Consider the following 72,089-nt stretch of genomic DNA (forward strand, 5'->3'; position numbering starts at 1 on the left):
GATGGTCCATCAACCCGGCCATCGTACATGGGCAGTTCCGACTATTTTTAGTAAAATGGCCACAACTTCCTCATCCGATATCGGATTTTGACAAAATTGGTATCAATGGAAAGCTTATTCAATGATCTACATGAAAAAAAGAGTGACAAAAGATCAAAAAGTCCTTTTAAAATAAACTTAAAAATATAGAATGATGTTTACGACGGTCGAAGTAACGGTCGTCGCTCCACCTGACATCTCTTTGGATCGTCCGTTGCATATCAGTTAGCAAAGTAATACACTACCTCGATGCGATGGTCTCAATGATGGTCCATCGCAAATCAAATATTTTCCTGGATGGAGACACACTGCCTCAGTGCAACGGTCCATCGCAGCTTCAAGAGTCTGTCGTCCTGGCCGTCGCACTTGAGACAAAAAATGGAGTTACTGCCTTGGTTGCGATGGTCTGGGAAATAGTCCATCAACTCGGGCAACGTACCTGGGCAGTTTCGACTACTTTCAGTAAAATAGCAATAACTTCTTTGTCCAATGTCGAATTTTAACGAAATTGGTATGGATGGAAATCTTATTCAATGATTTACATGCCAAAGTGTGGTAAAAATACCAAAAATTCCTTTTAAAATTGACTTAAAAATACTGAATGAGGTCTGCAACGGTCGAAGTAATGGTCTATCCCTTAGCCTGATAGTTCTTTGGATCGTCCATCATAAATCAGTCAGCAAATTAATACACTACCTCAATGCGATGGTATCAATGATGGTCCATCGTAAATATAATGGTTCGTCGGATCATCCATCACACATTGGCCAGGATGAGGCCACACTAACAGTCTTAGCGACGGTCTGACACAGCCTCGACGGTCTCAGCAATGGTCCATCGCAGCGTCGATGGTTCGTCATCCTGGCTATCGCACTTGGGCAATAAAAAGAGATTTACTACATTGGTTGTGATGGTCCATTGCAAGCTCAACGGTCTGTCAACCCCGCCGTCGCACCTGGGCGGTTTGATACACCCAAATTACAACTCTCGGTGAAAGTGTATGTGGTCGCTATCAAATATAGAAACCAACTAGGCTAGGCGTTGAATTCCATAGGGAATACTGTGCTCACTAAGTGTTGTAATTTTTATTAGACTGTTGATCAGAAGTTCCTAACCAAAAAGGGGGGTTTTGGGTTTTAATTTGTAAATTAATTAATTGTAACAAGAGTATTCCAACAAATGATTCTCTTTGTATTTCATAACTTTATGAGATTAAACAAACCAGGGTTATGGTCGCCAAAATTCTAGTACCATTTGGATTATGAATCGTATATGAGTTTCGCATAGCAAATTCAATTGCAAGAAAGGTTGAGTCCTATTCTTTATCCATTAGTTTCTCAACCTAAGTAAATAGATTATCCTCTAATTCTCTCAAACTAGAAGGATGCATTATTCTTTCAACCCATTTCTCATGTAAGCTAATCATGTTAGGGTATTTGCTATTACTCTAAAGGTTAAAGCCCTTAGAATTCATGTAAACACTTTCTTTTCCCAACAAACACTTTTCTTTCAGACAAGTGTTGTTCTAGGGCTCACTCTTCAAGTTTCCAACCAAGAAAATTCATCACATTGAAGAAAGGTTTAGGTAATGTCATTGAATTATGGAACTCAGATTGATTCCCAACACATAGATGTGTTTCGTATTAAGGATCCCATAACCCTACTTATGGGATCTTAGCCACAATACTCCATAGAAGAAGAAGAAGAAGTCATTCTTGTATTATTCATAAATAGCTTTAGAATTTACTTACAAATAATTCCAAGAATCAGTTCTTCAATCTTCAATAATCAATTGTTCAATGCTAAAGTACTCCCAAATCTAAAGAATCCCCAAAGAACTGGGTTACAAAGAGTTTCAATAGATGATAAAACTTGTAAAAGAAAGAAAAAAAGATCACTTCTTAACCCTAAAATTCTGTATTTATATGTTCCCAGCTAAAAAAAAAGAATTTAAAATTTAAAAATAGAAAAGCCGCATCCTAGTTGATGGTCCATATGGTGGACCGTCAAACGGTTGATGATCCACCAACTTGTCTGTCACTCGTTTCTTCCAAATAGCAGTTTTTGGATAAGACCTGATGGTTTACCTGGTGGTCCATCGCATGACTGACGGGCCACCATATTAACCGTCACTGAGTTCCTCCGGAGGGTGGTTTCTGGACAAGCATTGACGGTCCATCTGGTGGTCCGTCATATGACTGATGGTCCACCATGTTAATCGTCACTGAGTTCCTCTGAAAGGTGATTTCTGGATAAGGGTTGACGGTTAATTTGGTGGTCCATCACATGTCTGACAGTCCGCTATGTTTTTCGTCACTCAAGGTATTTGTATGGTAGGTTCTGTATCACCTTGATGATCGACCTGGTGGTCCGTCGTGAGACTGACGGTCCACCATTTTGACTGCCAAACTCATTTTTTTGCTACTTTTTCCAGCTTTCTTTTGTGGTTATCTCCTTTCATTGAAAACACTAAAAACTTTATTAAATAACACTTTGGTTGCCTGAAAACATACAATTTACCTAAGAAAATGGTGCTAATTGTTCCGTAATATACCGGAACATCAACACCCTCAACTTAAGGTAATTGTTTGTCCTCAAGCAACTCAGCACCTAATTGCGTACATGAACAATAAAATGGCAAGCAACCAACCCTTGAAATATTTTGATGCAGCTATTCACTCATCAGCTCAATCACATGCATTTAACACATCAGGCTCCACACCCAGTATTTATCATAGTTCAGTTCACAAGCATGAATGTTACATTTTACAAAGAACAAGAAAGTTCAGTGAAACTTTGGTTGCCATCACAACAATAAAATCCGTCACTTATTATTTGATATGGACAAAGTATAACTCTTACACTCACAAAGAAGTTACAACCATAGTCCAAGTACCCATAGGCTTGCCCTAGCCATACGACACTACCTCAAGATTGACTCACTAGGATCAAACAGGTCTTTTTGAGGCTTGCAATGAGGTTTTGGGTCAGGAGGGGTATGTTTTTGGGTAAAGTGACTCATTGAAACTTAACTCTCCTTGACCTAGCATCTTTTCAACATCAAGTTGCTATATATATTATTTTATTTTAATATTATTTTTATTTTTTTTATAACAACTACCTTTAGACTCAGGCTAATGCAGTCAGTAGCCAATTTTTTGACATTAGCCACCCTCAACTTAGATGCTTTATCTAAGTTGAAATGTACAATGCTAAGTAATTTGATAAGGCTGTAGCTGAATGTTAAAACCCTACGGACAGTAATTAACAGTGATAGGATTTCAGAACAGGTTTTAAAGACAAAAGATGGGTTCCAAAGAGATAATCTTTCTGGTGGATGTTGTTTATTTAGGTTAGAAGGGCTCAAAGTACAAGGAGGCCAGTTATCCTATCCTAATGACTCCCCTAGAAGACTGTATCTATGACTCGGGAAAGTTCTAGGTCTTAATCTATGAAAGAACTGAAGGTAAAACCTCACACCCATAGGCAAAGAAATTAAACTTCCTTTGCATTTCTTGGAATGTTCATTGCATGTTGTATGCACCTCTTCTAGACTAATGCTAAATGCAGAATTACTGAGAGTTATATGCACATGTTTACATGAATAAGGTAAATAATTACATACATATGCTCATAGTATTATGTCGCATCATTCATAGCCCATATTTACAACAAAGTACTAAAATAGAAACAGTTTAGAGATACTCATTAAACATATATATTTACATCACAGGCTGCAGAATTTGAAATGTGATAATAAAAACACCCTAAACATAAGAACACCCTAAATATACCACTTCTACTAAATAGTACATAATTGGATTCAGAATATCGGCAACACATCCAATCATGGTGTAAATATACCCCACCCCCACACAAAAAGATATGTATTATCCTTAAAGCAATAAATTACCGTAGCTGAGGATTGGGTTATCCAATTCGCCTCCAATTCCTCTGAGGCATCTCTCAGGTGGGGTGAGGTCCCTGTGTCCTCAACCTGTGCAATGTTAGCCCCTATGGTGGTAGGAGCGCTCACAACTTTACCCTTCACATTTTGAGGGATAGTCTCATGAATTGAACCTGCACTTCGCCCCCTTGCTGGGTCAGCGCTAGTAGAGACTCCTGCAGCTTCATTTTCTTCTTCTCTTTGCTTTCTTTCATCTTCTTTCTTTGTTTTCTTTACATCTCTCTTCAGGTTCTTTGAACCAAAATGTGGGTCACCAATCTTACTTCTGACGGCTATTTTGATGGCCCACCAGGTATATGGCGGTCTGTCACTTAATCCGTCAGATCCTATCCAGTGTATGCATTTTCTTGCCAATTCTTGACGGTTGAAAGTTTTGGTCTGTCAAAGGACTGGTGGTCCATTAAGTCGTCCGTAACAACGGTCCAGTCGCTCAGATGTATGCTTATTTCCCTTTTTACTGCATTTATGGCCTTGCACACTTCATTAACGCATCAAAATTGTACAAACAAATAAAATAGACTCTAACTATGGTTACAACAACATATTGTGGGTTGCCTCCCACTAGCGCCAAATTTAATGTCGCAACACGACTCAGGTATCTCGAGTAATCAGACTTTATCGAGATAAAAGACATCAACACTCTTTATTAAGTCTTTTGGACCAATATAAAGTTTGATTCTTTACCCGTTGACTTTGAAGAAACTACCATCTTTTTTTTCAAGCTCAACTACTCCAGATGAGTAGACTTGGCTAATTTTGAATGGACCTGACCATTTAGACTTCAACTTACCTAGAAATAGCTTCAGTCTGGAGTTGAAAAGAAGTATCAAATCACCTTTCCTGAATTCTCTCTGTGCAATCCTTTGATCATGGTATTTCTTCATCTTCTCTTTATATAAGTCGGCTCTTTCATAAGCCCTGAGACAAAATTTATCCACCTCATTTATCTACTCTAATCTTAGATCAATTGCTTCCTTCCAGTGCATATTCAGCCTTTAGAGAGCCCATAAGGCCTTATGCTCAAGCTCGATTGGCAAATGACATGCCTTACCATAGACCAGCTGATACGAAGACATGCCAATTGGTGTCTTGAAAGCAGTTTGGTATGCCCACAAGGCATCATCTAGATAATGAGACCAATCTTTCCTGTTATCGTTCACAGTTTTGGTGAGAATTACCTTAATCTCATAATTCGACACCTCCACTTGTCCACTAGTTTGTGGGTGAAATGGAGTTTCTACTCGGTGTTGTTTTACTCCATACTTTACCAAAACAACCCTGAAAACTTTATTCCAGAAATAGGATCCCCCATCACTTATCATTGTTCTTGGTACTCCAAAACGGGAGAATATGTTCTTCTTCATAAATTCCTCAACTCTTTTTCCTTCATTATCAGCCAACGCCACAGCTTCTACCCATTTTGATACATAGTCTACAGCTACTAAGATGTATTTTAACCCATATGAGCTTACAAATAGGCCCATGAAGTCAATGCCCCATACATCAAACAACTCTACTTCCATCATTTTGGACATTGGCATCTACTGGCTTTTAGAGATTGATCCTTGTCTCTGACATTGATCACATCCACGAACAAACTCATATGCATCTCAGAATAGTGTGGGCTAATATTAGCCACTCTATAATACTTTTTGAGTAGTACGGTCACATGCATGGTGACCATCAACAGGTGAAGCATGGCATGCTTCCAAAATACTCAGCATCTCCATATCTGGGACACAGCACCTAATAACACCATCTACACATCATCGAAAAAAATACGGCTCATCCCAGAATTACTGGGTCACATCATGAAGAAACTTTTTCTTTGGTGAAAGAAAAGATTATCTAGCATTACCTCACTTACCACATAGTTTGCAAAATCAGCATACCACAGAATGTACTCGAGCTTTGCAGCTAGTATCTTCTCATCCGGAAAAGAATCATTAATATCTAACTTGTCCTTGATTTCTTGTTCACATTCAAGTCTAGATAAGTGATCAGCCACCTGACTTTCACATCCCTTACGATCCTTTACCTCAAAGTCAAATTCTTAAAGCAACAATACCCACTGGATCAATATTGTCTTTGCATCTTTCTTAGCCATTAAGTACCTCAGAGCTGCATGATCCATGTGGACCACCACTTTGATCCCTAGAAAATACGCTCTAGATTTCTCAAAGGCGTAAACTACAGCCAAGAGATCTTGTTCAGTGACAGTGTAGTTCTTTTTAGACCCATTCAGGGCTTTGCTGGCATAGTAGATTGGATGAATAGCTTATCCTTTTTCTGGACCAACACAGCTCCAAGCACCACCCCGCTAGCATCACACATTAGCTCAAACAGCTTTGTCCAGTTCGGAGTAATAATAACTAGAGCCTCCACTAATTTAATCTTAATGCATTCGAACGCCTACCTGCAGTCATCATCAAAAGAGAACTTGGCCTCCTTTTCAAGAATTTTGCATAATGGGTTTGCAACCTTCGAGAAATCATTTATAAATCTATAATAAAATCCTGCATGAACAAGAAAGCTACGCACCTCTTTTACAGAGATGGGGCGAGGCAGTTTCTCGATAACCTCAAGCTTCGCCCTATCTACCTCAATACCTTTCGCAGAAATTTTATGACCAAGAATAATGCCTTCCTTCACCATGAAGTGGCATTTTTCCCAGTTAAGTACCAAGTTAAACTCTTCACACCGCTGTAATACTTGACTTATGTTCAGCAAACACAAGTCAAAGGAATCTCCAATAACTTGAAAATCATCCATAAACACCTCCAAGGTGTCTTCAACCATATCAGAGAAGATCGACATCATGCATCTCTGAAATGTGGTTGGTGTATTACATAAACCAAAGGGCATCCTTTTAAAAGCAAATGTACCATATGGGCACATGAACGCCGTCTTCTCCTGATCATCAGGAGTAATGAAGATCTTGTTATACCCAGAATAACCATCCAAAAAATAGTACCAACCTCTACCTGCCAATCGATCAAGCATCTGATCCATGAATGGCATTGGAAAGTGATCTTTTAGTTTCCACGAGTTGAGCTTTCGGTAGTCCATACACACCCTCTACCCTATTACAACCCTGAGTGGAACTAAGTCATTCTTCTCGTTGGCCACTACCGTCATGCCCTCTTTCTTGGGAACACACTGTAAAAGACTCACCTATTTACTGTCTGAGATTAGGTACACCACCCCTGTATCTAGCCACTTGATGATTTCTTTTTTTACCACCTCTTGCATAGGTGGATTCAGGTGATGTTGATGCTCAATAGTGGGTACACAATCTTTCTCTAGCTGAATCTTATGCGTACATATGCCAGGAGGGATAGTAAAGATATCTGCAATAGTCCAACTAATAGCTCTCTTGTATCTCTTAAGAACATAGATGAGAGTTTCCACCTATTCTTCACCTAGATCATCAGCAATAATAATCGGCAGTGTATTTCCACTACCCAAGAATACATACCTCAGATAACTGGGTAGCTCTTTCAAGTCTAACACCGGTGGCTCTTCAATGGATGGCTTCGCCGGTGGTGAAGGTCAATTCTTAAGGTCAATATCAAGCCTCTTGGGGGCATAAGAATACGACCCCATTCCTATCAAAGCACAGACAGTTTCTTCATACTCCTCAATATCCTCACGATCAAAGTTTATAAGCACAGCAGCCAATGGCCTAATAGTAAGTTGCTCCTCCAAAGATAATTCCTGCTCGTCCATATAATAAACATCAACTATAGAGAACACATTCATTTCTTTGTGTTGCTTTATTGATTTGCATACATCAAAATGTACCGCTTCATCATCCATTCGAAATAAAAGCTCATTTGCTCGCAGATCAATCAGCACACTTTCGATTATGAAGAAAAGTCGACCCAAGATTATGGGTACCTCAAAGTCCACCTCACAATCCAAAATAACAAAATCCACAGGAAAAATAAAGGTATCCACCTTTACTAATACATCATACAGAATATCGATAGGTTGTTTTACTGACCTATCTGCCATTACGAGCTGTATATTGGTTGGAGTAAGATCTCTCAACCCCAACTTTTTTATAAATGGCTAGCAGCATCAAATTAATGCTATCCCCTCAATAACAAAAGCCTTAGCAAAATCCAAAGATTCGACCGTGCAAGGAATAGTGAAAGCTCTCAGATCTGCCTTCTTCTGTACTAAGGACCTTAGGGCAATCGCACTGCAATGATGGAAATTATCTACCGGTTTATAGCTTGCTTCATTTTTCTAAGTCAAAAGGTCCTTCATGAATTTGGTATACCCTAGCATCTACTCCAGTGCCTCCACCAAAGGCACATTTATTGTCAGCTACTTCAGCATGGTCATGAATTTATTAAACTTATTGTCATCGGCCTTCTTCTTCAGTCTCTGAGGAAAAAGGGGTGGTGGTTTTGGGAGAGTTTTCTCCACCACTTTCTTTTCTTTGTTCTTCTCATCTTCAATCTTTTCAGACTGTTGACAGCTAGGTGTAGTATTATGAATGATCTCATCCTAGGTTTCAGCTTCTATAGAATGATCACAATCTTCTTCAACAACACTCTCCTCCATACTATCAAGCACATGCTTGCCTACGAATGGGTTTTCAAACACCTTACCACTCCTGGTAGTAATTGCCAAACACCTTTTCTTAGATTTTGTACGGTGTCACTTAGTAGAGTGCCACCCTTTCTTTGATTAAATATCGCTGACAGTTGACTCATTTCCTACTCCACTATTTTATTGAAGTGGAATGCTAGTCAACCAATTAATTCATTAATGATGAATCATTTTTTACCTCAGCTACTCCCGTGTTGGTTGTCTCAACTCCTTTCAATAGCTAAGCCATCATGCCCTCCATGGACATCTTTCCAAAGTTAGATGCAGCAGCTTCACAATTTCCAGGAGGGACATACATACCACTTATGTCATTCTTATTCTTCTAATTCCCTTGGTCTCGGTCCTTGTACCCAGATTTTTCATAGTAGTTTCGACCTTGGTTTGCTTGGCCACTACCTCGAAAACCCCCCTAATTATTCAAGTAATTTACTTCCTCCTCAGAATTGGAGTCAGCTTTTCCCTGTGATGCAATAGCTTTAACCTTCTCTGTCTTTCCTGATAATAAATGCTTAGTAAAAAGGTCCATTTGCATTTTCATGTGAGCCATATCTTGGTCGTATTCCTCTTTCCTTCACCTCTATTCTGTGGTTATGCCAATAGATATAATAGAGCTCGCTACCTCAGAATCCCTAGTATGCTAAGGTCTACTCTTCTTTGTCATACGATCAAGCATTTCAGATGCCTCAAGAAAAGTGAGGTCCATGAATGACCAACCTGCAGTATTATCTACCACTGGCTTAGTCACCCAATTCTAGGCCCTATATAATATCTCTATCAAGTGGACATTGCTCATCTGATGATTTGAGCACTGCATAAGCTTCTTCTTGAACCACTCTCAAGTCTCATAGAGAGCTTCAGTTGGAAGCTATTTGATATTACTTATCTCATCTCTCAATTGTGCTCTCTTGGATGGCGAAAAGAATATTTCTAGGAAAGCGTCTTTCAATTGCCTCCAATTGGTAATAGAGTTAGGATTTATCCCATTTAACCATAGAGTTGCCTCTCTAGATAGAGACAGTAGGAATAAGCGTAGTCGGATCATATTTTGTCCAATCCTTAGATTGTCAAACGACTTGCATATTGAGATAAAATTAATCAGATACATATTCAGATTATCTCCTGCAAGTCCACCAAATAAACCTTTGAGTTACAATAGCTGGATCAAAGTGCTAGTAATATTGAACTTGGCTCTGAGTGCTAAAGACAGAGGAATAATAGACCCTGTGACACCAGCCCCATCCAATTCATCATCATCATTATTAAAAGAAACTTGTACAGCTCTGTGTTCAGGTCTTATTTTAGCCTGATGATCTCTGTTGGCATTCTTGTTCACTGGTGCAGCCATATCATCTAGACGCCTTGGATTTAATAGCTCATCATCACCCAGGTCCTCATCATCAAGATTTGGTACCCGACTTGGGTTATCAGCATTCTGCTGATTCACTTGCGCAGCTACCAATGCAGCTAATCTAGCCTACTCCTGTTGAGAAGCTATCCTTTCATGGTCTCGTTGCACATCTAATCTACCAATGAGATGTAGTTCAAGATTTATAGGTAATAATGGCTGACCCGATCTCCATGTACTGGGCATGCACAATAGTCAACCTATTCAAAACAAAAATAACAAACCAAAAGTAAGGTTTGAGAATCTTTGACCAAAGGGTCTATTAACTATCACAAACTTAGTTGACAACCGTATTCCCCGTCAACGGCACCAAAATTTGATACGCCCAAATGACAACTAGGATGGGTGTCGAATCCCACAGGGACTACTGTACTCACTAAGTGTTGTAATCGTTATTAGACTGTTGATCAAAGGTTCCTAACCAAACAAGGGGGGTTTGGGTTTTAATTTATAAATTAATTAATTGTAACAAGATTATTCCAACTAATGATTCTCTTTGTATTTCATGACTTTATGAGATTAAACAAACCAGGGTTATGGTCACCAAAATGTTAACACCATTTGGGTTGTGAATCGTTTATGATTTCCTCTTAGCAAATTCAATTGCAAGAAAGGTTGAGTCCTATTCTTTATCCATTAGTTTCTCAAACTAAGTGGATAGATTATCCTCTAATTCTCTCAAACTCAAAGGGTGCATTATTCTTTCAACCCATTTCTCATGTAAGCTAATCCTGTTAGGGTATTTGCTATTACTCTAAAGGTTAAAGCCCTTAGAATTCATGTAAACACTTTTTTTCGAACAAACACTTTCCTTTCAGACAAGTGTTGTTCTAGGGATCACTCTTCAAGTTTGCAACCAAGAAAAGTCATAAAATTGAAGAAAGGTTTATGCAATGTCATTGAATTTTGGAACTCAAATTGATTCCCAACCTATAGATATATTTCACATTAAGGACCCCATGACCCTAGTTATGGGATATTAGCCACAATACTCCATAGAAGAAGAAGAAATCATTCTTGTATTATTCATAAATAGCTTCAGAATTTACTTAAAAGAATCCCAAGAATCAGTTCTTCAATCTTCAATAATCAATTGTTCAATGCTACAGTACTCCCAGATCTAAAGAATCCCCAAAGTACTGGGTTACAAAGAGTTTCAATAGATGATAAAACTTGTAAAAGGAAGAAAAAAGATCGCTTCTTAACCCTAAAATTTTGTATTTATATGTTCCCAGCTAAAAAAAAAAGAAGTTAAAATTTAAAAATAGAAAAGCTGCATCCCAGTTAACGGTCCATATGGCGGACCGTGAAAGAGTTGATAGTCCATCATCTTGTCCGTCACTCGTTTCTTCCAAATAGAAGTTTCAGGATAAGACCTGACGATCCACCAAGTGGTCCGCCGCATGACTAACGATCCACCATATTAACCGTCACTGAGTTCCTCTGGAGGGTAGTTTTTGGATAAGGATTGACGGTCCATCTGGTGGTCCGTCGCATGCTGACGGTCCAAAATGTTGATCGTCACTGAGTTCCTCTGAAAGGTGATTTTTGGATAAGGGTTAACGATCAATCTGGTGGTCCGTCATATGTCTGGCGGTCGCCATGTTTTCCGTAACTCAAAGCATTTGTATTGTAGGTTCTGATCGCCTTGACGGTCGACCTGGTGGTCCGTCGAAAGACTGACGGTCCACCATTTGAATCATCAAACTCACTTTTCTGCTACTTTTTCCAGCTTTCTTCTGTGGTTATCTCCTTTCACTGAAAACACTAAAAACTTTATTAAATAACACTTTGGTTGCCTGAAAACATACAATTTCCCAAAGAAAATTATGCTAACTGTTCCGTAATATACCGGAATATCACAGTTCCAACTGCTTTCAGTAAAGTGGCCTTAACTACCTCATCTGATATTGGATTATGACAAAATTAGTATCGATGGAAATCTTATTCATTGCTCTACATGAAAAAAGAGTGGGGAAAAAATCAAAAAGTCCTTTTAAAATTGACTTAAAAATACTGAACAGGGTCTGCGATGGCTGAAGTGATGGTCCATCGCTCAGCCTAACAGCTCATTGGATCGTTTGTCGCACATCAGTCAGCAAAACAATACATTTCCTCAATGCGACGGTCTCAACGATGGTCCATCATAAATCCAATGGTCCATCAGATCATCTGTCGCATGTTGTCCAGTATAAGGCCACACTTCCTCAATACGATGGTCTTTCGCAGCTTCGACGGTCCATCTTCCTGGTCGTTTTACTTGGGCCAAAAAATAGAGTTACTGTCTTGGTTGCGATGGTCCGAGCAATGGTCCATCAACCCAGCCATCGCACCAGGGTAGTTCTGACTGCTTTCAATAAAACGACCATAACATACACATACAATGTTGGATTTTGACGAAATTGGTATCGATGGAACACTTATTCAATTCTCTACATGACAAAAAGAGTGGTAAAAAAACCAAAAAGCCCTTTTAAATTTGACTTAAAAATACCAAACGGGGTCTGTGATAATCTGTCGCTTAGCCTGATAATTCGTTGGATCGTCCATCGTATATCAGTCAAAAAAATAATACACTGCCTCGATGTGACAGTCTCAATGATGTTCCTTCGCAAATTCGATGGTCCATCGGATCGTCCGTCATATGTTGGCCAGGATGAGGCCACACTACCTCAGTGTGACGTTCCATTACAACCTCAATAGTTAGTCATCCTGGCCGTCTCACTTGGGCTAAAAAAAAAAGGAGTTACTGCCTTGGTTGCGACGTTCTGGGCAATGTTCCATCGGAAGCTCGACGGTTCATCAACCCGACCGTTGCACCTGGTGATATGGGATAAATGGTCATCTTATGTTTTCATGACATCTTTAGAGGCCAATTCATAGAGGCTCAAGACTTGGTCACCTCGAGGATATGAGAATATGCATGGAGGACCCATTTTGAGCATGCCATTAAACAATCTCGTGTGTGGAAGATTGTGTGGGGGCTTACATTTGATGCTAATTCGAGACTACCAGTTTTAAAGTATGACCCCATAGTTTTGGAGCATTGAAGAAGCACCCTTCATTATGGGTATTTTGGGGTTTGTACATGTTAAAGAAATAACCCATGAACTCCCCTTTCATTAAGGGTATTTTGGTCCATTATACTATTTAATAAGCTAGGCTATATATAGTCTCTTATTAGGTCTTTTCTCTTTAGTTGTTTAATGATGAAAATATGAGACATTGAAAATCCTCTCTCTTGAAAGTAGACCACCTTAGTGTAGTTCTTAGTTAGGGCTTAGACTAGCCATTGTAGCTTAGGGCTTAGTAAAGCCAATATTGTCTTTGCTTGGAAACGGTGGATATTGAGGTGAGTTGATTCCCTTGGCAGTCACCATAAGAACTTGGTTCTTGTTAACTTATTTTGCAGAGGTTTTATAGTTTGATAAACTCTTTAGTTTCTACCTAATGAGTTCTCTTTGTGTCAAGTTACCTATCATTTTATTGTTTTAAGTTTGAGTTTGCTTCTTGTATGGTATTGTTGTCTTGTTATTGTGGATTTAGACATGTTGTTGTGACTGTTTGCAGACTATTTTGGAGTTGTAGATACCGTTTGGTATCATTTGGTATCAGAGTTATCATTGATTTCGTTCCCATGAGATTAATCTTGGTATCAGTAAAATCGCCACAACTTCCTCATCCGATGTCAGATTTTGACGAAATTGGTATCAATGGAAATCTTATTCAATGCTCTACATGAAAAAAAGTGTGGGAAAAAGATCAAATATTCCTTTTAAAATTGACTTAAAATACATAACGGTGTCTGTGATGGTTGAAATAATGGTCCGTTGCTCTGTCTGACGGCTCGTTGGATCGTCTGTCATACATCAATCAGCAAAATAATACACTGCATCGATCCGACAGTCTTAATAACAGTCCATCGTAAATCAAACATTTCCTGGATAAGGATACACTGCCTCAGCGCAATGGTCCATCGTAGCTTCAACGGTCGGTCGTCCTGGCCGTCACACTTACGGCAAAAAATAAAGTTACTGCCTTGGTTGCGATGGTTTGGGCAACGGTCCGTCAACCTGGGCGACGCACCTGGGCGGTTCCGACTACTTTTAGTAAAACGACCTTAACTTTTTTGTCCGATGTCGAATTTTGACAAAATTAGTATGGATGGAAAGCTTATTCAATGCTCAACATGACAAAAAGCGTGGGAAAAACACCAAAAAGTCCTTTTAAAATAGACTTAAAAATATTGAACGGGGTCTACAACGGTCAAAGTGATAGTCCTTCACTCAGCCTGCCGGTCCTTCGGATCGTCCGTCGCACATGAGTCAACAAAATAATTCACTACCTCGATGCGATAGTCTCAATGGTGGTCCATCATAAATACGATGGTCCGCCGGATCATCCGTCGCACATTGGCCAGGATGAGGCCACACTAACAGTCCTAGCGATGGTCCATCGCAGCCTCGACAGTCTTAGTGATAATTCATCGTAGGCTCAAGAGTTCATCGTCCTGGCCGTCGCACTTGGGTGTGAAAAAGAGAGTTACTTCATAAGTTACGACGGTCCATCGTAAGCTCGATGGTCCATCAACCCAGCCGTCGTACCTGAGCGGTTTCAACTATTTTCAGTAATGTGGCCATAACATTCTCATTCGATATCGGATTTTGACTAAATTGGTATCGATAGAAATCTTATTCAATTCTCCACATGAGAAAAGAGTGGGGAAAAGACCAAAATGTGCTTTCAAAATTAACTTAAAAATAATGAATGGGGTCTGCGACGGTCGAAGTGATAGTCCGTCGCTCAGCCTGATGATCTGTTGGATTGTCCGTCGTATATCAGTCAGTAAAATAATACACTACCTCAATTTGAAGGTCTCAATGATGGTCCATCACAAATCTGATGGTCCATAGGATCGTCCATCTCACGTTGGCTAGGATGAGGCCACACTGCCTCAGTGCGACGGTCCCAGCGATGGTCCGTCGAAAGCTCGAAAGTTAGTCGTCCTGGTCATTGCACTTGGGCCAAAAAAGGAGTTACTGCCTTGGATACGATGGTCTGGGCGATGGTCTATCGCGAGGTCGACGGTCCGTCAACCCGACCGTCGCACCTGGGCAGTTTTAACTGCTTTTAGTAAAACGGCTATAACTTCCTCGTCCGATGTCGAATTTTGACGAAATTGGTATCGATGGAAAGCTTATTCAATGATATACATTTCAAAAACAGTGGGAAAAATACCAAAAAGTCATTTTAAAATCAACTTAAAAATATTAAATGGGGTCGGGGACGGTCGAAGTAACGGTCCTTGCTCAGTCTGACGGTCCATTGGATCATCCGTCGCACATCAGCCAGTAAAATAATACACTTACTCGATCCGATGGTCTCAATGATGGTCCGTCACAAATTTGACAGGCCGTCGGATCGTTCGCCACACGTTGGCTAGGATGAGGCCACACTGCCTCAATACTACGATCCAAGTGACGGTCCATCGAAGCCTCGATGGTCCGTCATCCTGGAAATCGCACTTGGGAAAAAAAAGAAGTAACTACCTTGGTTGAAACAGTCTCGAAGATAGTTCTTCGCAAGCTCGACTGTTCGTCAACCCAGCCGTCACACTTGGGCGGTTCTCATTGGTTTCAGTAAAACGGTCATAACTTCCTCGTTCGATGTTGGATTTTAACAAAATTGGTATAGATGGAAAGCTTATTTAATGATATATATAACAAAAAGAGTGGGAAAAAGACAAAAAAATCTTTTTTAAAATCAACCTAAAAATAATAAACAGGGTCTGGAATGGTCGAAGTGATGGTTCGCCGCTGCCTGACGGTCTATCGGATTGTCCGTCGCACATCAGTCAACAAAATAAAATACTACCTCGATGTGATGATCTCAACGACGTTCCATCATAAATACAAAGGTCCATCGGATCATCTATCGCACGTTGGCCAAGATGAGGCCACACTGCCTCAGTGCAACGGTCCCAGAGATGGTCCGTCGTCCTCGCCGTTGCAATGGGGCCAAAAAAAGGGAGTCACAACCTTTGTTTAGAAGGTCTGGGCGACGGTCCATCGCAAGCTCGATGGTCCGTTAACCCAACCATCGCACCTGGGCGGTTCCGACTGCTTTCAGTAAAATGGCCTCAACTTTCTTGTCCGATGTCAGATTTTTATGAAATTGGTATCGATGGAAAGCTTATTCAATGATCTAAATGAAAAAAAGAGTGTGAAAGAGATCAAAAAGTCCTTTTAAAATTGACTTAAAAATACATAACAGGGTCTGCAATGGTCGAAGTGATGATCCATCGAAAAGCCTGACGGCTCGTCAGACCGTCCGTTGCACATCAGTCAACAAAGTAATAAACTATCTTGATGCAAAGGTCTCAAAATAGTCCATCACAAATCCGATGGTCCATCGGATCGTCCGTCGCACGTTGGCCAGGATGAGGCCACATTGCCTCAGTGCGACGATCCATCACAGCTTCGACAGTTCGTCGTCCTGTCTGTCGCACTTAGGCAAAAAAAAGAAAGTTTCTACCTTGGTTGTGATGGTCTGGGCGATGGTCCATCGCAAACTCGATGATCCTTCAACCCGGCCATCGCACTTGGGCAGTTTCGACAGCTTTCAGTAAAACGGCCATCACATCTTCGTCCGATTTCAAATTTTGATAAAATTGGTATCGATGAAAATCTTATTCAATGGTCTAAATGAAAAAAAAAGTGTTAAAAATTCAAAAAAAATCCTTTTAAAATCGACTTAAAAATACCAAACGGGTCTGCAATGGTCGAAGTGATGCTCTATCGCTCAGTCTGACGATCCGTTGGATCGTCTGTTGCATATTAGTCATATAAATAATACGCTGCCTCGATGTGATGGATTCAACAATGGTCCATCCCAAATCCAAAGGTCCATCGGATTGTCCATCACACGTTAGCCATGATGAGGCCACACTGCCTCAGCGCAACAGTCCCAGCAACAGTCCATCGCAACGTAGATGGTTAGTTGTCCTGGCCGTTGCACTTGGGCCAAAAAAAAAGTTACTACCTTGGTTACGATGGTCAGGGCGACGGTTCGTCGCAAGCTCGATGGTCCGTCAACCCGGCCGGCATACCTGGGCGATTCTGACGGCTTTCAGTAAAATGACTATAACTTCCTCGTTCGATGTTGGATTTTGATGAAATTGGTATCGAGGGAAAGCTTATTCAATTCTCTACATGACCAAAAAGAGTGGGAAAATGACCAAAAAGTCCTTTAGAATATACTTAAAATTACTGAATGGGTCTGCGATAGTCGAAATGATGGTCCATCGCACAGTCTGATCGTCCGACGCACATGATCCAACAAAATAATACACTAACTCAATGCAAAGGTCTCAACGATGGTTTGTCATAAATCCGAAGGTCCGTCGGATCGTCCGTCGCACATGGGCCAGGATGAGGCCATACTGCCTTAGTACGATGGTCCCTGCGACGGTTCATCACAGCTTGGGATAAAAAAAAAGAGTTACTGCCTTGGTTTTGATGGTCTCGATGATGGTCTGTCAGCTCAATGGTCCGTCAACTCGGCCGTCACACCTGGGCAGTTCCGACTATTTTCAGTAAAACGACCATAACTTTCTCTTCCAATATCGGATTTGGATGAAATTGGTACCGATGGAAAGCTTATTCAATCATCTCAAAGACAAAAAGAGAGGGAAGAAAAAACAAAAATTCCTTTTAAAATTGACTTAAAAATAATAAACGGGGTTTGCGATGGTCTAAGTGATGGTTCGTCGCTCAGTCTGATGGTCTGTTGGATCGTCCATCGCACATCAGTCAGCAAAATAATACTCTGCCTCTATGCGATGGTCTCAACGATGGTCCATTATAAATAATACAATCCATCAAATCGTCTTTCACACATTGGCCAGGATAAGGCCACATTGCCTCAGTAAGACGGTCCATCACAGCCTCGATGGTCCGTTGTCCTAGCCGTCACACTTGGGATGAAAAAAGGGATTTAATACCTTGGTTGAGATGGTCTGGACGACATTCCGTCAACCCGGTTGCCGTACCTGGGCGGTTTCGACAACTTTTAGTAAAACAGCCATAACTTTCTCGCTCGAGGTTGGATTTTGACAAAATTAGTATCGATGAAAATCTTATTCAATGATCTACATGAAAAAAAAAATTGGGAAAAAAAGTCCTTTTAAAATTGACATAAAATTAGTGAACGGGGTTTGCGACGATCAAAGTAACGGTCCATCGCTCAGCCTGACGGTCCGTCGGATCGTCCGTCGTACATCAATCAGAAAAATAATACACTGCCTCGATACGACTGTCACAACCAAGGTACTTCACAAATCCGAAGGTATGTCACAAATCTGACAGTCCGTCGGATCGTTCGTCCAAGGTTGGCCAGGATGAGACCATAATGCCTCGACGGTCCATCATCCTGGCCGTCGCACTTGTGTAAAAAAAAGAAAGTTACTGCCCTATTTGCGACAGTCTAGGCGATGGTCCATCGCAAGCTTGATGGTCCATCAACCCGACCGTCGCACCTGGATGATTTCGACTGCTCTCAGTAAAATGGCCATAACTTCCTGGTCCGATGTCAGATTTTGAAAAAATTGGTATCGATGAAAAGCTTATTCAATGCTCTGCATGAAAAAAAAAGAGTGGAAAAATACCAAAAAGTCCTTTTAAAATCTACTTAAAATACTAAACCAGGTCAGCAACGATCGAAGTGATGGTCTGTCGCTCAGCCTGATGGTCCGTAGGATCATCTGTCGCACATCAATCAGCAAAATAATAAACTACCTCAATCAAATGGTCTCAATAAAGGTGCGTAATAAATCCAACGGTTCTTTTGATCGTCCGTCGCATGTTAGCCAAGATAAGGCCAAAATTCCTAAGTGCGACGGTTCCAACAATGGTCCATCGCAGCCTCGATGGTCCGTCGTCCTGGCTGTCATGCTTGGGTTAAAAAAAAGATTTACTACCTTGTTTGTGACGGTCTTAAATAAGGTCCATCACAAGCTCAACGGTCTATCAACCCGGTCGTCGAACCTGGGCGATTCCGACTGCTTTCAATAAAACGGCCATAACTTCCTCGTCCAATGTTAGATTTTTACAAAATTGATATCGATGGAAAGCTTATTCAATTCTCTATGTGATAAAATTAGTATCAATGGAATGCTTATTCAATGTATCATTGGTATAATGATACCAAATGGTATCTAAATATGCACATAGTCCACAAGTGACCCGCAAATACCAATAACAAGCAAGACATAAAATGAACCAAGGAAGCAAACACAAACTTAATGATAAAGAAGATAGATAACTTGACACAAGGGAAATATGTAAAGTAGTTACTAAAGATTTTACTAAATTCTAAAACCCCTACAAAACACGTTAACAAGCACCAAGTTCTTACGATGATACAAGTGTGGAGTCCAACACCCAAGCACCAACGTTTCTAACAAATAAGCAATCACAAGAGATTTCACCCTTGAATGCTATCCTAGTTACAAGTTTTAGTTTTATGCCTCAAGGAGAGAGGATTTGGTGTTTCAAATGTTTAAGACTTACAATAATCATCTACCAAAGAACTAAAGACCTAAACTAGTCTATTTATAGACTTATTACAAAAGTAAGGTGAAATGACCAAAAAGGCCCTTTAATGAATGGCTTCAAGTAGGCGCCCTTGAAGTGCTATGTATGGATAGTTTTGGTGTCCATTTAGGTGCTCCTTTGCAATTCATTTTCATTCACCAAGTCTTGGGTCCAACACGCACTCTCTTAAGTTTATATCCGTGATTATTCTTGTATCATCCTCTCCATCTTGAGAGGAATTTGCCCATAAATTCACGGCTTTACCTCGCTCAATTGGCCACTTCAAAAGAAACCGCTCAAAATAGCCTGCGAAATATGACATGGCACCAAAACAATCCGGAAAGAACATGAGGAACACAGAATCTCATCAACATAAGGCTAGGCCAACTTCTTCATTTTGAACCTCGGCTTTCTCTCCATCTTGAGATTTTTCTTCACTCTCATCCGACTCAATTCCCATATCTCCACTTGGTGGTGGGTTCCTTGTTGGTCCCATTGACTAACTCTTTCTCCATTCCCTCAGTATCCCCTTTGATCCATATGTCTTCCTTTAAACTCTTCTTCTATTATATAAGGCTCATCATAGACTCCATATCCTTTATGTTCCTCTTTACCATATACCTCTACGTGTATGTCTCAGCTTTGGAAAAGTGGAGCTTGGATTGAGAGGATTAATTTGGTGAAGTGGAGCTTCGATTGTGGAGCTTGGATGGGAGAGTTTGGTTTTGGAACTTGGATAGGAGAGTTCAGTTTTAGAGCTTGGATAGGAGAATTTGGTTTTGGTGGACGAATTTGGATTCCAAGTCCTTCTTGTTGGACTTGATCAATTTGCGGGGGAGGTGGCCTACTTAGGTCTTGGTTTTGAGGATAATTGGAAACTTGGCTTATGGTATTTTGTGATGGTCTTGGAGGATTGATCGTTGGATGTAAAGTTTTGGGAGTAGAAGAACGAGAGTTTCTTCAACTCTCCAAACGATCCAACTTCTCATCAAACGATGTCATAATCGAACCTAATCTATCAAGACCCACATTCATTCCAACCACTTTAGGGAAAGAGTTTCAATCCCGATCAAAATAGCACTAAGAGCATTGTTATCCATTGTAGCCAAAAGTTACCTACAAAACACAAATAAGTTAGTTGTACAAAGGGGTGATGTGGCAGCCTTTGATTGGTTGCAGATAGTGATGTGGAAGCCTTGGAATGGTTGTGGAATTTGAAATATTTAGCATTTTTCCAACTTGTGGAAGAGTGAATTTGGTTTTGGAGGGTAAATACACAAGTTTTAGATACTTTTTCACATTCAAAATAGGTTGAATTTCTTTGCACCTTTTAGGCAAAACACTTTTTTGAAGGGTGGTTGGCTCTTTCCTCTTTTAGTTAGTCTTGAAAAGTCCCCTTACTCCCTTTTGGTAACTAGTATTTTTGAAAGCTCTCTTTGTCCCTTACTACTTTAGTATAGTCTTGGAACTTGTTTCAAGATAAACAAGAAGACTACACTCTTCCACTTGGTCCTAAGATCAAACACTACTTATTGAAGGTTCTTCTTGTCTCAAGACATGAAGATTGGCCAAGAACACCGAGAACCTTCAATAAGATTTGAAGACCAAGGTTCAAGTTGAACCTCCCAACAATAACAACAACTCTTTCAACACAAATCCATAACCACAATACCAACAACACACCTTTAAATATTCAAATTTTGAATCCACCACAACAACACCAATAATAATTCGGCCTAGCTTTTGAATCTGCACAACAACAACACAAGTAGGAGTTCAACTTATATCTTGACTCTATTAGTGTTAGGGAAGAAGAAACCAACACTAATAACACTCAATACTTACGAAATATACCTAGATCTAGACTCAAAGAACAAATCGAACAACAACTTTCTAGGCTAAGAATACCAAACTCAAGAACACAACTCTTTATGTGAGATTTTTGACCTTAGACACCTCTTCTAGGGTTAGGAAACAAAGATCTAACACTAAAACACACAAACATCACAAGAAAAGTAGGCTTCAAATTTTGGCCTAAACACAAAAACGTGGATAGATTACTATTTTGAGTTTTTCAGATTTTTTTCAACACTTTTTTTTATTTTTGAGTGAACAAAAACAAGATTGATCTTGTGCGAACGAAATCAATGATGGATTTGATACCAAATGATATAGAACGGTATTTAAATAAGTACAAAATAGTACACAATTGACCTGCAAATACCCGTAACAAGCAAGAATCAAAATGACACAAGGAAGCAAACACAAACTTAATGATAAAGAAGATTTATAACTTGACACAAGGGAAACATGTAAAGTAGTAACTAAAGAGTTTATTAAACTCTAAAACCCCTACCAAAAACGTTAACAGGTACCAAGTTTTTATGATGACACAAGAGAGGAGTCCACCACTCAAGCACCAATGTTTCTAACAAACAAGCAATCACAAGAGATTCCACCCTTGAATCCTATCCTAGTTACAAGTTTTGGTTTTGTGCCTCAAGGAGAGAGGACTTGGTGTTTCAAAAGTTCAAGACTTACAATAATCATCAACCAAAAATCTAAAGACCTAAACTAGTCTATTTATAAACTTATTAAAAAAGTAAGGTAAAATGACCAAAAAGGCCCTTTAATGAATGACTTCAAGTAGGCGCCCTTGAAGTGCTATGTATGGATGGGTTTGGTGTCAATTTAGGTGCTCCTTTTCACTTTATTTTCATCCACCAAGTCTCAGGTCTAACACGCACTCTCATAAGTTCATATCTATGCTTATTCTTGTATCAATTCGTCATCCTGGCCGTCACACTTGGGCCAAAAAAAAGGATTTACTACCTTGGTTGCGACGGTCTAGGCGATGGTCCATTGCAAGCTCAATGGTCCATCAATCCTACTATGCACCTAGGCGGTTTTGACTAATTTCAATAAAATGGCCATATCTTCCTCGTTCGATGTTGGATTTTGACGAAATTGGTATCGATGGAAAGCTTATTAAATGCTCTATATGAAAAAAAGAGTGGGAGAAAGAACAAAAAGTCCTTTTAAAACCGACTTAAATATACTAAACAGGGTCTGCGATGGTCCATCGCTCAGCCTAACGGTCCGCCAGATCATCCGTCGCACATCAGTCAGCAAAATAATACACTGCCTCAATGTGAGGGTCTCAACGATGGTCCATCACAAATTCAATAGTCCATCAAATCATCTGTCACACGTTGGCCAGGATGAGGTGCCTCAGTACGATATTTCCAGCAAAAGTACATCGCAGCGTCGACGGTCTGTCATCTTGGCCATCGCATTTAGAACAAAAAAAAGAGCTACTGCCTTGGTTATGATGGTCTGGGTTACGGTCCATCGCAAGCTCGATGGTCCATCAACCCGACCGTCGCACTTAGGTGATTCCGATTGATTTCAGTAGAATGGCCATAACTTCCTCGTACGATGTTGGATTTTGACGAAAGTGGTATCGATGGAATTCTTATTCAATCCTCTGCATGAAAAAAAATGGGAAAAAAACCAAAAAGTCCTTTTAAAATTAACTTAAAAATACTAAACAGGGTCTACAACGGTTGAGTGACGGTCCATCGCTCAACCTGACGGTCCGTCGGATCATCCATCGCACATCAGTCAGTAAAATAATTCACTTCCTTAATACAATGGTCCATCATAAATCTGATGGTCTGTCGATCGTCCACCGAATGTTGGCCAGGATGAGACCACACTACCTCAATGTGACAGTCTCAGCTACAATCCACTGCAGCCTCAATGGTCCGTCGTTCTGGCCTTCACAATTGGGCCCAAAACAGGGAGTTATTGCCTCAGTTGTGATGGTCTGGGCGATGGTCCATTGCAAGTTTGATGATCCATCAACCCGTCCACCGCACCTAGGCAATTTCGACTACTTTTCGTAAATCGACCTAACTTTCTCACCCAATATCAGATTTTAATGAAATTAGTATCAACGGAAAGCTTATTCAAACCCTTATATAACAAAAAGTGTGCGAAAAAGACATAAAAGTCCTTTTAAAACTGACTTAAAAATACTGAGCGGGGTCTGTGACGGTCGAAGTGACGGTCCGTTGCTCAACTTGAAGGTCCGTCGCTCAGCCTGATGGTCCGTGGGATCATTTATCACACATCAGTCAACAAAATAATACACTGCCTCAATGCAACGATCTCAACGATGGTCCTTCACAAATTGGATGGTCCATCGGATCATTCGTCGCATGTTGGCCAGGATGAGGCCACACTACCTCAGCGCGACGATTCGTCGCAACCTTGACGGCCCGTCACCCTGGCCATAGTACTTAGGCCAAAGAATGGGAGTTACTTCCTTGGTTGCGACGGTCTGGGCGACGGTCCGTCAACCCAGTCGTCGCACCTGGGCGGTTCCGACTGCTTTCAGTAAAATGGCCATAACTTCCTCGTCCGATGTCGGATTTTGATAAAATTGGTATCCATAGAAAGCTTATTCAATAATCTACCTGAAAAAAAAAGTGTGAAAGAGATCAAAAAGTCCTTTTAAAACTGACTTTAAAATATTGAACGGGGTCTGCGACGGTTGAAGTGATGGTCCATCGCTCAGCCAGACGATCCGTTGGATCGTCCGTTGCACATCAATTAGTGAAATAATACACTTCCTCGATGCAACGATATCAACAATAGTCCTTCACAGCCTCAACGGTCCGTTGTCCTGGCCACATACTTGGGCCAAAAAAGGGAGTTTCTACTATGGTTTTGACAGTCTGGGCTATGGTCCGTTGCAAGATCGATGGTTCGTCAACCCGGCTGACGCACCTGGGTGGTTCTGATTGATTTCAGTAAAACGGCCATAACTTCCTTGTTCGATGTCGGATTTTGATGAATATAGTATCGATGGAAAGCTTATCCAATGCTATACATGAAAGAATAGTGGAAAAAAGACAAAAAAATTCTTTTAAAATTGACTTAAAAATACTAAATGGGGTCTACGACTATTGAAGTGATGGTCCATCGCTCAGTGTGATGGTTCTTCGGATCATCCATCGCACATGAGTCAATAAAACAATAAGTTAGAGTAAATGCTTGAGCTTGAGAAGCTTCTGGTCCGGTAGGTCCGTAAAATTCACTAGGATAAGCGGTATTATTGAACCAGACAAAACAATAAGCAATGAAACCAAAGACGGCTAAAGCCCCTAAACTATAAGATAAGTAAGCCTCTCCCACGGCGTTGATGCGGAGGTCTCAACGATGGTCCATCCGATAGTCTATTACACATTGGCCAGGATGAGGCCACACTACCTCAACGCAATGGTCCCAGCGATGGTCAATTGCAGCGTCAACGGTCCATCGTTTTGGCCATCGCACTTGGGCCAAAGAAAGGGAGCTACTGCATTAGTTGCGACGGTTCATCAACCCGGCCGATACACATGGGTGGCTTCAAATGCTTTGAGTAAAGCAGCCATAACTTCCTTATCTGATGTTGGATTTTGACAAAATTGGTACTGGCGGAAAGCTTATTCAATGACCTACATGAAAAAAAGAGTGGAAAAAAAAAACCAAAAAGTCCTTTTAAAATCAAATTTAAAATACTGAATGGGTTTTTCAACGGTCAAAGTGATGGCTCATCGCTCATCCTAATGGTTTGACAGATTATCCCTCGAACATCAGTCAACATAATAATACACTGCCTCGATGCGATTGTTTTAATGATGGACCATCGTAAAATCGATGGTCCATTGGATCGTCCATCGCACGTTGGCCAGGATGAGGCCACACAGCCTCAGCGTAACGATCCCAGCGATAATCCATCGCAGCCTTCATGGTCCGTCTTCTTGGTCATCTTACTTGGCCAAAAAAAGGGAGTTACTGCCTTATTTTTGACGTTCTGGGTGACGGTCCATCGTAAACTCTACGATCGGTCAGCTCGGCCTTCGTACTTGGGTGGTTCTGATTGGTTTTAGTATAACGGCCATAACTTCCTCGTCTAATGTAGGATATTGACAAAATTGGTATCGATGGAAAGCTTATTGAAGTGATTGGTAACAAAAAAATACTGAACGTGGTCTGCGACGGTCGAAGTGACAGTCTGTCGCTCAGCCTGATGATCCATCTGATCATCCGTCGCACATCAGTCAGCAAAATATTAAATTGCCTTGAAGCGATGGTCTCAACAATGGTCCATCAGAAATCCGACACTTTGATGGATTATTCGTCGCACGTTAGCCAGGATGAGGCCACACTACCTCAGTGCGATGGTCCCAGCGATGATCCATCGCAGCCTCGACGGTTTGTCATCCTGGCCGTCGCACTTGGTCCAACAAAAGAAGGTTACTGCCTTGGTTGAGATATTCGAGGCGACGGTTCATCAACCCGGCCGCCGCACCTGGGTGGTTCTGACTGCTTTCAATAAAATGGCCATAACTTTGTCATCCGATGTTGGATTTTAAAGAAATTGGTATCGATGGAAAGCTTATTCAATTCTCTAACTAAAAAAAAGTGTGGTTAAAAGACCAAACATTCCTTTTAAAATTGACTTAATAATACTGAACAAGGTCTGCGTTGGTCAAAATTATGATCCATCGCTCAGCCTGACGGTCCACTGTATCGTCCGTTGCACATCAGTCAGTAAAATAATATACTGCCTCCATGCGACGGTCTCAACGATGGTCCATCACAAATCAGATGGTTCATCGGATCGACCATTGCATGTTGGCCAGGATGGGGCCACACTACCTCAGAACGACAGTCCCAGTGACGGTTCGTCGCAGGATCGACGGTCTATCATTCTGGCCATCGCACTTGTGCCAAAAAAAGGAGTTATTTCCTTAGTTATTATGGTCTGGGAGATGGTCCATCGCAAGCTCGACGGTTCGTCAACCCGGCTGTCGCACCTGGGCGGTTCAGACAGGTTATTTTGAGGTCATAACTTCCTCATCTGATGTCATATTTTGACGAAATTGATATCGATGGAAAGCTTATTCAATGCTCTACATGAAAAAAGAGTGGAAAAAATACCAAAACTTCCTCATAAAATCAACTTAATAATACTAAACTGGGTCTGCGACAGTCGTAGTGGCAGTCCATCCCTTAGCTTGACGGTCCTCCGAATCATCTATCACACATCAATCAGCAAAATAATTCACTGCCTCGATGCGAAGAAACCAACGATGGTCCATCACAAATTTGACGGTCTGTCAGATCGTCCGTCGTACGTTGGCTAGAATAAGGCCACATTGCCTCAGCGTGACATTTTGCCACAACCTCAATGGTTTGTCATCCTGGACATCGCACTTGGGCCAAAAGAAGGGAGTTACTACCATGGTTACGACGTTTTGGGCAACGGTCCTTCGCAAGATCGAAGGTCCTTCAACCCGGCTGTGCCACTTAGGCGGTTTCGACTGCTTTCAGTAAAATGGCCATAACTTCCTCATCCGATGTCAGATTTTGATGAAAGTGGTATCGATGAAAATCTTAATCAATATCTTACATGAAAAAAATAGTGGGAAAAACACAAAAAAATTCTTTTAAAATCAACTTTAAAATACCGAATGGGGTCTATGACGATCAAAGTGATAGCCCATCGCTCAGCCTAATGGTCCATCAGATCCTCCGTGGCACGTTAATCAGTATAATAATACACTGCCTCGATGTGATGGTCTCAATAATGGTCTATTACAAATCCAAAGCTTTGTCGGATCGTTCGTTGCACGTTGTCAGGGACGAAGCCACACTGCTTGAGTGCGACGGTCCCAGCGATGGTTCATCGCAGCCTCGACGCTCCATCATTTTGGCCATCGCACTTGGGCCAAAAAAAGGGAGTTACTGCCTTGGTTGTGAAGGTCTGGGCGATCGTCCATCGCAAGCTCGATGGTTCGTCAACCCAGTTGTCGTACCTGGGTGGTTTCAACTGCTTTCAGTAAAACAACCATAAATTACTCGTTCGAAGTTAGATTTTGATGAAATTGGTATTGATGAAAAGTTTATTCAATGCTCTATAAGAAAAAAAAGTGGGTAAAAGACCAAAAAGACCTTTTAAAATTGACATAAAAATACTAAATAGGGTCCGCAACGGTCAAAGTGATGGTCTGTCGCACATCAGTCAGCAAAATAATATACTTCCTCGATGCGACGGTCTCAATAACAGTCCATCGCAAATCCGATAGTCCATCGAATCATCCATCGCACATTGGACAGATGAGGCCACAATGCCTCAGCGCGACGATTCGTCGCAGCCTCGATGGTCCATAGTCCTGGCCGTCGTACTCGGGCCATTAAAAGGGAGTTACTTCCTTGATTGCAACAGTCTGGACGATTATCCATCGGAAGCCCATCAATCTATCAACCCGACTATCGCACCTGTGTGATTCCGACTGCTTTAAGTAAAATGGCCATAATGTCCTCATCCGATGTTGGATTTTGACAAAATTGGTATCAATGGAAAGCTTATTCAATGCTCTACATGAAAACAAAGTGAATAAAAGACCAAAAAGTCCTTTTAAAATTGACTTAAAAATACTGAACAGAGTCTACGATGATCAAACTGATGGTTCGTTGCTCCGCCTGACGATCCGTCGCACATTAGTCAGCAAAATAATACACTGCCTCAGTGCGATAGTCTAAATAAAGGTCCATTGGATCTTTTGTCGCATATTAGTTAGTAATATAATACACTGCCTCGATGCGACGGTTGAAGTGACGGTCTGTTGCTTAGCCTGACGTTTCGTCAGATCATCCGTCATACATCAGTCAGGAAAATAATACACTGCATAGATTTGATGGTCTTAATGATTATCCATCACAAATCTGATGGTCCATCAGATCATCCGTCGCACGTTAGCCAGGATGAGGCCACACTGCCTAAGCGCGACGGTTGTAATGACGATCCGTCGCAGCCTCGACAGTTCGTCATCCTGGCTGTTGTACTTGGGCCAAAAATAGGAACTTACTACTTTGTATGAGATGGTTTGGGAGACGGTCCATCACAAGCTCGATGGTTCGTCAACCTGGCTATCGTACCTGGGCAGTTCTGACAGCTTTCAGTAAAACGACCATAACTTCTTCTTACGATGTCTGATTTTGACGAATTTAGTATCGATATTAAGCTTATTCAATGATCTACATAACAAAAAGAGTTGGAAAAAGACCAAAAGTCTTTTTAAAATAACTTAAAAATACTGAACGGGGTCTGCGACAATCAAAGTAATAGTCTGTCGCTTAGCCCGAAGGTTCGTCATATCATCCGCCGTACATCAATCAGCAAATTAATACACTACCTCAACACAAAGGTCTCAAAGATCATCCATCACAAATCCATCGGATCGTCCATCGCACATTGGCCAGGATGAGGCCATACTACCTCAGTGCGATGGTCCCAATGATGGTTCGTAGCAGCCTCAATGGTCCGTCGTCCTAGCCGTCGGACTTGGGCCAAAAAGAGAAAGTTACTACCTTATTTGTGATGGTCTGGGTGACGGTCCATCGTAAGCTCGACGGTCTATCAACCCGGCCGTCGCACCTAGGTGGTTCCGATTGCTTTCAAAAAATAGTCAAAAGTTCCTCGTTCGATGTTGGATTTTGACGAAATTGTTATCAATGAAAATCTTATTCAATGCTCTACAAGATAAAAAAGAGTGGGAAAAGGACCAAAAAGTTCTTGATAAATCGACTTAAAAATACTGAATGGGGTCTGTGACGGTTGAAGTGATGGTCCGTCGCTCAACCTGACGGTCCATTAGATCATCCGTCGTACATCAGTCAAAAATAATAAACTACCTCAATGCTATGGTATCAATGATGGTCCATCACAAATCCGATGGTCCGTCTGATCATCCACCACACGTTGGTTAGGATGAGGCCACACTGCCCCAACACGACGATCCTAGCGACGGTCGGTCGGAACCTCAACGGTTCGTCATCCTGGCCATTGCACTTTGGAAAAAAAAGGGAGTTACTACCATGGTTGCGGTGATCTGGGCGACAGTCCATCGCAAACTCGACGGTCCATCAACCCGACCATTGCACCTGGGCAATTCTGACTGCTTTCAGTAAAACAGCTATAAATTTCTCGTACGAGTCAGATTTTGATGAAATTGGTATCGATGCAAAGCTTATTTCATTCTCTACATGGAAAATAAAGTAGGTAAAAGACCAAACAGTCCTTTTAAAAATTGACTTAATAATAATAAACAGGGGCTACAATGGTCCAAGTGACAGTCTGTCAGATCATCTTCGCACATCAATCAGCAAAATTATACACTGCCTCAATGCGACGAACTCAACAATGGTCCGTTGCAAATTCGATGTTCATCGGATCGTCCATCGCATGTTAGCCAAGATGGAGCCACACTGCCTCAGCGCGATGGTCCCAGTGATGGTACGTCATTCTGGCCGTCGCACTTGGTCCAAAAAAAAGGAGTTACTGGGTTGGTTGCAACGGTCTGGGTGATGGTCTATCACAGGTTCGACGGTCCTTTAACCCGATCGTCGCACCTGGGCGATTCCGACTGCTTTAAGTAAACGGCCATAACTTCGTCGTTCGATGAAATTAGTATCGATGGAAAGCTTACTCAATGCTCTACATTAAAAAAAGAGTGGGAAAAACACCAAAAATTTCTTTTAAAATCAACTTTAAAATACTGAACGGGGTCTACAATGATTGAAGTGTCGGTCCGTCTCTCAGCCTGATGGTCCGTTGGATCGTCCATCACATATCAGTCAGCAAAATAATACATCGCCTCGATGCTATGGTCTCAACGATGGTCCATCACAAATTCAATGCTCTATCGGATCGTCCGTTGCACGTTGGCTAGGATGAGGCCGCACAGCCTCAGCGCGACGGTTCCAGCAATGATCTATCGCAGCCTCAATGGTCCGTCGTCCAGGTCATCATACTTGGACTAAAAAAAGGGAGTTATTGCCTTGGTTACGTTGGTTTGGGAGATGGTCCACTGCAAGCTCGACAGTCCGTCAACCCGATCGTCGCACCAGGGCCGTTCTGGCCCCTTTCAGTAAAACAACCATAAATTCCTCATCCGATGTTGAATTTTGACAAAATTGATATTGATGGAAAGATTATTCAATGCTCTACATGAAAAAAGGAGTGGGAAAAACACCAAAAATTCCTTTTAAAATCAACTTTAAAATACTGAACGGGGTCTGCAACGATCAAAATAACGGTCCGTCGCTCCGCCTAACGGTCCGTCGATCATCCTTTGCACATAAATAAGAAAAATAATATTCTTCCTAGATATGACGATCCCAACGATAGTCCATCATAAATCTGATGCTCCGTTGGATTGTTCGTCGCACGTTGATAAGGATAAGGCCACACTGCCTCAGCGCGATGGTCTCATTGATGATCCATCACAGCCTCGATAGTTCGTCGTCCTGGCCGTCGCACTTGGTCGAAAAAAAGAGAGTTAATGCCTTGTTTGCGATGGTTTAGGCGATGGTACATCGCAAGTTTAACGGTCCGTCAACCCGGTCTCACACCTGGGCGGTTTCGACTGCTTTCAATAAAATGGCAACAAATTCCAAATCCGATGTCGTATTTTGAAAAAATTTGTATTGGTGGAAAGATTATTCAATGCTCTACTTGAAAAAAAGTGTGGGTAAAAGACCAAAAAGTCCTTTTAAAATCGACCTAAAAATACTAATCGAGGTTTGCGATGGTTCATCGCTTAGTCTGACGGTCCATCAGATAATCTGTAACATATTAGTCAGCAAAATAATACACTTCCTTGATGCAACGGTCTCAACGGCAATCCATCATAAATTTGAAGGTCCGTCGGATTGTCCGTCATATGTTGGTCAGGATGAGGCCACACTGCCTTAGCGCAACGATCCTAGCGATGGTCTATCGCAGCCTTGACGGTCCATCATCCCGGTCGTCGCTCTTGGGCAAAAAAAAGGATTTAATGTCTTGGTTGCGATGGTCCGTCAACCCGGCATTCGGACTTTGGCAGTTCTGACTGCTTTCAGTAAAATTGGCATAACTTTCGTGTCCATTGTCGGATTTTTGTGAAATTGGTTTCAATGGAAAGCTTATTCAATGGTTTTCATGAAAAAAAGAGTGCAAAAAACACCAAAAATTCCTTTTATAATCAACTAAAAATAACAAAATGGTGTCTGTGACGGTCGAAGTGACGGTCCATCGGATCGTCCATCTCACATTGGATAGGATGAGGCCACAATGCCTCAGCACGATGGTTCGTCACAGCCTCGATGGTCCGTAGTCCTGGCCGTTGCACTTGGGCCAAAAAAGGGAGTTACTTCCTTGGTTGCGATGGTCTTGGCGACGGTCCATCAACCCGGCTGTCGCACCTGTGTGATTCGACTACTTTCAGTAAAATGGCCATAACTTCCTCATCCGATGTCAAATTTTGAAGAAATTGATATCAATGAAAATCTTATTCAATGCTCTACATGAAAAAAAGAGTGGGTAAAAGACCAAAAAATCCTTTTGAAAGTGACTTAAAAATACTGAACGAGGTCTGCATCGATCGAAGTGGTGGTTTGTCGCTCAGCCTGACGGTCTGTCGGATCGTCCGTCGCACATTACTTAGGAAAATTATACACTGCCTCGAAGCGATGGTTGAAGTGATGGTTTGTCATTTAGCCTGACGTTCCGTCGGATCATCCGTCACAGCTTCGACAGTCTGTCGTCCTTGCTGTCATACTTGTGCCAAAAAAAGGAAGTTTGGTTGCAAAGGTCTGGGCGATGGTCGATCGCAACCTCAACGGTCCGTCAACTCGGCCGTCGCACCTGGGCTGTCCCGACTGTTGTCAGTAAAATAGCTATAACATCCTTGTTCGATGTCTGATTTTGACGAAATTGATATCGATGGAAATCTTATTCAATGTTATCCATGACAAAAAGAGTGGGAAAAAGACCAAAAACTTCTATTAAAATTAACTTAAAAATACTGAAATGGGGTTTGCAACGGTCAAAGTGAGGATCCGTCGCTTAGCCTGATGGTTCGTTGGATCGTTCATCGCACATCAATTAGCAAAGTAATACACTGCCTCGATGCGATGGTCTCAATGATGGGCCATCATAAGTCCGCTGGTCTGGCAGATCATTCGTCGCACGTTGGCCAGGATGAGGCCACACTGCCTCACCGCGACGGTCATAGCGATGGTCACAGCGATGGTCACCGTCGTCCTAGCCGTCATACGTAGGCAAAAAAAAGTAGTTACTATCTTAGTTTTGACGGTCCGTTCACTAGACCATCTCACCTGGGTGGTTTCGATTATTTTCAGTAATTGGTATCGATGGAATGCTTATACAATGCTCTATAATTAAAAAAGAATGGGAAAAAGACCTAAAATTCCTTTTAAAATTAACTTAAAAATATTGAACGGGGTCTGCAATGGTTGAAGTGATGATCTGGGACCGTCGCACTAAGGTAGTGTGGCCTCATCTTGGCTGAGGACGAACCATCACTTTTACCATCACAAACCCTGTTCAATATTATTAAGTCAGTTTTAAATTGAATTTTTGGTCTTACCAACTATTTTTTTCATGTAGAGCATTGAATAAGCTTTTCATTGATACCAATTTCATCAAAATCTGACATCGGTCAAGAAAGTTATGGCTGTTTCACTGAAAGTAGTCGGAACCGCCCAGGTTCGACGGTCGGGTTCATAGAACGTCGAGCTTGCGATGGACCATCGCCCAGATCATCCCAACTAAGTCAGTAACACCCTTTTTTGTCCCAAGTGTGATGGCCAGGATGATGAAACGTCGCGGCTGCGATGGTCCGTCACTGGGACTTTCGCACTGAGGTAGTGTGGCCCCATCCTGGCCAACGTGCAACGAATGATCCGATGGACCGTTGAATTTGCGATGGCCCTTCGTTGATACAGTCATATCAAGGTAGTGTATTATTTTGCTGTCTGATGTGCGACGAATAATCCGATGGAATGTCAGGCTGAGCGACGGTCTGTCATTTTGACCGTCACAGATCCTGTTAAGTATGATTAAATCACTTTTAATAGGAATTTTTGGTACTTTACCCAATCTTTATTTTCTGTAGAGCATTGAATAAGCTTTTTATTGATACCAATTTCATCAAAAGCCGACACCTGATGAGGAAGTTATAGCTCTTTTACAGAAAGCAGTCGAAATCGCCTAGGTGTGATGGCCGAGTTGATGGACCGACGATCTTGCAATGAACCATCACCAATACCATCATAACCAAATCAGTATATCCTTATTTTTGGCCCAAGTATGACTACCAGGATGACAGAATGTCGAGGCTGTGAAGGACCATCACTGGGACTATCGCGCTGAAGCAGTGTGGCCTCATCCTGGCCAACGTGCGATGGATGATCCGATGGACTGTGTGATTTCCGAAAGACTGTCGTTGAGACCATCACATCGAGGCAGCGTATTATTTTGCTGACTAATGTGCGACGGATGATCCGACAGACCGTCAGGCTGAGCGACGGACCATAACTTTGACCGTCATAGACCTTGTTCAGTATTTTTAAGTCAATTTTAGATGGATTTTTTGGTCTTTTACCCTCTCTTTTTTTCATATATAGCATTGAATAATCTTTTCATCGATACTAATTTCGTCAAAATCCGACATCGAATGAGGAAGTTATGGCCTTTTTATGAAAAGAAGTCGAAATCACCCAGGTGCGACGGCCGGGTTGACGGACCGCCGATGCCGAGCTTGAGATGGACCGTCGCCCAGAAAATCACAACCAAGGCAGTAACTCCTTACTTTTGGTCAAAGTGCGATGGCAAGGACGATGAACCGTTGAGGCTGTGACGGTCCGTCATTGGGGCCATCGCATTGAGGAAGTATGGCCCCATTCTGACCAACATGCGATGGATGATTTGACGAACCATTGGAGTTATGATAGACCATCGTTGAGACCGTCGCATCAAGGAAGTGTATTATTTTACCGACTGATGTGGGACGGACGATCCGACGAAACATCAGGCTAAGCGATGGACCATCACTTTGACCATCACAGACCTTGTAAAGTATGATTAAGTCTATTTTAAGATGATTTTTTGGTACTTTACCCACTCTTTTTTTCTGTAGAGCACTGAATAAGCTTTCCACTGATACCAATTTTGTCGAAATTTGACATCGGACGAGGAATTTATGGCCATTTTACTTAAAGTAGTTGGAACTGTCCAGTCGCGACTACTGGGTTGACGGAACATCAAGATTGCGATAGACGATCACCTAAACCATCGCAACTAAGGTAGTGGCCCAAGTGCGACGGCCAGGACGACGGACCATCGAGGCTGTGATGGATCATCGCTGGGACTGTCGCGCTGAGGCAGTGTGGCCTTATCCTGGCCAACGTACAATGGACGAACCGACAGAGCATCAGATTTGTGATGCACCATCATTGAGACCATTGCATCAAGGAAGTGTATTATTTTACTGATTAATATGCAACGGACGATCCAACGGACCGTCAGTATTTTTACATTGATTTTAAAAGAATTTTTGGTGCTTTTCCCACTCATTTTTTCATGTAGAGAATTGAATAAGCTTTCTATCGATACTAATTTCGTTAAAATCTGACATCGAACGAGAAAGTTCTAGCCATTTTACTAAACGGGATCTGTAACTGTCGAAGTGATAGTCCGTCGCTTAGCTTGACGGTCCATTGGATCCATCGCACATTAGTTAGCAAAGTAATACACTACCTCTATGCGACGGTCTCAACGATGGTCTTTCACAAATCCACCGGTCCGTCACATCGTCCGTCGCATGTTGCCAGGATGAGGCCACACTGCCTCAGCACGACGGTCCCAGCGATGATTCGTCGCAGCCTTGAAGGTCCGTCGTCCTGGCCTTCATACTTGGGCCAAAAAAAGAGAGTTACTGCGTTGGTTGCGATGGTTTGGGAGATGGTCCTTCGCAAGCTCGATGGTCCGTCAACCCAGCCGTCGCACCTGGGTGGTCCGACTGCTTTAAGTAAAATAGCCAAAACTTCCTCGTCCAATGTCGGATTTTGATAAAATTGGTATAAAAAAAGAATGGGAAAAACACCAAAAAGTTCTTTTAAAATTAACTTTAAAATATTGAACGGGGTCTGCGACGGTTGAAGGGATGGTCCATCGCTCAGCCTGACGTTCCTTCAGATCGTCTATCTTACACCAGTCAGAAAAATAATACACTACCTCAATGAGACAGTCTCAAGTATGATGGCCAAGACAATGGACCGTTGAGGCTACGATGGTTCGTCGTTGGGACCGTCGCACTGAGGCAGTGTGGCTCCATCCTGGCCAACATGTGACGGACGATCCGATGGACCATCAAATTTGTGATGGATTACTGTTGAGAAAATCGCATCAAAGAAGTGTATTATTTTTTTGACTGATAGACAATCCGACGGATCGTCAGGCTTAGCGATGAACTGTCACTTCGACCGTCGCAGACCCTGTTCAGTATTATTAAGTGGGTTTTAAAAGGACTTTTTGGTGTTTTACCATCTTTTTTTTCATATAGAGCATTGAATAAGGTTTCCATTGATATAAATTTCATCAAAATCCAACATCGGTCGAGGAAGTTATTACCATTTTGCTGAAAGCAGTCAGAATCGCCCAGCTTCAACGGTCGGGCTGATAGACCGTCAAGCTTGCGATGGACTATTGCCTAGTGCATCGCAACTAAGTCAGTAACTCTCTTTTTTTTGCCCAAGTGCGATGTCTAGGATGACAGACGGTCGAGGCTGTGACGATCCATCACTGGGATCTTCGCGCTGAGGCAGTGTGGCCCCATCCTAGCCAACGTACGACGAACGATCCGATGGACCGTCAAATTGGCGATGGCCCTTAGTTGAGACCATTACATCGAGGTAGTGTATTATTTTGCTGACTGATGTGTGACGGATAATCTGACGGACCGTCAGGCTAAGCGATGGACCATCACTTCGACCGTCGTAGACCCCATACAGTATTTTAAGTAAATTTTAAAAAGACTTTTTGGTCTTTTACCCATTCTTTTTGTTATGTAGAGAATTGAATAAGTTTTTCATCGATACCAATTTTGTTAAAATCCGACATAGGACGAGGAAGTTATGGATGTTTTATGAAAAGTAGTTGAAACTGCCCAGGTGCGATGGCAGGGTTGACGGACCGTCGAGCTTGCAATGGCCCATCGCTCGAACCGTCGCAACTAAGGCAGTAACTCCCCTTTTCTGGCCCAAGTGCGACGACTAGAATGACGGACCGTCGAGGCCAGGATGAGGCCACACTATCTCAGCGCGATGGTCCTAGCGACGATCTGTCGTAGCCTCGATGGTTCATAATCCTGGATGTCGCACTTAGGCCAAAAAAAGGAGTTACTTCATTGGTTGAGATGGTCCGGGCGATGGTCCGTCGCAACCTCGACGGCGATTCCTACTACTTTCAGTAAAATGTCTATGACTTCCTCTTCCAACGTCAGATTTTGACGAAATTGGTAATGATGGAAAGCTTATTCAATGCTTTACATAAAATAAAGATTGGGAAAAAAACCAAAAGTTCTTTTAAAATCAATTTAAAAAAACTGAACGGAGTCTATGACGGTTGAAGTGATGGTCCGTCGCTCAGTTTGATGGTCCGTCGGATCGTTCATCATACGTTGGTCGGGATGAGGCCACACTTCCTCAGCGTGACAGTCCTAGCAATGGTCCATCACAGCCTCTATGGATAGTCGTCATGGTCATCGAACTTGGGCCAAAGAAAGGGATTTACTACATTGGTTGCGACGGTTCATCAACCCGGCCGACGCACCTGGGCGGTTTAGAATATTTTCAGTAAAACAACCATAACTTCATCGTCCGATGTCGTATTTTGACGAAATTGGTATCGATGGAAAGTTTATTCAATGATCTACATGAAAAAAAGAGTGGGAAAACACAAAAAATTCCTTTTAAAATTAACTTAAAAATACTGAATGGGGTTTGCGGTGATGGAAGTGATGGTCCATCACTCAGCCTGACGGTCCTTCGGATTGTTCGTCGCATATCAGTCAGCAAAATAATACACTGCCTCGATGCGATGGAATCAATAATGGTCTGTCGCAAATTTAACGGTCCATCGTAAATCCAATGGTCCGTCGCAAATTCGACGATCCGTTGAAAATTCAACGGTCCATCGGATCGTCCATCGCACGTTGGCCAGCATGAGGCTACACTGCCTCAGCGCGATGGTCCCGAGAATGGTCCATCGCAACCTCGATGGTCTTTCGTCCTAGTCGACGCACTTGGGCCAAAAAATGGATTTACTGCCTTGGTTGCGATGGTGTAGGCGACGGTCCATCGCAAGCTCGAAGGTCCATCAACCCGACCGTTGTACATGGACAGTTTCGACTACTTTTAGTAAAACGGCCATAACTTTCTCATTCAATGATGGATTATGATGAAATTGGTATCGATGAAAATCTTATTCAATGCTCTACATGACAAAAGGAATGGGAAAAAAATAAAAAGTCCTTTTAAAATCGACTTAAAAATACTGAACGGGGTCTATGATGGTCAAAGTGATGGTCCGTTGCTCATCTAGACGGTCTGTCAAATCATCCCTCATAGATCAGTTAACAATATTATACACTGTCTCGATACGACGGTCTCACCGATGGTCCGTCGGATCATCCATCACACGTTGGCCAGGATGAGGCCACACTGCCTCAGTGCAATGGTTCCAGTGATGTTCCATCGCAGCCTCGAAAATCCGACATCCTGAATGTTGCACTTTCGCCAAAAAAAGAAGTTACTGACTTGTTTGCGATGGTCTAGGCGACGATCCATCAACAACGGCCATAACTTCCTAATCCGATGTCCGAATTTGATTAAATTGGTATCGATGAATATCTTATTCAATGCTCTACATGAGAAAAAGTCTGGGAAAATACCAAAACGTCCTTTTAATATTTATTTTAAAATATTGAACGGGGTCTGCGACGATCGAAGTGACGGTCCATCACTCATCCTGATGGTCCGTCGAACCGTTCGTCCATATCATTCAGCAAAATAATACACTGCCTTGATGCGACGATCTCAACGACGGTCCGTCAGAGCATCTGATGCACATGGCCAGGATGAGGCCACACTGCCTCAGCGCGATGGTCCGTCGCAGCCTCAACGGTCCATCGTCCTGGCCATCATAATTTGGCGAAAAAAAAGAGTTACGGCCTGGGTTGCGACAGTCTGGGAGACGGTTCCTCGTATGCTCAATGATCCATCTACCCGGCCATCGCACTTGGGAGGTTCTAACAGTTTTCAGTAAAATGGCCATAACTTCCTCGTCCAATGTCGAATTTTGACGAAATTGGTATCGATGGAAAGATTATTCAATGCTTTACATTAAAAAATAGCGGGAAACACACCGAAAATTCATTTTAAAATTGACTTAAAAATATTGAATGGGGTCTGCGACGATCGAAGTGGCAGTCCGTCGCTCAGCCTGACGGTCCTTCGAATCGTCCGTCGCACATCAGTCAGTAAAATAATACACTGCCTCTATATGACAGTTTCAACGATGGTTCATCACAAATTTGATGGTCCGTCGAATCGTCTGTCGCACGTTTGCCAGGATGAGGCCACACTGCCTCAGCACGACGGTCTGTCACAGCCTCGATGGTCCGTCGTCCTGGCCATCGTACTTGGTCCAAAAAAAGAGAGTTACTGCCGTAGTTGTGATGGTCTGGCCGATGTTGCATTGCAAGCTTGACGGTCCATCAACTCGTCCGTCGCACTGGACGGTTTCTACTATTTTCTATAAAATGGCCATTACTTCATCTCATCTTACATTTTGACGAAATTGGTATTAACGGAAATATTATTCAATGCTTTAAATGACAAAAAGAGTGGGAAAAAGATCAAAAAGTCCTTTTAAAATAGACTTAAAAATACTAAACGGGGTCTGCGACGGTCGAATTGACGGTCTGTCGCTCAGCCTGATGGTCCGTTACATCATCCATCGCACATCAGTCAGCAAAATAATACGCTGTCTCGATGCGACGGTCTCAACGATGGTCCATCACAAATTCAATAGTCCGTCTGATCGTCCGTCGCACGTTGGCCAGGATGAGGCCACACTGCCTCAGCGCGACGGTCCCAGCGATGGTTCGTCACAGCATCGATCTTCTGTTGTCCTGGACGTCATACTTGGGACAAAAAAGGGAGTTACTACCTTGGTTGCGACGGTCCGTCGCAAGCTCGACGGTCCTTCAACCCAGCCGTCACACCTGGGTAGTTCTGACTGCTTTCAGTAAAACGGCCATAACTTCCTCTTCCGATGTCGGATTTTGACGAAATTGGAATGGATTGAAAGCTTATTCAATGCTCTACATGAAAAAACAGTGGAAACAAGAAAAAAAAACTTTTAAAATTGAATTAAAAATACTTAACGGGGTCTACGACTATTGAAGTGACGGTCCATCACTCAGCGTGACGATACTTTGAATCATCCATCGCATATCAATCAACAAAATAATACACTGCCTTGATGCGGCGGTCTCAATGATGATGGCCAGGATGAGGCCACACTACCTCAGGGCGATGGTCCCAGCAATGGTCCATCGCAGCCTCAATGGTCCGTCGTCCTGGCAGTTGCACTTGGGCCAAAGAAAGGGAGCTACTGCATTAGTTTCAACGGTCCATCAACCCGGCCGATACACCTGGACGGTTTCGACTGCTTTGAGTAAAGCAGTCATAACTTCCTCATCCGAGGTCAGATTTAGACGAAATTGGTATCGGCGAAAATCTTATTCAATGAGATACATAAAAAATAGTGCAAAAAAAAACCAAAAAGTCCTTTTAAAATCGACTTTAAAATACTGAACGGGGTCTGCGACAGTCAAAGTGACAGTCCATCGCTCATCCTGATGGTCTGTCGGATCGTCCCTCGCACATCAGTCAACAAAATAGTGCACTACCTCGATGCGATAGTTTTAATAATGGACCGCAGCAAATTCGATGGTCCATCAAATTGTCCATCGCACATTGGACAGGATGAGGCCACACAGCCTCAGCGTGACGGTCCCAGCGACAGTCCACCGCAGTCTCGATGGTTCGTCTTCTTGATCATATCACTTGGGCCAAAAAAAGGGAGTTACTGCCTTGGTTACAACGGTCTAGGCGATGGTCCATCGCAATCTCAATGGTCCACCAACTCGATCTTTGCACTTGGGTGGTTCCGACTGCTTTTAGTAAAACGGCCATAACTTTCTCGTCCGATATAGGATTTTGATGAAATTGATATCGATGGAAAGCTTATTGAATGCTCTACATGAAATTAAGAGTGGGAAAAAGACCAAAACTCTTTTTAAAATCAACTAAAAAATACTATACAAGATCTGCGATGATCGAAGTGATGGTCTTTCGCTCAGCCTGATGGTCCATCGGATCATTCGCGCACATCAGTCAGCAAAATAATACACTACCTAGATACGATGGTCCATCGTAAATCCTATGGTCCATCATAAATCCGACGGTCTATCGCAAATCCGATGGTCCATCATAAATCCGATGGTCCATCACAAATTCAATGATCCATCGGATCATCCGTTGCACGTTGGCCAGATAAGGCTACACTGCCTCAGTGCGACGATCCCAAGCATGGTCCATTGCAGCCTCGATAGTCCGTCGTCCTGGTCATCGCACTTGCACCAAAAAAGAGACTTACTACCTTGGTTGCAATGGTCTAGGCGACGGTCCATTGCAAGCTCGATGGTCTGTCAACCCGGTCGTCGTACATGGACAGTTCGGCTGCTTTCAGTAAAACGTCCATAATTTTCTCATTCGATGTTAGATTTTAATGATATTTATATAGATGGAAAGCTTATTCAATGTTCTACATGACAAAAATAATGGGAAAAGAACTAAAAAGTCCTTAAAAATACTGAACGGGGTCTGCAACGATCAAAGTGATGGTCCGTCGCTCATCCTGACGATCTGTCAGATCGTTCCTCATACATCACTAAATAAAATAATACACTACCTCGATGTGATGGTCTCAACAACGGTCCATCACAAATTTGATGGTCCATTGGATCATCCATCGCACGTTGGCCAGGATGAGGCCATAGTGGCTCGGCGCAACGATCCGTCGCAGCCTCAACAGTCCGTCATCCTGGCCGTCACACTTGGGCTAAGAAAGGGAGTTAATGCCTTGGTTGTGATGCTCTGGGCGATGGTCCTCGCAAGCTCAGCGGTCTGTCAACCCAGTCATTACACCTGGGCGGTTCCGACTACTTTCAATAAAATGGTCATAACTTCCTCGTTCGATGTCAGATTTAAAGGAAATTGATATTTATGGAAAGCTTATTCAATTCTCTACATGAAAAAAAGAGTGGGAAAAAAATACCAAAAACATCTTTCGAAATCAACTTTAAAATACTAATTAGGTTCTGCGACGGTCAAAGTGATGGTCCGTCGCTCAACCTGACGATTCATCAGATCGTCCGTCACACATTAATCAGTAAAATAATACTTTGCCTCGATGCAACTATCTTAACGATGGTCCATCGCAAATTCAACGGTCCATCGGATCCTCAGCCGCACGTTGGTTAGGGTGAGGCTACACTGCCCCAATGCGACGGTCCTAGCGATAGTCCATCGCTACCTCGACGATCCGTCGTCCTAGCCGTTGCACTTGGGCCAAAAAAAAAGTTATTGCCTTGGTTGCGATGATCTAGGCGAAGGTCCATCGCAAACTCGACTGTCCGTCAACCCGACCATCGCACCTGAGCGATTCTGACTGCTTTCAGTAAAATAGTCATAAATTCCTCGTCCGATGTCGGATTTTGATGAAATGGGTATCATTTTAAAGCTTATTTAATGTTCTACATGAAAAATAGAATGGATAAAAGTATAAATAGTCCTTTTAAAATTGACTTAATAATAATAAATAAGGTCTATTATAGTCGAAGTGACGGTCCGTAGCTCCACCTAACGATCATTCGGATCTTTTGCCCACATCAGTCAGCAAAATAATACACTGCCTTGATATAATAGACCCAACGATGGTCCTTCACAACTTCGATGGTCCGCTGGATCATTCGTCGCACGTTGGCCAGGATGGGGCCACATTGCCTCAGTGCGATGGTCCCAGCAATGGTCCATCATACTGGTCTTCGTACTTGGGGTAACGGTAGGGATTTACTTCCTTAGTTGCAACGGTCTGGGCGACGGTCCTTCACAAGCTCAACGGTCCGTCTACCCTGCTGTCGCACCTAAGTGGTTTGGACTACTTTCAGTATAATGGCAATAAATTTCTATTCCAATGTCAGATCATGGAATTCATATCGATGGAAAGCTTATTCAATGATTTACATAAAAAAAGAGTAAGTAAAAGACCAAAAAGTCCTTATAAATTAAACTTAAAAATATTGAATGGGGTCTGCGATGGTCGAAGTGACGGTTCGTCGCTCAGCCTGACGGTTCGTCGGATTGTCCATCGCACATCAGTCAGCAAAATAATACACTACCTCAATGCGATGGTTTCAATGATGGTCCGTTGGATCGTCCGTCGTATGTTGGCCAGGATGAGGTAACGCAGCCTCAGCGTAACAGTCCCAGTGATAGTCCGTCGTAGCCTAGATATTTCAGCATCCTGCCCATCGTACCTAGGCCAAAAAAAGGAGTTACTGCCTTGGTTTTTATGCTCTGGGTAATGGCCTTTCCCAATTTCAACGGTCTGTCAACTCGGTCGTCGAACCTAGACGATTCCGACTGCTTTTAGTAAACAGCCATAACTTCCTCGTCTGATGAAATTGATATCAATGAAAAGCTTATTCAATGCTCTACATGACAAAATGAGTGGGAAAATGACCAAAAATTATTTTTCAAATCGAATTAAAAATACTAAACGAGGTTTGCGTCAGTCAAAGCGACGGTCTGTTGCCCAGCCTGACGATCCATCAGATCATCCGTCGCATTTAGTCAGCAAAATAATAACAACCTCGATTCGATGATCTCAACGATGGTCCATCACCAATTCGATGCTTCATTGAATAGTCCATCGCATGTTGGCCAGGATGACGCCACACTACCTCAGCGCGATGGTCCCAACGATAGTCTGTAGCAGCCTCGATAGTCCGTCGTCCTGGCCGTCGTACTTGTGCCAAAAAAAGAGAGTCACTGCCTTGGTTGCGATGATTTGGGAGATGGTCCACCGCAAGCTTGACAGTTCATCAACCCGATCATCGCACCTAGGCAGTTCTGACTACTTTTAGTAAAATAGCCATAAATTCCTCGTTCGATGTTGGATTTTGATGAAATTGGTATCGGTGAAAAGCTTATTCAATTCTCTACATGAAAAAAAGAGTGGGTAAAAGACCAAAAAGTCCTTTTAAAATTGACTTAAAAATACTGAATGGGGTCTGCAACGGTCGAAGTAACGGTCCGTCGCTCAACCTAACGATCCGTCAGATCATCCATCACACAGTGGTCAGCAAAATAATACACTGCCTCGATGCGATGGTCTCAACGGTGATCCTTCACATAACCAACTGTCCATCGGCTCGTCCATCGTACGTTGACCAGGATGAGGCCATACTGCATCAGCGTGACAGTCCCAGCGATGGTTCGTCGCAGCCTCGAAGGTCTGTCGTCCTGACCATCGCACTTAGGCCAATAAAAGGGAGTTACTTTCTTAGTTTCGATGGTCTGGGAAATTGTCCGTCGCAAACTCGACGGTCCGTCAACCCGGCCTTCGCACTTGGGAGGTTCCGACTGCTTCCAGTAAAATGGCCATAACTTCCTCGTCCGATATCGGATTTTGACGAAATTGGTATTGATGGATAGCATATTCAATGATCTAAATGAAAAAAAAAAGTGGGAAAAATACCAAAAATTCCTTTTAGAATCAACTTAGAAATACTGAATGAGATCTACAACGGTCAAAGTGATGGTACGTTGCTCCGCCTGACGGTCCATCGGATCATCCATCACATATCAATCAATAAAATAATACACTTCCTCAATGCGACGGTCCCAATTATAGTCCATCGCAAATCCAATACTCTATCGGATCATCCGTTGCATGTTGGCAAGGATGAGACCACACTGCCTCAGCGCGATGATCCCAGCGACGATCCATCGCAGCCGTTGTCCTGGCCGTCGTACTTGGTCTTAAAAAAGGGAGTTACTAGATTGGTTGTGATGTTTTGGGCGATGGTCCATCGCAAGCTCGACAGTCCGTCAACTCGGTCATTGCACCTGAGCGGTTCCATTTGCTTTCATTAAAATGGCCATAAACTCCTCGTCTGATGTCCGATTTTAATGAAATTGGTATCGATGGAAATCTTATTCAATGCTTTACATGAGAAAAACTGTGGGTAAAAGACCAAAAGGTCCTTTTAAAATCGACTTAAAAATACTGAATGGGGTTTGTGATGATCAAAGTGATGGTTCGTCTCTCAGCCTGATGGTCCATCAAATCATCAATCGCAAATTAGTCAGCAAAATAATACACTGCATCGATGCAACGGTCTCAATGGCAATCCTTCATAAAATTGAAGGTCCATCGGATCGTCTTTCGTACGTTGGTCATGATGAGGCCACACTGCCTTAGCGCGATGATCCCAGCAATGGTCCGTCGCAGCCTGGACGGTCCGTCGTCCTAGCCATCACTCTTGGGCCAAAAAAAGGAGTTACTATCTTGGTTGCAACAGTCTGGGTGATGGTTCATCAACCCGGCATTCGCACCTAGGCGGTTCCATTTGCTTTCAGTAAAATAGCCATAACTTCCTTGTCAGACATCAGACTTGGACGAAATTTATTTTGACGGAAAGCTCATTCAATTCTCTGCATGAAAAAAAAGAGTGGGAAAAAGACCAAAAATTCCTTTTATAATCAAAAATAAATACTGAACGTGGTCTGCGACGGTCAAAGTGATAGTCCGTCGCTCAACCTGTCCATCGGATCGTCCGTCGTACATCAGTCAGCAAAATAACAAATTTTCTTAAAGCGATGGTCTCAACAATGGTCCATCGCAAATTTGACACTCCGACGGATCATTCATCGCCCGTTGGCCAGGATGAGGCCACACTGCCTCAGTGCGATGGTCCCAGCGATTATCCGTTGTAGCCTCGATGGTTCGTCGTCCTGGCCATTGCATTTGGTCCAAAAAAGGAGGTTACTTCCTTGGTTGAGATGGTCTGGGTGACGGTCAGTTGCAAGCTCGATGGTTCATCAACTCGATCGTCGCACCAGGGTGGTTCCGACTACTTTCAATAAAATAGCCATAACTTTCTCATCTGATGTCGGATTTTGAAGAAATTAGTATCGATGGAAAGCTTATTCAATCCTCTACATGAAAAAAATATGGGGAAAAGACCAAACAGTCCTTTTAAAATTGACTTAATAATACTGAATAGGGTCTGTGATGGTTAAAGTTATGATCCATCGCTCAGCCTGATGGTCCATCGGATCGTCCATCGCATATCAGTCAGTGAAATAATACACTGCCTTCATGCGATGGTCCACCGCTAATCCGATGGTTCATCAGATCGACCATCGTATTTTGGCTAGGATGGGGCGACACTACCTCAGAACGACAGTCCCAGTGATGGTCCGTCGTAGGCTCGATGTTCCGTCGTCCTGGCCATCGCACTTGAGCCAAAAATTGGAGTTGTTTTCATGGTTATAATGGTCTGGGAAACCATCCATCGCAAGCTCGACGGTCCATCAACTCGGCTGTCGCACCTGAGCGGTTAAGACAACTTATTTTAACGTCATAACTTCCTCATCTGATGTCATATTTTGACAAATTAATATCGATGGAAATCTTATTCAATGCTCTACATGACAAAAAGAGTGGAAAAACACCAAAACTTTCTTATAAAATCAACTTAAAAATATAGAACGGGGTCTGCAACAATCGTAGTGGTTGTTTGTCGCTTAGACTGAAGGTCCGCCGGATCGCCTGTCGTACATTAATTAGTAAAATAATTCACTGCCTCGATGTGAAGGAATCAATGATGATTCATCTCAAATTAGATGTTCCATCAAATCATCCATCGTACGTTGGCTAGGATGAGGCCACATTGCCTCAACGTGATGTTCCACCGCAACCTCGATGGTTCGTCCTCCTGGCTATTGCACTTGGGCCAAAAGAAGGGATTTACTGCCTTGGTTATGATGGTCTGGGCAAAGGTCCTTCACAAGATCGACGGTCCATCAACCTGGCCGTCGCACTTAGGCGGTTCCGATTGCTTTCAGTAAAATGGTCATAACTTCCTCATCCGACGTCATATTTTGATGAAATTGATATTAATGGAAATCTTAATCAATGCCTTACATGAAAAAAATAGTGGGAAAAACACCAAAAATTCCTTTTAAAATCAACTTAAAAATACTGAACGGGGTTTGCAATGGTCGAAGTGATGGCCCATCGCTCAGCCTGACGGTCCGTCATATCATCCGTCGCATATCAGTCAGCATAATAATACATTGCCTCGATATGATAGCCTAAATAATGGTCCATCAAAAATCCGATGCTCCATTGGATCGTTCGTCACACGTTGCCAGGGATGAGGCCACACTGCCTAAGTGCGACAGTCCTAACGACGGTTCATCATAGCCTCGACGCTCCATCATCCTGGACATCGCAATTGGGCCAAAAAAGGGATTTACTGCCTTGTTGCAAAGGTCTGGGTAATTGTCCATCGCAAGCTCGACGGTCCGTCAACCCAGTCGTCGCACCTGGGTGGTTCCGACTACTTTCAGTAAAACAACCATAAATTACTCGTCCAAAGCCAGATTTTGACAAAATTGGTATTGATGAAAAGCTTATTCAATGCTCTACATGAAAAAAGAGTGGGTAAAAGAACAAAAAGTTCTTTTAGAATTGACTTAAAAATGCTGAACGAGGTCCGCGATGGTAGAAGTGATGGTCCATCGCTCAGCCTAATGGTTCATCGCACATCAGTCAGCAAAATAATATATTTCCTCAATACGATAGTTTCAACAACAGTCTATCGCAAATTTGATGGTCCATCGAATCGTCTGTCTCACATTGGATAGGATGAGGCCACAATGCCTCAGCACGATGATTTGTCGCAGCCTCGATGGTCCGTAGTCCTGGCCATCACACTCGGGCCATTAAAAGAGAGATACCTCCTTGGTTGCAATGGTCTGGGCGACGGTCCCTCGAAAGCCTGACGGTCAATCAACCCAGCTGTCGCACCTGTGCAGTTTCGACTACTTTTAGTAAAATGGTCATAACTTCCTCATTTGAGGTCATATTTTGATGAAATTTGTATCAATGGGAAGCTTATTCAATGCTCTACATGAAAAAAAGAGTGGGTAAAATACCAAAAAGTCCATTTAAAATTGACTTAAAATACTGAATAGGGGCTGCGATGATTGAAGTCATGGTTCATCGCTCAGCCTAACGGTCCATTGCACATTAATTAGCAAAATAATACACTGCCTCAATGTAATAGTCTAAATGATGGTCCGTCGGATCATTCTTCGTATATTAGACAGCAAAATAATACACTGCCTCGATGCGACGGTTGAAGTGATGGTCCTTCGCATAGCCTGACGTTTCATCGGATCATCCGACGTACATCAGTCAGCAAAATCTACACTGCCTAGATTTGACGGTCTCAAAGATGATCTGTCGCAAATCTGATGGTCCATCAGATCGTCTGTCGCATGTTGGCTTGGATGAGGCCACACTGCCTCAGCGCGACGGTCCCAGCGATGATCCATCGCAGCCGTTGTCCTGGCCGTCACACTTGGTCCAAAAATAGGGAGTTACTACCTTGGTTGCAATGGTTTGGACGATGGTCCATCGCAAGCTCGACAGTCGGTCAAACTGGTCGTCGCACCTGGCGGTTCCGACTGCTTTCATTAAAATGGCCGTAAATTCCTTATACGATGTCCGATTTTAATAAAATTGGTATCGATGCAAATCTTATTCAATGCTCTACATGAAAAAAGTGTGGGTACAAGACCAAAAATTCCTTTTAAAATTGACTTAAAAATACTAAATGGGGTTTGCAATGGTCGAAGTGATGGTTCGTCTCTTAGCTTAACGGTCCGTCGAAGCATTCGTCGCACATTAGTCAACAAAATAATACACTGCATCGATGTAACGGTATCAACAGTGATCCATCATAAATTCAAAGGTCCATCGGATCATCCGTCGTACATTGGTCATAATGAGGCCACACTGCCTCAGCGCGATGATCCCAGCAACGATCCGTCGCAGCCTCGACGGTCCGTCCTCCTACCCGTCACTCTTGGGCTAAAAAAAAGAGTTACTGTCTTGATTGTGATGGTCTGGGCAACGGTCCGTCAACCCGACATTCGCGCCTGGGCGGTTCCATTTGCTTTCAGTAAAATGGCCATGACTTCCTCGTCAGACATCAGATTTTGACAAAATTTATTTTGCTGGAAAGCTTATTCTATGCTCTGCATAAAAAAAATAGTAGGAAAAACACCAAAAATTCCTTTTATAATCGACCAAAAAATACTGAACGTGGTCTGTGATGATCAAAGTGACAGTCCGTCGCTCAGCCTGATGATCCATCGGATAGTCCATCGCACATCAGTCAGCAAAATAATAAACTTCCTTGAAGCGATGGTCTCAATAATATTCCTTCACAAATCTGACACTCCAATGGATCATTCGTCGTACGTTGGCTAGGATGAGGCCACACTGCCTTAGTGCGACCGTCCCAGCAATGATCCGTCACAACCTCAACAGTTCGTCGTCCTGGCCATCGTACTTGGTCCAAAAAAAAGAGGTTACTGCCTTAGTTGAGATGGTCTGGGCGACGGTCCGTTGCAAGATCGACGGTTCGTCAACCCGGCCGTCGCACCTGGGTAGTTGCGACTGCTTTCAATAAAATGGCCATAAATTTCTCATCCGATGTCGAATTTGAAGAAATTGTTATCGATGGAAATCTTATTCAATCCTCTACATAAAAAAGTGTGGGTAAAAGACCAAACATCCTTTTAAAATTGACTTAATAATACTGAACAGGGTCTATGATGGTCGAAGTTACGATCCATCGCTCAGCCTAACGGTTCATCGAATCGTCCGTCGCACATCAGTCAGCAAAATAATACACTGCCTCCATCCGATGGTCCCAACGATGGTCCATCACAAATCTGATGGTTCATCGGATCAACCGTCGTATATTGGCCAGGATGGGGCCACACTACCTCAGAACGACAGTCCCAGTGATGGTCCATCGCAAGCTCGACGGTCCATCATCCTGGTCGTCTCACTTGGGCCAAAAAAAGGGATTTACTACCATGGTTATGATGGTCTGGGCAATGGTCCATCACAAGTTCGACGGTCCGTCAACCCGGCCGTCGCACCTGAGCGGTTCAGACAACTTATTTTGACGTCATAACTTCCTCATTTGATGTCATATTTTGACAAAATTGATATTGACGGAAAGCTTATTCAATGATCTACATGAAAAATTAGTGGAAAAAACACCAAAACTTCCTTATAAAATCAACTTAAAAATACTAAACGGGGTTTGCGACAGTCATTGTGTCAGTCTGTCGCTTAGCCTGACGATCTGTCGAATCAGCTGTCGCACATCAATCAGCAAAATAATTCACTGCCTCAATGCAAAGGAATCAATGACGATCCATCACAAATTTGACGGTCTGTCGGATCGTCCGTCGTACATTGGCTAGGATGAGGCCACATTGCCTTAATGTGACGTCCGTCGCAACCTCGATGGTTCGTCCTCTTGGCCATCACACTTAGGCCAAAAGAAGGGAGTTACTGCCTTGGTTATGAAGGTCTGGCCAATGGACCTTTGCAAGCTCAACGGTTTGTCAACTCGGCCATCGCACCTAGGCGGTTTCGACTGCTTTCAATAAAATGGCCATAACTTCCTCATCCAACGTCGGATTTTGATGAAATTGGTATCGATGGAAATCTTAATCAATTCTTTACATGAAATAAAAAGTGGGAAAAACATCAAAAATTCCTTTTAAAATGACTTAAAAATACTAAACGGGGTTTGCGATGTTCGAAGTGACGACGCATTGCTCAGCCTGATGGTCCGTCGGATCGTCCGTCGCACATCAATCAGCATAATAATACACTAGCTTTATATAATGGTCTCAATAATGGTCCATCAGAAATCCGACGCTCCGTCGAATCATTCATCACACGTTGCCAAGGATGAGGCCACACTGCTTGAGTGCGACGGTCCCAACGATGGTTCGTCGTAGCCTCGACACTCTATCATCATGGCCATCAAACTTGGGCCAAAAAAATAAGTTACTGTGTTGTTGCGATGGTCTGGCCGATCGTCCATCGCAAGCTCGACGCTCCGTCAACCCAGTCGTCGCACCTGGGCGGTTCCGACTGCTTTCAGTAAAACAACCATAAATTAATCGCCTGAAGTAAGATTTTGATGAAATTGGTATCGATGAAAGGCTTATTAAATGCTCTACATGAAAAAAAAGTGGGTAAAAGACCAAAAAGTCCTTTTAAAATTGACTTAAAAATACTGAACAGGGTCCACAACGGTCAAAGTGATGGTCCGTCGCTCTACCTGACGGTCCATCGCACATCAGCCAACTAAATAATATACTTCCTCAATGCGACAATCTCAACAATAGTCCATCACAAGTCCGACAGTCCTTTGGATTATTCGTCGCACATTGGACAGGATGAGATCACAATGCCTCAGTGCAACGGTGCGTCGCAGCCTCGATGGTTCATAGTCCTGGCCGTCGCACTCGGGCGATTTAAAGGGAGTTACTTCCTTGGTTGCAACGGTTTGGGCGACAGTCCGTCGGAAGCCCGACGGTCCATCAACCCGACTATCACACCTGTGTGGTTTCGATTACTTTCAGTAAAATGGCCATAACTTCCTCATCTGATGTTGGATTTTGACAAAATTGGTATCAATAGAAAGCTTATTCAATGCTCTACATGAAAAAAAGTGGGTGAAATACCAAAAAGTCCTTTTTAAATTGACTTAAAAATACTGAACAGGGTCTGTGACGGTCGAAGTAATGGTTCGTCGCTCAGCCTGACAGTCCATTGCACATTAGTCAGCAAAAATAATACACTGCCTCAATGTGACATTCTAAATGATGGTCCGTCAGATCATTCATCGCATATTAGTCAGCAAAATAATACACTGCCTCAATGTGACATTCTAAATGATGGTCCGTCAGATCATTCATCGCATATTAGTCAGCAAAATAATACACTGCCTCGATGCGACGATTGAAGTAACGGTCTATCGCTTAGCCTGACGTTCCGTCTTATCATCCGTCGTACATCAGTCAACAAAATAATACAGTGCCATGATTTGACAGTCTCAATGATTATCCATTGAGGCTGCGACGGACCATTGAGGCTGCGATGGTCTATCACTAGGATCGTCGTGCTGAGGCAGTGTGGCCCCATCCTGGCCAACGTTTGACGGACGATCGAATGGACCATTTGGGATGAAATATTTTTGAGACTATCACATCAAAGCAGTGTATTATTTTGTGGAATAATATGAGATATACAATCGAATGGATCGTCCGGCTGAGCGATGAACCGTTACTTTGACCATCGTAGACCCTGTTCAGTATTATTAAGTTGGTTTTAAAAAGACTTTTTGGAATATTACCATCTATTTTTTCATGTAGATCATTGAATAAGCTTTCTGTTGATATCAATTTCATCAAAATCCGACATCGGTCGAGGAAGTTATAACTGTTTTGCTGAAAGCAATCAAAATCGCCCAGGTTCGACGGTTGATTTGATAGACCGTCAAGCTTGTGATGGACCATTGCCCAGAACGTTACAAATAAGTCAGTAACTCTATTTTTTTTGGCCCAAGTGCGACGGCCAGGACGACGAAAGGTCGAGGCTGCGACAATCCGTAACTAGGACTTTCGCGCTAAGGCAGTGTGCCCCATCCTAGCCAACGTGCGACGGACTGTTGAATTTATGATGGACCTTCATTGAGACCATCACATTGAGGTAGTGTATTATTTTTTTGACTGATGTGCGATGGATAATCTGACGGACAGTCAGGCTGAGCGACAGACCGTCACTTCGATCGTCGTAGATCCCATTCAGTATTTTAAGTAAATTGAAAAAAGACTTTTAGGTCCTTTTCCCGTTCTTTTAGTTGTGTAAAGCATTGAATAAGCTTTTCATCGATACCAATTTTGTCAAAATCCGGCATAGGATGAGGAAGTTATGGACGTTTTATGAAAAGCAGTCGAAACCACCCAGGTGCGATGGCTGGGTTGACGGATCGTCGAGCTTGCAACGGACCATCATCTAGACCGTCGTAACCAAGGCAGTAACTCCCTTTTTTTGCCCAAGTGCATCGACTAGGATGACGGACCATCGAGGTTGCGACGGACCATCCTCGGGACCATCGTACATGGACAATTCTGACTACTTTCGATAAAACGGCCATAACTTCCTCGTTCGATGATGGACTTTAACTAAATTGGTATCGATGAAATTCTTATTCAATGCTCTACATGTTAAAAAGAGTGGGAAAAAAACAAAAAGTCCTTTAAAAATAGACTTAAAAATACTGAACGGGGTCTGCGATGGTCAAAGTGACAGTCCATCACTCATCCAGACGGTCTGTCGATCATCCCTCGCACATCAATCAACAAAATTATAAACTTCCTCAATACGAAGGTCTCAACGATGGTCCACCAGATCGTCCATCACACGTTGGCCAGGATGAGGCCACACTGCCACAGCGCGACGGTCCCAGCGATGGTCCATCGCAGCCTTAACAGTCTGACGTCCTGGATGTCCCACTTTGGCAAGAAAGGGAGTTACTACCTTGGTTGCGCTGGTCTAGGCGATGGTCCATCAGCAACAGCCATAACTTCCTAATCTAATGTCCGAATTTGATGAAATTGGTATCGATGAAAATCTTATTCAATGCTCTATATGACAAAAAGTCTGCGAAAATACCAAAAAATCCTTTTAAATTTTACTTTAAAATATTGAACGGGGTCTGCGACGATCAAAGTGACGATCCATCGCTCAGCCTGACGGTCCATCAGATCGTCCGTCCATATAATTCAGCAAATTAATACACTGCCTCAATGCGATGGTCTCAACGATGGTCCATCGGATCGTCTGTCGCACATGGCCAGGATGAGGCTACACTGCCTCAGTGCGACGGTCCTTCGCAGCCTCGATGGTCCGTCGTCCTGCTTGTCATACTTTGGCCAAAAAAGAAAGTTATTGCCTCGGTTGCGACGGTTTGGGCGACGGTCCGTCTACCCGGCCATCGCACCTAGGTGGTTCTGACAGCTTTCAGCAAAACGGCCATAACTTTCTCGTTCGATGTCAGATTTTGATGAAATTGGTATCAATGGAAAGATTATTCAATGCTTTATATTAAAAAAATAGCAGGAAACACACCAAAAATTCATTTTAAAATTGACTTAAAACTACTGAATGGGGTTTGCGATAATTGAAGTGGCGGTCCGTCGCTCAGCCTGACGGTCTTTCGGATCATCCGTCGCACAATAGTCAACAAAATAATACACTGCCTCGATGTGACAGTCTCAATGATGGTCCATCATAAATTGGACGGTCTGTCGGATCGTTCGTCACATGTTGGCCATGATGAGGCCACACTGCCTCAGCTTGACGGTCCCAACGATAGTCCGTCGCAGCCTCGATAGTCCGTCGTCCTGGCCGTCGTACTTGGCCCAAAAAAAGGAGCTACTACCTTGGTTACAACGGTCTGGGCGATGGTCCATTGCAAGCTCGACGGTCCATCAACCCGTCCGTCGCACCTGGGTGGTTTCTACTGTTTTCAATAAAACGGCCATTACTCCCTCATCTCATGTTAGATTTTGACGAAATTCGTATTGATGGAAGGTTTATTCAATGCTTTAAATGACAAAAAGAGTGGGAAAAAGATCAAAAAGTCCTTTTAAAATAGACTTACAAATACTAAATGGGGTGTACGATGGTCGAATCGACGGTTCGTCGCTCATCCTGACAGTCTATTACATCACTCATCGCACATCAGTCAGCAAAATAATATGCTGCCTCGATGCGACGGTCTCAACGATGGTCCGTCACAACTTCGATGGTCCGTCTGATCATCCGTCGGACATTGGCCAGGATGAGGCCACACTGCCTTAACTCGACGATCCCAGCGACGGTTCATCATAGCATCGATCGTCTGTTGTCCTGGCCATCATATTTGGGCCAAAAAAGAGAGTTACTTCCTTGGTTGTGATAGTCCATCGCAAGCTCGACGGTCCGTCAACCCAGCCATCGCACCTGGGTAGTTTTGATTGCTTTCAGTAAAACGGCCATAACTTCCTCGACCGATGTCAGATTTTAACGAAATTGGTATCAATGGAAAGCTTATTCAATGATCTACATGAGAAAAGAGTGGGAAAAAGACAAGAAAAATCTTTTAAAATTGAATTAAAATACTCAACGGGGTCTACGACTATTAAAGTGACGGTCTATCGCTCAGCGTGATGGTCCTTCGGATCATCTATCGCACATTAGTCAACAAAATAATAGTGGGAAAAAAACCAAAAATTCCTTTTAAAATCGACTTTAAAATACTGAACAGGGTCTGCGACGGTCAAAGTGACGATCCATCGCTCATCCTGATGGTCTATCGGATCGTCCCTCGCACATCAGTCAATAAAATAATACACTGCCTCGATACGATGGTTTTAATGATGGACCGCTGGAAATCCGATGGTCCATCGGATCGTCCATTGTATGTTGGCCAAGATGAGGCTACACAGCCTCAGCATGATGGTCCCAGCGATAATCTATCGCAGCCTCGATGATCCGTCTTCTTGGGCGTCTCACTTGGTCCAAAAAAAGAGAGTTACTGCCTTGGTTAAGACGGTCTGGGCGACGGTCCGTCGCAAGATCGACGGTCTGTCAACTCAGTCGTCGCACTTGGGTGGGTCTGACTGCTTTTAGTAAAATGGCCATAACTTTCTCGTTCGATGTAGGATTTTGATGAAATTGGTATCGATGAAAAGCTTATCGAATGCTCTACATGAAATTAAGAGTGGGAAAAAGACCAAAACTCTTTTTAAAATTGACCTAAAAATACTATATGGGATCTGTGATCATCGAAGTGATGGTCTTTTGCTCAGCCTGATAATCTATCAGATCATTCGTCACACATCATTCAGCAAATTAATACACTTCCTAGATGCGACAGTTCGTCGCAAATCCTACGATCCCTCACAAATCCGACGATCTATCTCAAATTTGATAGTCCATCGTAAATCCAACGGTCCATCGCAAATTCGATGGTCCGTCGCAAATCTGACAATCCATTGGATCGTCTATCGCACATTGGCCAGGATGAGGTTACACTGTCTCAGTACGACGGTCCTAACCACGCTCCATCGTAGCCTCAATGGTCCATCGTCCTGGTCGTTGCACTTAGGCTAAAAAAAAGAGTTAATGGGTTGGTTCCGATGGTCTAGGCGACGGTCCATCTTAAGCTCGATGGTCTGTCAACTCAATCATCGTAAGGACACACTGCCTCAGCGCGACGGTCCCAACGATGATCTGTGGCAGCCTCGAAGCTCCGTCGTCCTGGCTGTCGGACTTGGGCTAGAAAAGGGAGTCACTCCCTTGATTGTGATGGACTAGGCGACGGTCCATCGCTAGCTCAACAGTTCATCAACCCGGTCATCGGACTTTGGCGGTTCCGACTGCTTTCAGTAAAAAAATCATAACTTCCTAGTCCGATGTTGGATTTGGACGAAATTGGTATCGATGGATAGCATATTCAATGCTATACATGACAAAAAGAGTGGGAAAAAAACAAAAATTTCTTTTAAATCAACTTAAAAATACTGAACAGGGTCTGCTATGGTTAAAGTGACGGTCCGTCACTCATCCTGATAGTCTTTCGGATCGTGCGTCGCACATCAATCTACAAAATAATACACTGCCTCCATGCAATAGTCTCAAAAACGGTCCATAACAAATCTGATGCTCCATCGGATCATTCATCGTACGTTGGCTGGGATGAGGCCACACTGCATCAGCGCGATGGTCCCAGCGATGGTCCATCACAGCCTTGACGGACCGTCGTCCTGGCCGTCGCACTTGGGCCAAAGAAAGGGAGTTACTACATTGTTTGCAACGGTCCATCAACCCGGCCGATGCACCTGGACGATTTCGACTGCTTTCAGTAAAACAACCAGAACTTCCTCGTTCGATGTCGTATTTTTACGAAATTGGTATCGATGGAAATTTTATTCAATGATCTACATGAAAAAAAGAGTAGGAAAAACACCAAAAATTCCTTTTAAAATTAACTTAAAAATACTGAACGGAGTCTACGACGGTCGAAGTAATTGTCTGTCGCTCTGTCTGACGGTCCATCGGATCGTCCTTCACACCTCAGTCAACAAAATAATACACTACCTTGATATGATGGACTCAACAATGGTCCATCGCAAATCCAACGGTCCATCGCAAATCCGATGGTCCATCACAAGTTCGACGATCCATCGGATCATCCGTCGCACATTGGCCAGCATGAGGCTACACAGCCTCAGTGCGACTATCCCGAGGATGGTCCGTCGCAACCTTGATGGTCCGTCGTCCTAGTCGATGCACTTGGGCCAATAAAGGGAGTTATTGCCTTGGTTGCAACGGTCTAGGCGACGGTCCATCGTAAGCTGGACGGTCCGTCAACCCGATCGTCGCACATGAATAGTTTCGACTACTTTCAGTAAAACATCTATAACTTCCCCGTTCGATGATATATTTTGACGAAATTAGTATCTATGAAAATCTTATTCAATGCTCTACATGACAAAAAGAGAAGGAAAAAACAAAAAGTCCTTTTAAAATCAACTTAAAAAAACTGAATGGGGTCTACGACGGTCAAAATAATGGTTCGTCGCTCATCCAGATGAGCTGTCAGATTGTCCCTCGCACATCAGTCAGCAAAATTAAACATTTCCTTAATACGATGGTCTCAACGATGATCTGTCGCAAATTTGACAGTCCGTCGGATCGTCCATCGCACGTTGGCCAGGATGAGGCCACACTGCCTCAACGCGACAGTCCCAGTGATGGTCCATCGCAGCCTAAATAGTCCAACATCCTGGTCATCGCACTTGGGCCAAAAATGGTAGTTACTGCCTTGGTTGCGATGGTCTAGGCGACGGTCCGTCAACAACGGCCATAACTTCCTCATCCGATGTCCGAATTTGATGAAATTGGTATCGATGAAAATCGTATTCAATGCTCTCTACATGACAAAAAGTCTAGGGAAATACCAAAAAGTCCTTTTAAAATTTACTTTAAAATATTGAACGGGGTCTGCGACGGTTGAAGTAACGGTTCATCACTCAGCCTGACGATCCATCGTGGATCGTTCTTTCGTATCATTCAGCAAAGTAATACACTGCCTCAATGCGATGGTCTCAATGACAGTCCATCAAATCGTCTGTCGCACATGGCCAGGATAAGCCACACTGCCTTAAGGCGATGGTCCATCGCAGCCTCGATGGTCCATCGTCCAGGCCGTCGCACTTAGGGAAAAAAAAGAGTTATTGCCTGGGTTGCGATAGTCTGGGCGACGGTCCGTCGCAAGCTCAACGGTCCATCTACCCAGCCATTGCACCTGGGCGGTTCTGACAGCTTCCAGTAAAACGGCGATAAATTCCTCGTCCGATGTCAGATTTTGACGAAATTGGTATCGATGGAAAGATTATTCAATGCTTTACATTAAAAAAATAGAAGGAAATACACCAAAAATTCATTTTTAAATTGACTTAAAAATACTGAACATGGTCTGCGACAATCAAAGTGGTGGTCCATCGCTCAACCTGACGGTCTTTCGGATAGTTCGTCGCACATCAGTCAGCAAAATAATACACTGCCTCGATGTGATGATCTCAACGATGGTCCATCACAAATTCAACGATCCATCAGATCATCCATCGTATGTTGGCCAGGATGAGGCCACACTGCCTCAGTGCGACGGTCCCAATGACGGTCTGTCGCAGCCTCGACGGTCCGTCATCCTGGCTGTCAAAGTTTGGCCAAAAAAAGGGAGTTACTGCCTTGGTTGTAATGGTTTGGGCATTGGTCCATTGCAAACTCGATGGTTCATCAACCCGTCTGTCGCACCTGGGCGGTTTTGATTGCTTTCAATAAAACGTCCATAACTTCCTCATCTGATGTTAGATTTTAACGAAACGGGTATTGATGGAAAGATTATTCAATGCTTTAAATGACAAAAAGAGTGGGAAAAAGATCAAAAAGGTTTTTTTTAAATAGACTTAAAAATACTAAACGGGGTCTGCGACGGTCGAATTGACGGTCCGTCACTCATCCTGACGGTTCGTTACATCATCCGACGCATATCAATCAGCAAAATAATATGATGCCTCGATGCGATAGTATCAACAGTGGTCTGTTGCAAATTCAATGGTCCATCTGATCGTCCATCGCACGTTAACGAGGATGAGGCCACACTACCTTAGCGTAACGGTCCCAACGATGGTTCATTGCAGCATCGATTGTCTGTTGTCCTGGACCTCATACATGGGCCAAAAAAAGGGAGTTACTCCCTTGGTTGCGATGGTCCGTTGCAAGCTCGAAGGTCCATCAACCCAGCCATCACACCTGGGTAGTTCTGACTGCTTTCAGTAAAACGGCCATAACTTCCTCGTCTGATATCGGATTTTGACGAAATTGGTATCGATGGAAAGCTTATTCAATGCTCTAGAGGAAAAAAAGAGTGGGAAAAAGACAAAAAAAATCTCTTAAAAGTGACTTAAAAATACTAAACGGGGTCTACGACCATTAAAGTAATGGTTCATCGCTCAGCGTGACGGTCCGTTGGATTATCCATCGCACATCAGACAACAAAATAATACACTTCCTTGATGCGACGGCCTCAACAAAGGTTCGTTGGATCGTCCATCGCACGTTGGCTAGGATGAGGCCACACTACCTCAGCACGACGGTCCTAGCGATGGTTCATCACAGCCTCAACTGTCCAAAGAAAGGGAGCTACTATATTAGTTTCAACGTTCTATCAACCTAGCCGATGCACCTGGGCGGTTCTGACTACTTTGAGTAAAGCAACCATAACTTCCTCGTCTGATGTCGTATTTTGATGAAATTGGTACCAGCGGAAAGCTTATTCAATGATCTACATGAAAAAAAGAGTGGGGAAAAAAAACCAAAAAGCCCTTTTAAAATCGACTTAAAAATACAAAACAGGGTCTACGATGGTCAAAGTGACAACCGTCGCTCTTCCTGATGGTCTGACGGATCATCCCTCGCACATTAGTCAATAAAATAATACACTGCCTCGATGCAATGGTTTTAATGATGGACCGATGCAAATCCGATGGTCCATTAGATCATCCATCGCACATTGTCCAGGATGAGGCCACACAGCCTCAGCATGACGATCCCAGCGACGGTCCATCGCGGCCTCGATGGTCCGTCTTCTTGGTCGTCTCCCTTGGGCCAAAAAAGAAAGTTACTCCATTTGTTGCAACGGTCTGGAAGATAGTCCGTATCAAGCTCGACGGTCTGTCAAGTCAGCTGTCGCACTTGGATGGTTCCGACTGCTTTTAGTAAAACGGCCATAACTTCCTCATCCGATGTAGGATTTTGACGAAATTGGTATTGATGAAAAGCTTATTCAATGCTCTACAAGAAACTATGAGTGGGAAAAAGACCAAAACTCTTTTTAAAATCAACTTAAAAATACTGTATGAGATCTGCAAAGATCGAAGTAATGGTCTGTCGCTCAGCATGACGGTCCATCAGATCATTCATCGCATATCAGTCAGTAAAATAATACACTGCCTAGATGCGATGGTCCATCATAAATTCTACATTCCATCATAAATCCAACGGACCATCAGAATTCCAACGGTCCATCACAAATTCGATGATCCATCGAATCATCCATCGCTCGTTGGCCAGGATGAGGCTACACTGACTCAGCACGATGATCCCAAGCACGGTCTGTCGCAGCCTCGATGGTTCATCTTCCTGGTCGTCGCACTTGGGCTAAAAAAGGGAGTTACTGCCTTGGTTGCTATGGTCTAGGCCACGGTCCATCGCAAGCTCGACGGTCCATCAACCTGATCATTGTGTATGGATAATTCCGACTGCTTTCAGTAAAACAGCCATAATTTTCTCGTTCGATGTTGGATTTTAATGAAATTTTTATAGATGAAAAGCTAATTCAATGCTCTACATGACAAAAAAATGGGAAAAAAACAAAAAAGTCCTTTTAAAATTGACTTAAAAATATTGAATGGGGTCTGCGACGGTCAAAGTGACGGTTCGTCGCTCATCCTGACGGTCTGTCAGATCGTCCCTCGAACATCACTCAACAAAATAATACACTGCCTCGATGCAACGGTCTCAATAACAGTCCATCGCAAATATGACGGTCCATCGGATCATCCTTCGCACATTAGCGATGAGGCCATACTACCTCAGCGCGATGATCCATCTCAACCTCAATGGTCCGTCGTCCTGGCTTTCGTACTTGGGAAAAAAAGGATGTTACTGCCTTAGTTCTGACGCTCTGGGTGATGTTCTGTCGCAAAGTCAACGGTCTGTAAACCTGGTAATCGCACCTGGGCGGTTACGACTGCTTTCAATAAAATGGCCATAACTTCCTCGTCCGATGACAGATTTAAAGGAAATTAATATTGATGGAAAGTTTATTCAATGCTTTAAATGAACAAAAAAGGGGGGGGAACCAAAAAGTCCTGTTGAAATCGACTTAAAAATACTGATTGAGGTCTGCGATGGTCGAAGTGATGGTCCGTCGCTCAACCTGATGGTCCTTCAGATCATCCGACGCATATCAGTCAGCAAAATAATACACTACCTTGATGCAATGGTTTCAATGACATTCCATCACAAATTCGATGATCCATCGGATCATCCGTCGGACGTTGGTTAGGATGAGGCCACAATGCCCCAATGCAATGGTCCGTCGCAACCTCAACGGTCCGTCATCCTGGCCGTTGCACTTGGGCCAAAAAAAGGAAGTTATTACCTTAGTTTCGATAATCTGGGTGATGTTCCATCGCAAACTCGACTGTCCGTCAACCCGACCATCGCACCTGAGCGATTCTGACAACTTTCAATAAAAAAGTCATAACTTCCTCGTCCGATGTTGGATTTTGACGAAATTGGTATCGATGCAAAGCTTATTTAATGTTCTACATGAAAAATAGAGTGGGTGAAAGACCAAATAGTCCTTTTAAAATTGACTTAATAATAATAAAAAGGGTCTACGATTGTCGAAGTGACGATCCATCGCTCCACCTAACGATTATTCAGATCTTCAGTGCACATCATTGAGTAAAATAATACACTGCCTTGATGCAACGAACTCAATGATGGTCCGTTGCAAATACGATGGTCCTTCGAATCGTCCATCGTACATTGGCCAGAATGAGGCCACATTGCCTCAGCACAAAGGTCCCAGCGATGGTCCATCGTACTGGCCGTCGCACTGGAGCAAAAAATAGGGAGTTACTTCCTTAGTTGCGATGGTCCGTCACAAGCTCTATGGTCTATCAACCCGACCGTCGCACCTGAGCTGTTTCGACTACTTTCAGTATAACGGCCATAAATTTCTATTCTAATGTCAGATTTTGATGAAATTGGTATCGATCGAAAGCTTATTCAATGCTCTACATAAAAAAGAGTGGCTAAAATACCAAAAAGTCCTTTTAAAATAAACTTAAAAATGTTGAATGGGGTCTGCGATGGTCGAAGTGACGGTCCGTCGCTCAGTTTGACGATCCATCGGTTCGTCCATCGCACATCAATCATCAAAATAATACACTTTTGCGATGCGACGGTTTCAACGATGGTCCATCGGATCGTCCGTCGCATGTTGGCCAGGATGAGGCCACGCTGCCTTAGCGCGACAGTCCCAGCGATGGTCCGTCGCAGCCTCGATAGTCTGTCGTCCTGGCCGTCACACTTAGGCCAAAAAAGGAAGTTACTGCCTTGGTTTTTATGGTTTGGCCTATGGTCCATCCCAAGCACAATGGCCTGTCAACCCAATCGTCGCACCTGGGCGATTTCGACTGCTTTTAGTAAATGGCCATAACTTCCTCGTCTGATGAAATTGATATCGATGGAAAGCTTATTCAATGCTTTATATGAAAAAAGAGTGAAAAAAGACCAAAAAATACTAAACGAGGTATGCATCGGTCGAAGTGATGATCCATCGCTTAGCCTGACGGTCCGTTGGATCTTCCGTTGCATATCAGTTAGCAAAATATTACGCCTCCTCGATGCGATGATCTCAACGATGGTCCATCACAAATTCGATGCTTCATCGGATCGTCCGTCGCACGTTGGCCAGGATGAGGCCACACTACCTAGTGTGATAGTCCCAGCGATGATCCGTCGCAGCCTCGATGGTCTGTCGTCCTGGACATCGCACTTGGACCAAAAAAGGGAGTTACTGCCTTGTTTGCGATGGTTTGGGAGATGGTCCTCCACAAGCTCGACAGTCTGTCAACTCGATCGTCGCACCTGGGCAGTTCTGACTGCTTTCAGTAAAATAGCCATAAATTCCTCGTCTGATGTTGGATTTTGACAAAATTGGTATCGGTGGAAAGCTTATTCAATGATCTACATAAAAAAAGAGTGGGTAAAAGACCAAAAAGTCCTTTTAAAATAAACTTTAAAATACTAAACGGGCTCTGTGATGGTGGAAGTGACGATCCGTCGCTCAGCCTAATGATCTGTCGGATCGTCCGTCACACATTAGCCAGTAAAATAATACACTGCCTCGATGTGATAGTCTCAACAGCGGTCCTTCACAAATCTGACTGTCCATCGGATCGTCCATTACACGTTGACCATAAGGAGGCCATATTGCGTCAGTGTGATGGTCCCAGCGATAGTTCGTCGTAGCCTCGAAGGTCCGTCATCCTGACTGTCACACTTGGGCCAAGAAAAGGGAGTTACTGTCTTAGTAGCGACGGACTAGGCTATTGTTCATCGCAAAATTGACGGTCTGTCAACCCGGCCTTTTCACCTGGGCGGTTCCGACTACTTTCAGTAAAATAGCAATAACTTCCTCATCTGATGTCAAATTTTTACAAAATTGGTATCAATGGATAGCATATTCAAAGCTCTACATTAAAAAAAGAGTGGGAAAAACACCAAAAATTTCTTTTAAAATCAACTTAGAAATACTGAATAAGGTCTGCAACGGTCAAAGTAATGGTACGTCGCTCAGCCTAATGGTCCGTCGGATCATCCATCCCATATCAATTAGCAAAATAATACACTTCCTCGATGCAATGGTTCCAAGGATTGTCAATCACAAATACGATGCTCTATCGGATCGTCCGTCGCACGTTGGCTAGGATGAGACCACACTACCTCAGCGCGATGGTCCCAGCGATGATCCATCACAGCCGTCGCACTTGGTCTAAAAAAAAGAAATTACTGCCTTGGTTGCGATGGTCCGTTGCAAGCTCGATAGTCCATCAACCCAGTCGTCGCACCTGGGTGGTTCCGACTACTTTCAGTAAAATAGCCATAAATTCCTTATCCGATATCGGATTTTAATGAAATTGGTATCAGTGGAAAGCTTATTCAATGATATACATGAAAAAAAGTGTGGGTAAAAGACCAAAAAGTTCTTTTAAAATTGACTTTAAAATACTGAATAGGGTTTGCGATGATAAAAGTGATGGTTCATCGCTCAGCCTGATGGTCCATCACAAATTAGTCAGAAAAATAATACATTGCCTCAATGCAATGGTCTCAACGGCTATCCGTCGCAAATTCAAAGATCCATTGGATCATTCATCGTACGTTTGTCAGGATAAGGCTACACTACCTCAGCGCGATAGTCCCAGCAATGGTTCATCGCAGCCTCGATGGTCCGTCTTCCTGGCCGCCGCTCTTGGGCCAAAAAAAAGGAGTTACTATCTTGGTTGCGATGGTATGGGCGACGATCCATCAACCCGGCAGTAGCACCTAGGCGGTTCTGTCTGCTTTCAGTAAAATGGCCATAACTTTCTCATCCGACGTCAGATTTTGATGAAATTTGTTTCGATGGAAAGCTTATTCAATGCTCTGCATGAAAAAAAAAGTGGTAAAAATGCCAAAAATTCCTTTATAATCAACTAAACAATACGAAATGGGGTCTGCGATGGTCGAAGTGATGGTTCGTCGCTCAGCTTGATTATCCATCGGATCTTCCCTCACGTATCAGTAAGCAAAATAATAAACTGCCTCGATGTGATGGTCTCAACAATCGTCCATCGCAAATAGGATGCTCTGACGGATCATTCATCGCACGTTGGCCAGGATGAGGCCACACTACCTCAGTGCGACGGTCCTAGCGATGATCCATCGCAGCCTCAACGGTTCGTCGTGCTGACCATCGCACTTGGTAAACAAAAAGGTTACTCCCTTGGTTGAGTTGGTCTGGGCGACGGTCCATTGCAAGCTCGACGGTCAGTCAACTCGGCCGTCGCACTAGGGTGGTTCCGACTGCTTTCAATAAAATGGCCATAACTTCCTCGTCCGATGTTGTATTTTGAAGAAATTAGTATCGATGGAAACCTTATTCAATGCTCTACATGAAAAAAAGTGTGGGTAAAACACCAAACAATCCTTTTAAAATTGACTTAATAATACTGAACAGGGTCTGCAATGGTTGAAGTTACGATCCATCACTCAGCCTGATGGTTCATCGGATCATCCGTCGTACATCAGTCGGTGAAATAATACACTACCTCCAAGCGACGGTCTCAACGATGGTCCATCGCAAATCTGATGGTTCATCAGATCGATCGTTGCATGTTGGCCAGGATGGGGCACACTACCTCAGCACGGCAGTCCCAGTGATGGTCCATCGCAGGCTGGATGATCCATCACACTTGGGCCAAAAAAAGAAAGTTACTGCCTTGGTTGCGATGGTTTGGGCGACGGTCCATAGCAAGATCGACGGTCCGTCAACCCGGCCGTCGCACCTAAGCATTTCAGATAACTTATTTTGATGTTATAACTTCGTCATTCGATGTTATATTTTGACAAAATTGATATCGATGGAAAGCTTATTCAATGCTCTACATGAAAAAAAGAGTGGAAAAAATACCAAAACTTCCTTGTAAAATCAACTTAAAAATACTGAACAGGGTCTGCGATGGTCGTAGTCGCAGTATGTCGCTTAGCCTGACGGTTCGGCGAATCTTCTGTCACATATCAATCAGCAAAATAATTCACTGCCTCAATATGATAGAATCAACGATGGTCCATCGTAAATTCGACGGTCCATCAGATCGTCCGTCGTACGTTGGATAGGATAAGGCTATACTGCCTAAGCACGACGTTCCATCCCAACCATGATGGTTCGTCCTCCTGGCCATCGCACTTAGGCCAAAAGAAGAGAGTTACTGCCTTGGTTGTGACAGTCTGGGCGATCATCCTTCACAAGATCGACGGTCCGTCAACCCAGCCGTCGCACCTAGGCTGTTCCGACTGCTTTCAGTAAAATGGCTATAACTTTCTCGTTCGACGTCGGATTTTGACGAAATTAGTATCGATGGAAATCTTAATCAATGCCTTACATGAAAAAAATAGTGGGAAAATACCAAAAATTTCATTTAAAATCAACTTAAGAATACTGAACGGGGTCTGCATTGATCGAAGTGATGGTCTGTCGCTCATCCTGACGGTCCGTCGGATCGTCCATCGCACATCACTCAGTAATATAATACACAACCTTGATGCGATGGCCTTAATAATGGTCCATCACAAATCCAACACTCCATTGGATTGTTCGTCGCACATTGCAAGGGATGAGGCCACAATGCCTAGTACGACGGTCCCAGCGATGGTTCGTCGCAGCCTCGATGCTCCATCATCCTGGCCGTCGCACTTGGGCAAGAAAAAGGTAGTTACTGACTTGATTACAAAGGTCTGTGCGATCATCCATCGCAAGCTCGATGATCTGTCAACCCAGTCGTCGTACCTGGATGGTTCCGACTGCTTTTAGTAAAACAGCCATAAATTACTCATTCGAAGTCAGATTTTGAAGAAATTGGTATCGATGAAAAGCTAATTCAATGCTCTACATGAAAAAAGAGTGGTAAAAGACCAAAAAGTCCTTTTAAAATTGACTTTAAAATACTGAACGGGGTTCGCGATGATCGTAGTGATAGTCCGTCGCTCAGCCTGACGGTCCATCGCACATCAGTCAGCAAAATAATATACTTCCTTGATGTGACAGTCACAATGATAGTCCATTGCAAATTTGATGGTCCATCAGATCGTTCGTCGCACGTTCGACAGGATAAGGCCATAATGCCTCAGCGCGATGGTTTGTCGCAGCCTCGATGGTCCGTATTAATGGACGTTGCACTCGGGCCATAAAAAGAGAGTTACTTCCTTGGTTGCGACGGTCTAGGTGATGGTCCATCAGAAGTCCGACGGTCCATCAACCCGGCTATCGCACCTGTGCGGTTCCAACTTCTTTCAGAAAAATGGCCATAACTTCCTCACCCGGTGTTGGATTTTTACAAAATTGGTATCAATGGAAATCTTATTAAATGATCTACATGAAAAAAAGAGTGGATAAAACACCAAAAATTTCTATTAAAATTGACTTAAAAATATTGAACAGGGTTTGTGACGGTCGAAGTGACGGTTCGTCGCTCAGCCTGATGGTCTGTCGCACATTAGCCAACAAAATAATACACTACCTCGATGCGACGGTCAAAATGATGGTTCATCGGATCATTCATATCATATTATTCAGCAATATAATACACTGCCTCGATGCAACAGTTGAAGCGACGATTCGTCGCTTAGCTAGACGTTTCGTCGGATTATCCATCGTACATCAGTCATCAAAATAATACACTGCCTAGATTTGATGGTCTCAACAATGATCCGTCGCAAATTTGATGGTCCATCGAATCATCCGCTGCACGTGGACCAGGATGAGGCCACACTACCTAAGCGCGACGGTCGTAGTGATGGTCCATCCAGCCTCCACGATTCATCGTCCTGGCTGTTGCACTTGGGCAACAAAAGGGAGTTACTGTCACACCCCAAATCCTATTAAGGCGGACTGGCACCCGTTGCCGATAAGGCTCGGGAGAACCGACCTGTAGCAATATATTACCTATGAACATTATAAGTTCCTTTCATACTAAACATGCCCTCAAAAGATAAATAGGACTAGCAAGTCAAAAGATATTATATGACTAGGCCGTTGGAGCCACAATGTCTACGATACGATACATGACCATACTATACTTAACGTAGTCTACAAGGCCTCTAGACAAGAAACATTATCTTATAAGGGTCGGGACAGGCCCCGCCTCATGATAAGATACTATACAATGCAAAAAGATATGATAAGACTCAAAGCCCCGAAGCAACCTGGAGCTCAGTGACTGCGGTTGATATCCTGTACTCTTACTAGGGAGGTTTATTAGCTTCTGTACCTGCAGCATGGAATGCAGGTCCCCCAAGAGGGACGTCAGTACGAAATAATGTACTGAATATGTAAGGCAATATGTACTATATATGAGATAAAAAAAGAAAACACTCAAATGAAACCAGTACTGCTGTAGGGTAAAAGACCACCTTTATGAATATTGTGGAGTCATGTATCTTATAACAATTATGTTACTTTACTCTTATTGCTTGTATAATCTGTGCACAGCATGTAATACAGATGACCAGCTGATCAGTGGTAAATCTATATCAGGATCGACCCATGCTAGGCTTTCCTTTCACCCCTGGGATACCCCCTGTAATACTAGGATTGACCCATGCTAGGTGATTCTTTCACCCCTGGGATACCACCCATCAGAAGCAACTGTAGACATAAATCTTCTTATTACTTTTGAGATGAATCTTTGGTGGTCGTAACATTTGAGCTATAAGACTATAAGCATGACAAATTACAAGTATGTGTCCATGTAACATATCATAATGAAAAGAGTGGGTTGTACAATTAGTGAAACATGTAGGACATAAACAACGTATGAACTTTATTTAGCTAAAAAGAAGACTCATATGTCATGGTACCCAATGTATGTATGCAGCAGTGACAATGCTCGAATTTGGACACACAAGTACATGTTAAAGAGTGGAGTGGTTATGTCGAAGTTTGTAAAGATCTCTATGTGCCAATGAAGACTTTGGATTCCATGCCAAATAATAAGAGATCGAATAGCCTTACATACCTCGACATATCAACTTGTTTTTACGTTGAAATGACTTCTTTTCTTCCAACTATTTATCTACAATATCATGTTTTAAAGCTAGTATTAGCAGCTAATCAATGCATCTGGACAGCCCAATCTCACAAGATACAACACTTTGGCAACAAACGTATAACCATCAACTCAATGGTGTTATTCCGACTTTCTCAATTCTAACTGTATTCAACCAGCATACATTATCATATACATGATGTATACAGCCTATATTAGCTCTATAACATGCTGGCAACAGTCCATAACTACGACACATAACCATTTTACTAAACGCTCAACTAAGAAGCACAACATCTCGTCGTCTCCCTACATTTCATCGTTAACAATTCATACTTGTCCCAACTTTGAACCAGATGCTCCCAACATATATATACATCAAATAAATCTTAACGTAGTCACAAAATAGCTCAAAACGTAGGGGCAAACGTGAAACAACAGCCCCCTCAACAAAACAGTCCAATACCATTTTGGAAGCACATAAGATCATATAAGGATACTTGTTTCCAAAGAACTAGCAAAACAGTCCAGCAACCTTGGAAACCATATACACACTATAACATGTTAATAACCTCAACTTTATATCATATTAAAGTCAAAAATCAGGGTACGAATCGTTCCAAAGCCAAGAAAACCAAACAACAACTTTCAGGACACAAGCTGTCCAGAAATTCCTGCACAGTGAACTAGCCAACTTATCTTGTTTTCCATGGAAAATTCATATCAAATATATGGTTATTTTTACATACCTTAACTCCCAAGGTGTAGGTCTAATTCAAGAACTCAAAAAGTAGCCTTTGGTTGCCTTCCAAGGTGAAGAAATGCCAAGAGAAACTTAGAGAGAACAGCTGAAATTTTTTTGGTCTTTTATTGATTAACCTAGGGAGCTCGGTTTTGGTCCCTTTTTAAGGAGACTTTAGACCGACTTTCTCCTTATATTTGCATCTGATTAACTCAAATTGGTCAATGACTAATTTTCCCCTTTCACTTGGGCCTTTTGGATCTCTAAATCAATGGGCTTTAGTGGCCCATTTCCTTAATCTTTCTTGCACTTTGTTTGGGCCCAATCTTGTTAGTAGTGAATGAATGTAGTTGGGCCTATTATATAAAAATCTTGGGCTGAACATCTTGGCCCAATATAATGTTAAACCATTGGCTTAAATAGCCTCCCTAACTTGGGCTTCGTTTGTCACAAGACTTGGAACGTTTCGGCGTTAAGCCTTGTCTTCGTTCCCCTTTCTTTTTACTAACGTCTAGACTTCAAGTGAGTTCACTTATGAATGAATTCTTCTCCCTCATGTATATATAATTTTTAAGCTAAGCACACAGGTGACTCACCTGCTAGCTCCCTAAGTTCCATAAGCATGTCAATGTTTTTTTTTTTTTCCGTTTAAGGCCACAGTCTCTAAATAGACTTCCATATAGTGCCCCAATCTAACACTTGAACACTTGAAAAATTTTGGTAGTAATTAAATCAAGTCGTATGTCATTTTATGTGAACATTACTAGTACATGTAAAATGTGGGGTGTTACAGTTACTGCTTTGGATGTGATGGTTTAGGCGATGGTCCATCACAAGCTCGACGGTTCGTCAACCTGGCCGTCACACCTGGGCGATTCGGACTACTTTCAGTAAAATGGCCATAACTTTCTCGTATGATGTCTGATTTTGATGAATTTGGTATCGATGGAAAGCTTATTCAATGCTCTACATGACAAAAAAATTTGCAAAACTACCAAAAGTCCTTTTAAAATAGACTCAAAAATACTAAACAGGGTCTGCGATGGTCGAAGTAACGATTCGTCGCTTAGCTCAAAGGTCCGTCAAACCGTCCGTCGGACCATCCGTCGCATATCAGTCAGTAAATTAATACACTGCCTCAATACGAAGGTCTCAATGACCATCCATCGCAAATCCATTGGATCATCCATCGCACGTTGGCAAGGATGAGGTCACACTACCTCAATGCGACGGTCCTAACGATGGTTCGTAGCAACCTCAACGGTCGGTCGTCATAGCCGTCGCACTTAGGACAAAAAAAAAAGTTACTACCTTGGTTGCGATGGTCTGGGTGAAGGTCCGTCGCAAGCTCGACGGTCCGCCAACCCGAATATCGCACCTAGGTGGTTCCGACTGCTTTTAAAAAAATAGTCATAACTTCCTCGTCCGATGTTGGATTTTGACGAAATTGGTATCAATGAAAAGCTTATTCAATGATCTACATGATAAAAAATAGTGGAAATACGAAATAAGTTCTTTAGAAATTGACATAAAAATACTGAATGGGGTATGCGATGGTTGAAGTGACGGTTCGTCACTCAACCTGATGGTCCATCAGATCATTCGTCGCACATCAGTCAGCATAATAATAAACTGTCTTGATACGATGATATCAACGATGGTCCATCACAAATTCGATGGTCTATCAGATCATCCACCGCACATTGGTTAGGATGAGGCCACACTACCCCAACACGATGGTCGTAGCAACGGTCCGTTGGAACCTCAACGGTCCGTCATCCTGGCCATTGCAGTTGGGCCAAAAAAGGGAGTTACTGCCATGGTTGCGACGATCTGGGCAACGGTCCATCGCAAACTCAACGTCCGTCAACCCGACCATCACACCTGGGCGATTCTAACTGCTTTCAGTAAAACAGCTATAAATTCCTCGTCCGATGTCAGATTTTGACGAAATTGGTATCGATGCAAATCTTATTTCATGCTCTACATGGAAAATAAAGTAGGTAAAAGACCAAACAGTCCTTTTAAAATTGACCTAATAATAATAAATAGGGTCTACGATGGTTGACGTAATAGTCCATCAGATCGTCTTTGCACATCTGTCAGTAAAATAATACATTGCCTCGATGCAATGGACTCAACGATGGTCCATCGCAAATTCGATGATTTTTAGGATCATCCATCGCATGTTGGCCAAGATGAGGCCACCTATCTCAGCGCGACGGTCCCAGCGATGGTCCGTCATCCTGGCCATCGCACTTGGGCCAAAAAAAGAAAGTTACTACCTTTGTTGCGATGGTCTGGGCAATGGTCCATCACAAGCTCGATGATCCTTTAACCCAATCGTTGCACCTGGGCGATTCTGACTGCTTTAAGTAAAACGACCTCTACGGTCCGTCATCCTAGCCGTCCCACTTGGGCCAAAAAAGGGAGTTACTGCCTTGGTTGCGATGGTATGGGCGACTGTCCATCGCAAGCTCGACGGTCCATCAACCCAGCTGTCGCACCTTGGCGGTT

This window comes from Capsicum annuum, chromosome 6 (genome assembly GCF_002878395.1).
Source record: "Capsicum annuum cultivar UCD-10X-F1 chromosome 6, UCD10Xv1.1, whole genome shotgun sequence".
NCBI lineage: Eukaryota > Viridiplantae > Streptophyta > Magnoliopsida > Solanales > Solanaceae > Capsicum > Capsicum annuum.